Genomic DNA, 72089 nt, shown 5'->3' with positions numbered 1-72089 from the left:
AATATTCATGGGTGTTCAAAGCTTTTGTTTGTACTTTTAATTTTTTCATTTTGGATTTATTGTGTTTGAAGTAAAATACAGCAAGTGAAGTGAGAGGTTTTATTTAAACATAAAATGCTTAAAACAATATTTTATTTATAAGATAAACTTTGTTTTGACAAAAAAATACTTGTTTGTTTCGATCCAGTTGTGCTGAAGAGTTCTAATGAACGAAAACTGGTTCAACGACATAAATTTAATTATATTTTATTGAAATACTATCGTGAGTGTTAGCCTGGTCAAATGTATTAAGATTCAGACTTTTAGGAAAAAAAGCTATTGATTTGTTTTCTTGTTTGTTTACACGTACTTTTGTAATCTAGCACTCTAGCTCAAGGAAATCTTCTCAATAAAGGTTGTAGTTTTGCTTTTTGTTGTAAACTTGGATTCAAGCCACTTGGCTTACCATATGTGTTGAATGAACGATACCGAAAAAACATATCCTACTCTTTCTGTCACCCAGACGGCTAGGTTGAAAATTTACTGTTGCCTTAATGAATTTGTTTTGTGAACTTTATTGTAAATTAGACTACTCACTATGAGCTGCTATGGTTTTCAGCAAGTTTAAACACTATTTTTATTATCTTATTATTACAGGTCCAGAAGTTTCATAATTTAGGTAGTAGACATAAAATTGTTAAATATTCTTATCACACAATGGCAGATCAATTGACAGAAGAACAAATTGCAGGTTTGTAGTTTAACTATCAGTGGGTAGAACAAATAACCTCATGAAAGTACCAGGCTGAGAATATGTTACTTCTGTAGCCTAGATTATATATAATGCCTGTGTTTTTTTCCGCTATTGTTAAATAGTATTCAACTCATTTTAATTTTCTTTAGAATTCAAGGAAGCGTTTTCTCTCTTTGACAAAGATGGGGATGGCACAATCACAACCAAAGAGTTAGGAACAGTGATGAGGTCACTCGGTCAAAACCCAACAGAGGCAGAGCTTCAGGTGGAGCATTATCTGGTTCTATGCTATTAGAATGATTTAAACAAGGCCACTTCTTGAAGGATCTAATTTATCAGCTGCACAAAATTGTGGTACTGTATAACAGATATATAACCTTCCTTTGACAACGTTTGCATAGTATTTTATGCTTACCAGGCTTTAGCTGATTCCTGTGCATCTTTTGTGAACTTGTGGTGGCGTGTCCTGTAGTAGTTCCTTTCATTGTAGTAGTCACATCTTATGGAGTTTTTTCCAACTCTTTTCTCGCATGCTGATCATCAATCTTGATTAAATTAAATATTTTTTTACCAGTATAGAACGCTTTTGTTTTGCTCTTTAATGATACCTTTATTTTATAATGTGTCCATCCAGGTCATTCACATATAAGTATTCCTTTGTCAATCCTTTTTTGACATCTTTTGTCCAGCACAAAAAGAAAATAATAGAGTGCTGAGAACTTAGACTTGGTTACCTCCCACATTTACATTTCAAACCATTCTGATCTTAATTTTGATACGTTGATAAAGAGACAGCATCTATTAGTAGTAGTCCAATTTTTATCCCGTGATGTCCCTCGTTACGATGGCCGGATCCACCTCCACGTGACACAATCGCCTTGACACCCTGCCTCCACATCAACCTGTCTAAAGCATCCTCTCTTGTCAAGCCAACCTCCTCTTTAACTAGCCTTTGGGTCTTCCTTGTTTCGTACCACCATCCACTCACTTCAGCACTCTTTTCAAAACATTGTCTTTAACAACCCTCCTCAAAACATGCCCATACCATACCATTTCAAGTGACTTCACTCTATTCATCATTGCCAACGTATCAACATTTTCATTTAACCCAAGCAAGTTTATAAGTTCCTCGGTATTCTGTTTGTCCATCAGCTTCACACCACACATGCCTTCACCATTGCTCTCTCAATTCTTCTTAAAATTACCAATTCGTTTTCTTGCAAGCACCATGCATGTCCAAAACTATTTATTGTTTCCATGACATTTAAAAGTTTCATTTTATTCAACCCATCTCATGTTTTTGATGTCTTTGTCATTGATATGTATGGAAAGAAAAAGAAAGTATCTGCTGCAATATCCAAGGCCAGTACATCAGTAAACGGCAAAAAGAAACAAATAGCCATGGTTTTGAAGTAATTTATGTTTTTTTACAAATTGTAAATGTTTCAGGACATGATCAACGAGGTTGATGCTGATGGCAATGGAACGATAGATTTTCCTGAATTTCTCACGATGATGGCTAGAAAAATGAAAGACACAGATTCCGAAGAAGAAATCCGAGAAGCATTTAGAGTGTTTGATAAGGTAAATTTTAAAATATCTGTGCAGTGCTTTGACTAGACTGAGCATTTTATTCATTTAAATTTACTATTAACAAGTGAAGTTTTCTGTCGGTCTTTCGTGCTTTTAGTTGCAGTGTGCTGTATTTTGTGTGAACTTTTTTTGTTGGTTCTATTTGTGGAACAACCCCATCTAGCAGTCTTTTTTATATTAATCTAATATCTGTAGGCATTAAACCAATGTAACAGTTTTCTAATCAGCTGGATAATATAAATATTATAAAGGCAAGTCATTCAGCCCTTGAACGTACAAAAGTTTGAAAGTCCACAATCTGCTTGACTCCCCACTATGGAATAAAGCCTGTCTCAAGCCTCACAACACTTCTACCCAATTTACCTAAATCCCTGCAAACAACAAGCCATTCCTTTGCAACAACGCCACTTAGTAGCGATAGAACAACCTCCAGCTCTGGCAACTTTTTCCAACTCCGGCTGGAGATAATCTTCGACCCAGAGCTGGAGGTATGTAATGTGTATGCCAACTGTGTGTGGCTGTAGTCAAGTTCAAGACCTTGGGTAAATGAAATTTTATGTATCATTGTAGTAATGCAAGAATAGTAGGCTACTCAATTACACATGTTAACTGTAACGTTGGTCTAAAATGAAAGATTTAAAATGAGTTCAAGGAAGTCAATCAAAAATCTTTAATATATATACCTTAAAAACAATGCTACATCAGGTGGATGGAAAACATAGCCAAGTTTGAAATCTATTCAAATGTTTGCTTCTAAATGAACCTTTTTAAAAGACCGTAAGCATTGCCATAAAGCACCTTCTTTAAGAGTGCCTGGTTGCCGTTTCACTGCTGCATAAGAATGGTGTATCAACATCAACAACCAGGGCCGTTGAAAGGATAGTTTGGGCCCTGTATCAATAAGACTCTCAGGCCCCAAATGCAGACTCTTCTAAGAAAAACGCACCATATCCAACAAATACGAGATGGTTTCTTCAAGTTCTCGGAACCCTTGGAATGAATACGGCCCTTTAAATCATCCCGGGTCCAAAAGTACCCTTTAGACCTCCTTGTTAACCTATTGCCAACAACCGCATGGTTAAAACATTGATTATGAGGTAAATATAAACGAAGGCTGAATGTTCCGGCCGGAGTTGACATTCTCTAGCCGGAACATCCTGCCTCAGGCCAAAATCTTGTCTCCGGTGCATCACTTCTGTAAAGGTAACTGTTCACGAAGTCGCTGTTCTTCTGTAGAACACCATTTATCTATCTAGTCTGTTATCCTTTGTATTGAGTTTTTGTTCATTTTATTTGGACAATGTGGTAGCTAATGTCATATTCTAAACAAAGCTAAGGATTGCCGTCATTCAACTGGCCACCAGGTATTGATTTTATCACTGGGTTTCCTAGCAACACATCCCATATCACAATACGCGAATTGAATGTAAACTTATTCTTGTATTGTTACACGCCACACGGTTTGCTAATACAGTATAGCCAAAGGGCATGAACAACTGCGTTCACGAAACGAATACGTACTTGATCTACTTCGTCCTTTCCATTAATAATTGATCAGTTTCATTTTTTGACCCAGCTTGTTACTGTAATAGGAAGTACTTTTGTTGAAGTATTGGAGCGTTTAAAAGTGAAACCTATATAGTTGTTTAGAATAGTTTCCTATAACAATTTTTAAAGTATTATAGCTTGATGCTTTTCCTTTATCTTCCATTAAGAGGGTTTATTTGAAATAGATTAGTCTGTTTGCCCACTTGAGGTACATGCACTTCAGAGACTTCTCGGTCGGTATTTTCCTGCTGACGTGACGGTTGGCCGATTTCACGTCCAGTGGGTTTTTCTATCGATCACAATCCTCCGTGTCATTCTTCTCCAACTAACTTTCTCTACAGGCCTTCCTTCAGTTTTTTAGCCTTTTCTCGCCACCATTCACATGGAATGGAATATGATTGACATTGACCAACTCGTTATCGCTTTCTCGTGGCACATGCTTATATCCCAGACAGCAAATCAGTCATTTTATACATTCATTTAATGTCTGCAGAGGTTGAATCAATGTAAAAAACGACTGATTTGCTGTCTGTGATCATTGCAACAGCATGAAACGTTCGTGAGATATATGATGTGAAATAAAGCGCTATGACATTTTTTGATTTAGTAAATGTATTTTTCAGCTCAGTGCTTTCCTACCGGTGGGTCGCGAAGCATTTCTAAATGTTTACTGAATGTTAAAATTTTCTAAAAAAATGCCGACATTATAATACTATGGATCTCACAAGCCGTGTCTTGAACGGTACTTCGCCATCGCTAATCTTATCTTCACTTCATTTGTTGACTTTCCATTTGCATGAATTGTACACCCAGTTTTCTATTAGATCCGGAAATCATTGCATTATCGTAATGTAACAATTATGCAACGATGCAATAAATATGTAACAATTAGATGTGTTGTGTCGCATTAACTATTTCAGTGCGTGCGCCAGTTGTAAAGATGCCATAATAAAGATGTCATATCTCATTGTGGGTCACACAATAAAACTTGCATTAAAAGTGAGTCGCGAACTGAAAAAGGTTGGGAAGCACTGGTTAGGGATTTCCCTTTTTTGTGCTTATTTTTATAAATATTTTCTCAATATGTATAATATACATCGTACGATTTGTACTTGGTGCTACTGATTTGTTTGCATGCCCAGTGATGTAAATGCCCCAAAGGAGAAAATTCAATACTTTTACTTTGATTAAAGTTATATATAAGTTTCATGCTAACTTTCCCTTCATGGACGACATATCAACAATGTTGGTAATTTGTTAAATTTGTGGAGTATGCTTAGCAAACAATGATAATTACACGAAATTTGCTTCTGCTAACTCACAGATTATATTTTTTTCTTATTGTTGCGCTTAGACTTTTCCCTGCGAACAAACCCGTGTGCATTCTGTAATTTTTTTTTATTGACGATCGATAATGCAATCCATCTGCTTTCAGGACGGCAACGGCTTCATATCCGCAGCTGAACTTCGACATGTTATGACTAATCTTGGCGAAAAATTAACTGATGAAGAAGTTGACGAAATGATCAGAGAAGCTGATGTAGACGGAGATGGCCAAGTGAACTATGAAGGTATGACGAATCTGGTATTATTCACGGGATAATATTGTTTTTCTTACTCTCAATATGTTTTCCTTCCACGTTCAATCTGTAACCATAGTTTAGGGGTGTTCTTATTGTTCCACCTGGAGGATAATGTGACCAGAAGGATATTTTTGTGTTGTCTAGTTAGGGCTGAACATTGTAGCTCTGGAGCCACTTCAAGAAGATTGTGTTTGTAATAAGGCCCTACCTTCTAATTTGTTCATAAAATTAATAAAGCAAAACCAATATTTGTACGCAAAGTTTTTATAATAATTGCTCTTCTGCAAATATATTTTATCGAGCACGAAATGAACAAATTGGCTACGATGATGGTTCAAGGTCTGTTCGGCGCTCACGTTTACTGTGATAAAGATTAACTACGAATGCTTCCGTGGCCCACTGAAAACTCGGCTGGGCCACATATTGCATGCATGCCACCACTTGCCCACTCGTGACTTGTTGTGTATGTCAACCAGGTTAACCAAATATCAACCGCAATTAAAACTGAATATCAAAAGTTTTATTTTATTTTTATGGAAAAGTGTGGTCTTGAGCCACTCAAGCTTTTATACCTTTTAAAAAGCTACATATGGAATTGCGATTCACTGGTACACACGGCTAAGGGCAGCTGATTTCGATAAAGAGCATCATTTTTATGCACATGATGTTTAGAAGTAATAGCGGTTTTGTAGGTTTGTGGGGCCTCTGTCTTGATTGAGTGAGTATGTGTTTGCAATTGAACATCAATAGTCTACCCAGCCAGCAAATCAGCCCTTTTTACATCGATTCAAGGTCTTCTCTGGTTACAAAGTTCCTTGAGGTTTTTTGGTGTGAAGTTTTTTCTCTTTACAGTGACCGTATTTTTGGACACAGCATTGCATCGTGTACCTCTTCACAATCGTCATAGCGTGGAATTTTGTCGTCTGTGTGCTATTGGCGTTATTGACATTTCCTGTCATTGACCTTTATTCCAGCTTTTCAATTAGCTCACTAAACACACATCGTATGAAAATCAAAAATTAACTAGTTTTCATTGATTTTTATCTTTGATTTAAAAAATTCCCAGTAAAATTTATGTTTTAACTGCCATCGATCAAGCGTTAGAGAACCTTTTTATAGATGTATTAACGTCTGGGCCTGCTGCGTTTGTAGTATTGTATACTGTATTGTCGTACTTGCTGAACCGCAAAAATCGTTTTAGTGGAGTAGACACAAAATGAGCAGATCCCCTCGCGTTGCCAGAAGTTGAACGAAGTTTATTAATTTCTGAAAAACAAAACTTTATTTTCAGAGTTCGTCAACATGATGACCAGCAAATGAAGATCTCACCACTCGCACTCAGCATTATGATGATTTCCCAATGTGTTGCAAGCTGTTTCTTACTCATTCCATCTGTCAGATTTTGCATCGAAGACTTATATTCACTGATTTCAAATTCAAGAAAATACAGTCTCTAGGTTAAACCGCTTTGTTTTCGTGTTTCTCAAATTTTAGTGACTTGTACGTTTGTTGCAATTCATGTCTAGACTGGCACACTCGACCCGGTAGTAAAATTGGGCCCTTTGACATTGATTTAACGTCTACAGACGTATACTTTGTCGGACTACGTGACTTTTGGTGCACGGTCGATTGGTCGACAAGACAGTTGGTCGACAGGACGTTAGGTCGACAGAACGATTCATTTTAGGGTTAGGGTTAGAGTTAGGTTAACTAACCCTAGTTAACTAACCCTAACCCTAAAATGAATCGTTCTGTCGACCTAACGTCCTGTCGACCAACTGTCTTGTCGACCAATTGTCTGTCGACCAATTGTCCTGTCGACCAACTGACCGGGTACCGTGACTTTTATACCACTAATGGACAAACCTTACCACAAAGTCGCCCTTTTCACATTGTTTCAGCGTCAACATACGTCTAAACGTTGTAGCAAAGGCACTTGTCTTCACTGGGATTTTTGACGTTATGTTTTAGTTATCTCAGCGATTGATAAACGTTATGGTGAATTGAAAAGCGATTTTCTGTTTTCTCCAAGCTTTACTGAATATTTTGCACTTCAATTTACTTCTGTAGGAACTGATGTGTTCTTCGATGTTTTGTAATTCTTCGATTAATTAAAGATTTATTCTAAAATTGCAGTTTTCTATCTTTCAACCTGAAAATACAATAATATTTCGACCAAATTCTGTTTCTGTTGATGAATTTCCAACATTCTTGAAACACCAAGGGAAAAGCGGAGTACTGTGGCACATGGTGATTTTTCTCAAAGCTTTATCAGATCACAAACATCTAAAAGTGGCAATACAAGGTTTTAAACAAAACAATACAAACAGTGCTAGAACATTCCAATCAAAGTGCAGTCTTTGTAACAAAAATAAAAGCCATTCTTTTCGTGTAAAAACGATGCAAAAGTTTTTCCACTGACAATGATTGATTTCACAACGTATATCCTTGATTTCTCTTAAGTATTTACAAAAGGTTGATTCCGTGTTTGCCTTTTCGTATTCTTTGTATCCGTGACGTCACACGATGTTTGCACAAGCCTTTTGAAAAAACTGAGTATAGTGGACATTGGCAAAGTAGGTGAGAAGTATTTCTTCGGTTCACAACCTCACTGACGTTGCTATCTACAAACGAAAAGACTCTTCACAAATTGTTTTATAATAAAAATCGTTCTGGTGAGTTGTAATTCTGATTACTTGAGGACAAATACGGCACGCGTAATTGCTTGGCCAAAGTTTACAAACTATTATCGCTTTGGAATGCACCAAATGAAAGTGCGATATTTTAGAACTCAGTAAAACTTTGGCGCTAATTCTCAATTCTTTTCTCTTGCTTTTCGTTTTTACTGAAGGATCTTCGTCTTCTAAATTCTTTGTTTAATTTGTTTCTCCAACATGCACAAATTGGGGAATGGTTCCATCTACGATCTGTGAGTGTGGCAATGAGGAACAAACCGCAAACCACACCATCTGTAACTGCACCATGAGCGAAATGGTGTGCGTGAACGTGATGACGAATCTATTCAGTGGCTGTTCGACACCTGCCCGAACATCTAGACCTGCTCAAGGGTGGTAAAATCAGAGCCCCTGGAGTGGGGAAGAAGGTTCACACGAAGAAGAAGAATGATTAGTTTATTTCCGGCCTTGTTTTTTATTCCCAGCGATCCTGAAAAGCCAATCTTACACAGACAGGTTTTCAAGAAGAGCATCAAAAGTCGAATAGCTGGCTTACAACTCTTACTAGGGATTGTAGATCATAGGGATGCGAAACTTCATCCGCTTTTAGCTTATCCGCAACACTAGAAGAGTTACGTTTTTTTGTAATTTACAAAATATTTTACTTTTTATGGGTTATATAAGAAGAGTGAAGTTGGTTTTAAAGTAATTTAAGGTTTTTAGTTGAAAGCAAGCCAGCAGTAAAGCGTAAAAAAAATTGGCAATTGACCCTTCTAATGTTGAAGGAACAACGGAGTTGCGCGTCCCGTAATGTACCGTCCCTAAACTCTTACATGCAGATAAAGTCGTCTTCCTAATGGCGTCGTTTTTGAGAGCTATGAACTCAATCAATCAAGAATTGGGGGGGAAGAACAAGCACCTTCTCGTGGTCCCTCCCGTCAGTACCATATCTTTGAGGAAAGATATGCGAAACGAAGCTTGTCACACTCGAGCAAACCAGGCCCAGGTTCAGCCCAGGGTGGATAGGGAAACGCCCTTCTCAGGGCGCGGCAGCTCCTCTGTCGAAAAGTACCGACGACCCACCGTACTGCAGCTGAACACCGAGGGCATTACGGCCAGCAAGCTCAGCATCATCGAGTATCTGGCCACAAAACATCAGGCCCTCGTTATTCTCCTCCAGGAGACCCACTGCACATCTGTGGATAAGTTGGTATTACCCAACTTCACACTCGCAGGCGCAACCATCAGCAGGAAACACGGCCTCGCCACGTTTGTCCATGAGCAACTGAGCTGGACGCCAATAGACCAATCCAGTGCCCAGTCGGAGATAGAGTGGTTATGCATAGACATATCAGGCTATCACATCATCAATGTCTATAAGCCACCACCCTCACGCTTAACACCAACAGCCATCCCAGTGTTCCCCCAACCCAGCCTCTATGCTGGCGATTTTAATTGCCACCACGTTGATTGGGGCTACAACACCACCAACACCGACGGAGAAAGCCTGGCCTCATGGTCAGCGAATAACAACCTCACCCTACTGCACGATCCCAAGGGTGTAGCGAGCTTCTTCTCCGGACGCTGGAACACTGGTACAAACCCCGATCTGGCTTTCGCAAGTGATGACCCCGATAATTGCCAACCGGACAGACGTGTGCTAGAGAAGTTCCCCAGGTCCCAACATCGACCCTCGATTATCACGGCTCCAACGCTCATAATGCCTGTCCCGAGCAAGCCTGTTAATCGATGGAACTTCAGAATGGCTAACTGGGAGTACTATAGCCTCCTCACCAATAAAGCCACACAGTATCTCCCATCCCCTCACACCAACAACGTGGAAGAAGCCTACCAGGACTTTTGTGATGCAATAACATCAGCGGCAAAACAATCCATCCCCCGCGGCCGACGAAAGACCTACATACCGTGCTGGGATAAGGAGTGCGAAAGCCTCTACTCCGACTTCCCCCACGCCCCTCAGGGCAATGACACCAACAGCTCAGCCACAGCTCTGCTGGCAAGGCTGGACTTAAAGAGGAAGGAGCGCTGGACAGAAGCCGTTGAATCAATCGACTTCACGCACTCCAGCCGCATAGCATGGAGTACACTGAACAACCTAACTGGCAGATCACGTGCCTCTCGTCAACAATGTCCCGTTTCAGCAAACTCCATCGCCTCACAACTTGTGGAGAACGGGAAATACAAATCGAGAGACCGTGAATCTGATAGATCCGTCTTGCAAGAAATTACGGACCTCTGGAGGGTAACAACCCCAGACGGGGACAACATCTCGGGTGAGTTCACCCCGGAAGAGTTTTCCGCCGCCCTCCAGCACATAAAGCCAGGTAAAGCCCCGGGCCCTGACCACCTATGCCCGGAGTTAATACTCCATGCTGCTGCCTCCTTAAAGTCCTGGTTAAAAGACTTCCTTTCCTGCTGTTTGCGCCACCTGAGAATTCCCAGAATCTGGAGAAGAGCCCTTGTGGTTGCAGTCCCTAAGCCGAAGAAGCCCCCAGGGGACCCGAAGAGTTACCGTCCAATCTCACTGCTCTGCATCCCCTTCAAGATCCTCGAGAGACTTATCTACGCCCGTGTCGAACCAATAATAGATCCGCAGCTCCCCCGTGAACAAGCTGGTTTCCGACACGGACGATCAACCGTAGATCAGGTCACACTTATGACCCAAGACATTGAGGACAGCTTCTCGGCTAAGAAGAAGGCTGGCGCCGTGTTTGTTGATCTCACGGCTGCCTATGACACCGTATGGCATAGCGGCCTTACCTGCAAGTTACTCCGTCTGCTCCCTGACAGACACATGGTCCATATGATGATGGAACTTGTGCAAAACCGCAGTTTTACCCTCACAACCGGTAGCGGTCGTCGAAGCAGACTACGCCGACTTAAAAACGGCGTCCCACAGGGCTCAGTCTTGGCTCCTCTCCTGTTCAACATATACACCTACGACTTGCCTCCCACCACCTCCAGGAAATATGCTTACGCAGACGACCTGGCACTCCTGCACTCAGCAGGAAACTGGCAGTCAGTGGAGAGGAACCTCAGCCAAGACATGCAAACACTATCAGCATACCTCCAGAAATGAAAGCTACAGCTCAGCAAGTCAAAGACAGTGTCGGCGGCCTTCCACCTTAACAACCGGGAGGCACAGCGTGAGATAAACATCAAGATTGATGGGGAACGCCTGCCCTACTGTGCCGAACCTACATACCTCGGCATAACCCTGGACAGGTCACTCACGTACCGCCGGCATTTGAAGTCACTGCTCAAAAAACTATCTACACGCGTCGCACTTTTGAGGCGATTGGCGGGTTCCGGCTGGGGAGCTGGTGCTAAAACTCTTCGTACAGCTACCCTAGCCCTTGTTCATTCCACCGCTGAGTACTGCGCGCCGGTCTGGTGTCGTAGTTCTCACACCCACCAGATTGATACCGCCATCAACGACGCACTGCGTACTGTGACTGGATGCCTGCGTCCCACTCCAACGGACTGCCTACCCATCCTAGCAGGCATCCAACCCGCTGAGCTACGCCGTAAAGGAGCCACGATTTCTCTCGCTCGCCGCGCTTTGGACCCCGACCATCTCCTCCATGCAACACTCAAGAGACCACCACTTATAAAGCAGCGGTTGAAATCAAGACGCCCCTTTGTGCCTGCCGCACAACAACTCCTTAAGAACGCCGAAGAGCTTGGTTTAAGTGCGGCACACTGGACGAACCACATGTGGAACACGGAGTGGCAAAATCACACCTCCACGCTCCGTGACTTCATACCCGACGCCGATCCCCGTCCACCAGGGATGTCCCTCGCAAGGCTTGCGTGGGTCAGGCTTAACCGCCTACGAACTGGCGTCGGCCGCTTTCGTTCGGACATGCACAAGTGGGGCCTGGCTCCTTCATCAGAATGCGAGTGTGGTGCCACGGAACAGACCGCAGACCATGTCATCCACCACTGCCTAACCCACCGGCCTCCACACGGTGCGCATGGTCTGAGAATCCTGGACGACGAGACTGCTGAGTGGCTGAAGATTTCCTGCCCTCCAATCTAGCCTGGAAAGATCGCTCATACGCCATCATCATCAATCAATCAATGTTTTATTTGTCAGGAACATAGGTACATGTTTGAAATATGCAATATACACCTACAAAGTTACACAAGTTCCCACACCGACAGGGAGACAACGAGACGACCATACGGTCTATTAGTCAATTGCCACCAGGGCCGGATTTAGACCATGAGAGGCCCTAGGCTATTCCATTTGTGAGACCCCTCCCTATTTTTGAGCTCAGAATTTCTCTCTAAACAAATCACATGTCATTGCTTAATGTTAAAAATATAAGTGCATTAAACTCTTCGTTCTTTTCATTTTCCACATTCATGGGTGCAAATTTTTAATTAATAGAATAAAAATTTAGTTAAGGCAGTTTTGCTTTTAATTTTAATTTCTTTGATCAAACAACCGTTACAATAATTGTAAACTTTATATACGAGGACATAAGAAATAGTTACAGCCATCAAATAGAGTAAGACTAGGGTACCTAATTTTTTTTCTAGCTTTTGTCAAAGCAAAACCATGCAAAAGTTTATCAAAATTTATCTGTTTAAGTTTGTCACTCTCAATGCAGAGAATGCTCAGTGCGGACAACCTTTCTTGAGACATGGTCAATCTCAGTTTATTTTTAATGTTTTTGAGCCTTGAGAAAGATCTCTCTCCTGAGCAGTTAGTGACCATTCAGCTAAGAAACAGTTTTAATATTGCTTCAACATTAGGAAAGACAGTGTTAATTTTTTCCTTGCACATAATTTCATAAAGGTCTCCATGTTTTGTTTTTTTTGTCGTATTCAGGCTTATACCTGGTGGTTGAAGGTTTAGATTAAGTGAACGGGAAGACAAAGAAGCCAATCTTCGTGTCAACCTTCAGGCATGCTTGTGTCTTACCGAAGACACATGAGACAAGGAAATAGATTGCTCTTCTGTACCGGCAAGCCCTTGGTCATGGACTTCTAAATAGTAGCATCTGGACTGGAAACGCAGTGACCAACAAAAGGCCAAACAGTTGGTACAACAGTTGGCCAACAGTGGGCCAGCAGCCAAGTAACTAACCCTGTTGGCCTACTGTTGGCCAACTGTTGTACCAACTGTTTGGCCTGTTGTTGGTCACTGCGTTTCCAGTCCAGATGCTACTAATTAGAAGTCCATGCCTTGGTTTTGTGTTTGTCTCACGTACAAATGAAAATATAGAAGTTCATCAGTAAGTTTCGGGTCAACATCTTCCGGAAACGCTCCCTAATTAAAGCGTCAGGTGCATTTCTTTGTCTAATAGTAACAGCTCTGTATTTGATATTCGGCAAGGTTGCTTTTGCTTGCTGATCAAACTCGTCAAACTCATCTCTAATTTCGCATAGAAAGTCTACAAGTGAACTGTAGCCTACAATTCGGCAGAAGTACTTAATAACAATTCAGATTTCTGAAGGGTTGCTAACCCTGAAAAAACGACCTAGCACTATGGACCAAAAATGCAACATAAACACAAATTCCAATTTTTCCATTTTTTGCAAATGACAATTTGCAGATGCAGACGACGTAACAATGGCTGTTTACATCGTGGTTGAAACCAGTTGTGTACAGAATTTTCTACTCTGAAAAGCTTGATATATTGTCAAGTTTTTAAAAGAATTACAAACTTTGAAACGGAATTTCGAGGCCCCTGGACGTTGAGGCCCTAGGCTTCAGCCTGCCTAGCCTATTGGTAAATCCGGCCCTGATTGCCACCCTACGGAAATTACGATTTTGTCATTTAAAATAAGCTTACAAGAGAAAAAATAATAATTGAAACGTTCCCGCGCTTCAACAACAGCATACGCACAAAAAAAAACATATTGATGATAACGTAGGCCAAAACACAAAATTCCATGAAGCAAGCAGAGAATAATCAAGCTTCCGAAGAAACTGACAAGTTGGTTTCCATAACATATCACTTACGATGCACTGTAGCTTTGTAAAATTAACGTTTTGATTTCTTTTTTGAAACAATGAAATGGTAAGTTTTTTCGAGTTAACTCGAGTTTTATCATAAGTTAACTCGAGTTTTATCATCTTTGAACATCATAAATTCTATGTCTGATCAGATACGGATTTGACACCAAAATGACAAGGTCAGCAGTGTTTCTCTTTGCCGCATTCGTTGGCTGCTGAGAGAGTTACCTACGCCTCATTTGAACTCAGACTCTCACAACTCAAAGTAGGTTGCCGTACTGATGATCAAACGCGAATTTAAAATATTTTGACTTAAACAACTTAACACATTAGGAAGCAGGAAATGATATGTTGTGTTGATGTGCGGTTAACGATGACTTTCAATATATAGCCTCCATCGTCTTCACCAGCAATTTCCTACCTAGTGTTCCGTGAAATTTTATCAAGTGTTCCAAAAGACATTTATTAGTTTGACTTACGTTCCATGCAAGGCCGTGTGAGCACCATGTCAGCCCACCCCCCACCCGAAATCCACTAGTGGCCCCTATCTTAAGTGATCGCTTCTTGAAGTAGGACCAGAAACCATTTAGGGCCGTAAAATCCTTCAATGTGGCAAAAAACTACATTCATCGTTTTAGCAAAGAGTAGTCTAGCCTAAACAAGTAAACAACTCTAAGATTTTTATAGAAAAATTGTTAAAAGGCGGATCTAGAAAAACTTTGAGGGAAGATCAGAGTTTTAACAAAGCAAAATTTATAACATAAACGAACAATGCAAAACTTAACACTAGAACGGCCGATGTGTCGAAATCGACACTTAGAAATTTAGTGCCCCATTTTAGGCCTCGCTTTCGCGCCCAGCATCATTTTAAAATGATTTGCGGTTTAATGCGAAACGCCCACCTTCATTTTAAAATGATGCTATTTGATGCGTGATATAAAACTTTGTCTTTGTAGCAGAATATCTATAAATTTACTGGTCCCTTGTAAAATGGTTATTTTATTGATATTCTTGTGCAGTGGTTTCCAACCTTTTTTTGTCTGTTACCCTATAATCTCTGTTTATGAGAGAAGGGTAGGCCTAACAATAAATTTTTTGCTGCTTGCACCCCTGCACATATCACAGCACTGACCAAAACTGAAAGTCAATATTATGTAAGTTATTGATTTTATTGCATCATTATAAAACCTCATTTAGTGTTCCGCAAAAGTTATGTCAATGCATAAAGTGTGTCGTGGCTCAAGAAAGGTTGAAAAGCACTGATCTCCGCAGACTACATCTTGGTGAGACAAAGTTGTACCTGAATGCCAGCCTAGCCTACTTAGTTGACTTGAGTTTTTTTCGGTTGTATAAGCTACATTGTTCAGCTTGTGGTGAATAGCCTATGTTGAACTAACTTTTGAAGCTTATTTTGTTAATAATGGTTCCTGATTGCTCATTTGAATCTTGGCCTATAGATCTTTTTGTTTGTTAGATTGTTAGTTGTGAAAAAGAGTTTTTATTTAAACACAAAATAGTTAAAAAACACGATTTTAGCCTAGATTGTTTCTCCTGGACCCTTCTGCTCCTAGCGTCAGTTGAAACTGACAGAACAAAAATTACCCATATTTCATGAAAAAAATAGTTTTTCTCAGAAAAAAACATCGTTAGTTAGGCTACACCCAGGAGTCAGGTATAGGCAAGAATGCAAGATCACCAGTTTTGGTGATCTTAAAGATCCAGATCACCAAGAATAGCCTGTCTACAGTAGTGTATTTAGGGGGGAGGATAAAGGGCGATGGCCTCCCCCTAATGATCAGGTAAAAAAATAAAATAAAATACAAATTTTGCAAAAAAAAAGTTGTAGCGCAATAATTGCTTGGATGATTCATCCTAGCGCGAGGGGCGAGGTATACTTTTTGCAATGTAATTTATCAACAGTTTTTCTTCCTTTTCTTGACAATTGCATGGCACAAATTCACGATAGATTCAATGAGCACTGCTCAGCTTTTAAAGTCAGCACATTTCTGCCTTCATTGATTCATGAAGATGAGGACTGCACGATCGACGAGATTTTCGACTTCTACCATGGAATGCTTGATGTTGAACCAAGCAATTGCTTTGCAGCTACTATTGAATTGCGAAGATGGAGAGCGAATTGGCTTGCAGCTTCTGTGGATAAACGACCTGCGACTCTTGTGGATGCGTATCAAGCGGCTGAACAACTCGGCACTTATCCGATTATCCATAAATTATTACTTCGAATCTTTGCTACGCTTCCAGTTACAACTGCCTCCAATGAGCGATGTTTCAGTTCACTAAAGTACCTGAAAAATGATTACCGCACGACAATGACCGAGCCACGTTTGGATGGTCTAGCTCAGATGTATTTAAATAAGGATATTGTATTCGAGCATGATGCAGTCATTGATATATTTGCCAAGCACAGCCATCGCATTAAACTGTAAATTGTCATTGCGAATCGCAGAGAATGTTCAAAAGGTATTCGAGGTCGGGAGGACTAACTTATTGTTTATGTTCTGAAGTGTTTCATATCTTTTGTTGGTTCATTGATCGGAACAGTAACTTACTTCTGCGGATTCGCTCTTGATTTTGGACCCTCTCTCCCCTTATCTGACAGTTTCAGCTAACCCCCTCCCCCCGTTCTGACGCATCATATGACATTTTGATATACCCCAGCCCTATTTAAAGGCTCAAACAAGTCTAATTTCAACCCAAGTAGAATAAATTTGAACCAATTAACTGCCATTTTTATCAAGTTTGAGCTTTCTGTGTACTACCGTTGACTACCCCGTGTGTACTACCCCCAGACCCCCATTGGACTCCAGCCGCCGATTCAGCCGCTGCGCGGCTGACTGACACAATGTCTTGGCCTCCCCCTAACAAAATTTCTAAATACGCCACTGCCTGTCTATGTGATCTTCAAGATTAAGATCAGATCACCAAAAAACTTTTTGTGTAGGCTACCAATGCTGAAAGATAAAGTGAAGAAAACTTGCAATTAGTTCTATGCTTTTTATTTACAAAAACACCTTTGAACTACATAATTTTTCAACAAATTTTTGTCTGGTTCATATTGGAAGCTTTTATTCGTGTTACCGGTAGGCCTACTGAGTAGTTTCAGTTGGTTAGCGCGTCACTTCTGGAACGAAGAAGCTTCAAGATCAAGCGGCGCTGGTTCGACTCTCGGGGTGTGCGCTTGAGCAACGCACGTTAAGGACTGCTCTCCATTCAGCGGCATCTAATGGATGGAATAATTCCCCGGCAACAAGACTTCAACAATCGGAAACTTCACTCTGTCAATCTCGGTGACCGGGCCTGCGTCAGTGATTCAAAGCCTCTACAAGTATGCGAAACTGCCAGGATTAAGCTCTACAAGAAGCTTTCCCAGTCCGAGGATAAAGATTCAATTAATCAATCAAACTTTTGCTGGATTATTGTAGTTTATCAACGTTTATTGCACCACCACCAATCTTGCAACCTTTGATACTGTTGTCTGTTTTTAAAAAAGTTCAGGGTCTGCGGTCAGATAAACCGCTACAAACCGGGTCTTCAAGATCACCCATATTTTTGCTACACCTGTTTTGAGCTACTTTGAAAAAAAATAAACAAAAAACTTGAATTTAGGAGGATGTGTGTTCAACCACATGGGCGAATGAGGAAAGTTGTCGGTCTACTCTATCCCTACAGTGGTGTCTGCCAGGCGACACCATCAAACAATTATAGATAAGTGATTTAAAAAAAATTCTCAGATGAGATGTTATATCGTTGTTGCTTGGTTGTTAAAAATCTGTTACTCCCATTAACTAGCCAATCAGACTCAGAGCTAACGAAGAGATTTTACTGTTGAAAAGGAGCGATCTTCCTGGCGTCAGCACTACCTGACTACTCACTATAGAACAGCGAGTATTGTGTTTCGCTAACCATACCGGTGTAGCCTCCACACTAGCCATCAAAACTTTTCCAAAAACATGTGTTTCTCGGCAGTCGAGTGTAGCAGGAACTCAGCGATAGACACGTGTTTCGCCCATTAGGCTGGGCTCATCAGTAGGCTACCGCACCACTAGTTCCTGCCACATAGTTCTACGCGCTGGGATATCACATGTCAGGAACCACAATAAATTACGCCCGACACGCTTGATGTGCGAATCTCATCGCGGCTCTGTCATTCCCTTTATTAGTTTCTCAATGCGGCAAGTTACGCTATATTAACCCATTAGTGCCCGGTCATCGTTCTAGTCGGAATATTTTTACAAAAAGTTTCATGTAAGGTCCTTATGGGTTGAATATGAATATTCAAAAGAAAATTTTCTGATATCTGTACCAGGAATGCAGAAAATGGTACGTCCCTCTATGGACGCTTGGGCATTCGTACGAAGGCTTGATGTAAAATAAAAGAAATTAGCATTTTCCGGTAATGGAATTTTTGAAGTCATAAAATGCAATACTGCGCCCTGAGATGCGTTAAAAATGAATTTCTAATAAAAATGCATCGTTTTTTCATTAAATTTATTGAGAAACGAACAAACGAAATTCGATCTAAACAGATAATATTACAAATTCCTTTCATTTATGATACATTTTGAAGCAATCTGGGTGCAGTCGAACATAACACCGACGGCATCTGTATATTGACGTTCATTTGTGACAGTGTTTGCAGACACCTTTTTTGTCTGTCTTGATGATCAGGTGATTGCCCTGATCCCTTCTGATCTCTTCACGGTTGACAAATGCATGTGTCGATGGTAAGAGAGAAATGTCTTGTTCCCATTGATCACAACTGTCATTTCTACGCATGATCGGATAAAGTCAAGGAGGCTAATCTTTTCCATATCTCTCTCTCTTTCGTGATTGCACCAATTTTTTCTATAAAACCTCCAAGCTTGCACTATACTGATATTTGGAATCTAATTGTACACACCCCTGTACCAGTTGCGGTTCCTTGAGCGGTTGGAAAACAGGAACTGAGATTGTCCAACAGTCCCACACCTACCATGTTGTTACTGTAGATCTTGAGTAAGTAAGGCTGATCCACGTCCAGTTTCATTACTGCATCACGAGAGTATCTAAAATTTGATAAAATGATTACCTACTATAACTGAAAGACAGTATTGTGTTTAAGAATCTTTCCAACAGCAATGGTTTGATTATCACCATGGTAAAGTTGCTTTATATCTCCCTTCTTCATATTATTGGTCTCTTTCTTTGATGGTAAAGATAGATTGTTTATTCGATTTCACCTCATTGTCCCCGAAATACCTAACCCTTTCTTAGACAGATGATCTATGAAATCCAGGCTCCTAAAAAGATTGTCGCACACAACCTTCGAACCAGGAATCAGTCGAGCACTTTTCATCAGGCCATAAACAACGTCAGGCCTCCTGACTCAATCCATACTTGAAGATGTTTGTTTTTGCTCTAGCGTAGGGACACAGTGGATAAGCTTTCCAGAGGGAGTGCACATAGACCAAATTTTAAACCCGAATCTTGTTGGTTTGCCCTTTATGATTTACTTGAGAGGGTGGGGGGCCAAAATAACGGATCATTGATTCGTCTACAGCTACGCACTCTTTTTTTTTTTCTACAAATTTGGCTGCTATCTCATTCAAAGTCTCAAAAAGAAGGGTAATTTTTCAAAATGAGTCGTCTTTAGAGTGGTTTAAGATGGAAAAATGGCTATAGCGCATTACCTCATCAAAAATATTCATTGACATTGCTCTTCTTGCCATCACATTGCTTGTATCATCTCTCCTCTCCCAATTCATCCTGCGTGTGAAAGGGGTGATGTATCATGTCATAAACATTATTGCATGACTTGCTCTTATTAAGGAATTATCCATCTTTGACTGGAAGGCCAATTGGTTTTGTGGTGCTGCATACCTCTGGGTCTCTCTCACTACTTTGTTCACAAACCCATCAGTCAGAGATAAAGAGTTTCATAACATCATACGGTGTTTTCACATTATCAGGATCAATGGGTAAATTATCATGGTTTTTCAGCTTCAGGAAAAGGAAGAATTTTTTTCCTCAGTTGATTTTTGGCTGTAGACTGGATCCTATCTTTGTTTCTGACGCGTACAGGTGGTATCTTTTCTTCTGTTAACTCTTCTTTACTTGATGATGAGTTAGGAGACACTGTTTTTCATGGACGCCCTTCCTCTTTTTAGTTACTAGTGTGACTTTTCCAATTAGTTTGGGTAATTCTGTAAACTTTCTCTTGGCAGGCTGGTTGTACGATAGTTCTTCTTCCAGGTCATGTAACGCAACGGGCGTTGACCCACTTTCTTGTGTGGCCAGTACTTTCTTTACGTTTCTTCTTGGGTTCCAACGCAATGGGTTGGCTTTGGATGGTTCCGGTAGCGGCTCTGTCTCATCTTTATCAAATGTATGCCTCTCCTTATCTTCAACAAAATCCATGTCCTGAGTATCTTCATTGTGATGAATCACTATTTCGCCTTTCTGGTTCAGGATTTCTTTTCCGACATTGTTCACGTTTTTGACACCCTCATCTTCATTTTCACTGTCCTCATCGCTCACGTTGACGGATTCATCAGGAGGAAAAAATTACAATATCTGTGGGCTCCTTGGGTGGAGCCTCTTCCAAAATTTCTTGAACAGTGAAATGAATTTTCCTATAAAAAGTGAAAAAATTTAATTATGCATGAACTTTTAAAAATAAAGGTAAATTAAAGATACATGAATATTTATAACAAGGCCTCAATTTACAGTACAAAAACTGTGAAAGCGCCTACTCCTAGATCCCAAAGCACCACCGTCCGCGTACGAAAGTGATGACCTAACCTAACCTACTACTCGAACTAAAACGCCCAGTTTTGCAAATTGAATATCAGCTCGTTACAAATAACGTTTGTTTTTGCCCAGAAATGAAAACATGCGAAATCCTATAGCATTAGGCGAACCTGCCTATATGTCTACAGCTGACACAAAGCGTCCGCGCCAGTGCCCAAGCGTCCCTACAGGGACTCACCTAACTTCTAACTTGTATTCAGAAAAAATAATAAGAGAAAAATAAAATATTTCGCTTTGGGCACATAGCTATACATATTAATAGATTTATCAAAACACAAAGTTGATTAAAAACAATTTTACATACCTCGATTTTGCAGGTCACAGTTCGTGTATCATGTGCTAGCTCCATATTTTACAAAAGGTCCACATTGAACGTTGCCTAGTGAACACTAAAACTTATTTATGAAAACGCTCTTGCGCTGTTTCTATAGCTATAATGGTATTCTAACCGAAGAAAAAAAAAGTTGAAAAAAATTAGCAATCTGAAGAAAGCAATTCGGAATCTAAAATGCCCACTTTTCACGTCCTTGTAAGGACGCGCGGGCACTAATGGGTTAAGGAACAAATTCAATTACGGAGACAAGATTTATTATGTAATTTCTATAATTAGTTTTACTCGGCATTGATTTAGACATGACTGATTGATTTACTCTGCCGTAGCTTGTGCGGTTATCAACCGCAAAGAAAGCTAGACCAGTGACTGATTTGCAATAGCATTATGGTGTTATCCGACAGCATAGCACTGAGAAACAGAAAGCTTTATTGTTCGCATTGTTTAGGATCTATCTTCAGTCACTTTATGTAGACTACCGTAGCCTAATTTTCAGGCTGCAATACCGCAGTAAGCAGTAAAAGACTGATTACAGATGCCATGTGCATTGTGCAGTTCTGCGAACATAAAGCTCTCCACGTTTTCTGTAGTACAAAGTACAACCAGTCTTCTTTTTAGGACTAGCAGCGAGGATGGGAAAAACCCATACTCGTAAGTCGTAGCCTAAGAATATCTCAAACACGAGAGCTGTTTTTCATGTGTGAAACTCTTATCATTCAAAAACTGCAGTTGAATTCAGCTTTCTTGCAATACACTGTCGTGCTTTGGTGACAAGAAACATGGAATCTGTCAGTACATAACAAGGCAGAAGTGGTTGCAATGAATTAAGTGAAAAACGGGATATGCTTGTGCATCATAGATTAATGGTGAAACAGGACTGACTGATAGACAGCTGACTGACAGACTAGTAGAAGCAGAGGCACATCGAAGGCTAATTATTGCCATATCAATTTAAATGAAGAAATTATCTCGTCGTCTTGGGCTTTAAGTCAAAGCTGTCTCCTGTTCTAGACAAAAAGGCCACGACAAATCAATATTATTTGAAAATGTAAATAGGCTACTTAGCTAATTGTAAGGGCATGTCAAATCTTCAAGAGCTGATAATTGGAAGCATTAATTTAAAAAATGTTGACTCAATGGAATGCTGATTATTATCAAACATTACAGTATATTTATCATAATCAAGCCAAATATCCATAAGCGCAGCGCAAAACAAACGTTGATTTCTTAATCAAATTCTCATTTCGTCTTTTTATTGCTTTAGGTCAGGATATAGTCAGTAAGCTGCACATACTCATCAAGCGACTATGTCAGTCAATTTCAATTCCAAGCAATTTTTAAAGCAGATGTTATATTATGGAAAAGTACTGAAATTACTTTGGCGGATAGGACAGTAGGACAACAAACGCTATCAAATTATTTATCTACCGTAGCCTACTTTTAATTGAAATAAATTAATTTTAATTTATATCTGAAACTTTAATTGTTCGAACAATCCTGGTCCCCAAAGAATTTGGTAAATTATCTTTCGTCTTCCATAATAAAAACAATAATTATGTCTATGCACTTGCGCAGTCCCATTTTAGCATCTTCTGTCACAACTAGGACATTGGCGTACTAGTCAGGGAAAAGAGAGGCGTTTGCCCCCCTGTTCTCAAAAATGTCGCCAATTTGAAAAAAAAGCAGTTATTTAGGCAAAGCTGCAGAATCAGAAAAATTAAATTTTGTATAAAAAGCGCGCTGAAGAACAATAGAATTTTCATTCAGCACACTTATTTGATGCAGGAAATGTTTTGTATAGTGACAAAATCACCAAATTGTAGCCTAGCAATTTTGTTTATTTATTATTGTATTCTTTTCATTTGACCAGTCAAAAGTAGCCTACAACTTTATCTTAGATTTAAATAATCTTTTTATAAAACTTTCCAAATCAACATAACGCAGTTGCCACAAACTCCATCAACTATTTCATTTCGTTTATTTGCACAACTGCATCATAGGTTGCAGATGTGGGCAGCGGTAAAATATCAAATTATTTTAATGTAGTCAATCCATTCATTTCACTCATCAACGATACATGACATGGCTGCCCATTTTTTGGAACGTAAAATAAATTGGTCTTTTTGTCTTGTGTCCCAAAATGTTTGAGTCTGATGGCTACCGCAATCGCTTCAGATAAAATTTTGCGAGGTCGTAGGTTATAGTAAGGTGGGTTAGTATATAAATATATCAGACTATCAATTCTTTTTTTTGCGTTGATAGAGCAGCAAAGTGAACATTTTAAAACGAACTAGGCTATTACTGAATTACGTCAACTATTTTGTGACAAAAAAGAGACCTCCAGAATTCTTAATCATTTTAAATTACGTTTCAATTTCTATGTACTCTCTTGGACGTATGGCACAACTTCTACTAAATTATTAATATTTTAGTTGGTTTGAAAGCCCTCAAATGTCTTGTGTTTTCCGCTTCCATTAAATAAAAGCGATGTTTAACTTCAAATATTTCTTCCTACTTGGGATAGAAGGCTTAGGCCTATTCTCCGTTTCTGAATGCAAGGTTGAAATAATTTGTATAAACTACTTTTTTCATTTTCAGTGTAGGCACTTGGGCAGGAGAGGCTTACTTAAAAAAGGATTTTTAGGAGGCCTAATTAACATAATATCAGGTAAATTACTGATGAGTTGAGGGAGTCAAAGATTAATTTGGTAGGTGAGGTTGTATAGCTGTTAACACTTATTGAGGTGGTTAAATTAAATAATGCCATTTATGTAGCCGCAAATTTTTTGGTTTCTAGTCTTTTACGTTGCTTCACATGTTCATGAATGTTGCAACAATGCAAGAGCCTAAAATAAGAGCGAATATTATTTTCTTCTTGTTTTGTACGACATAGACAATGTTGCATACTGTAAGAAGGCGAAAATTCTCCGAAAATAAGCCTACGTGGTTGGTTTAAACTCCCATACCTCTTAGGTCAAACTGAGGTTTTCCGGCAATTCAGCTCACGTATTACAATATTCAATTTATGGAGTTAGACTAACTGCGAATTACTTACCATACTTTTAATATATCTATGAAGTAGCAACTTATTTCAGTGCATTCTCAAATCCAGACAACTGCTATGAAACACAAGTAGTTTTGGGCCGGTTATGTTTTGGCTAGAATTAGAAATGGCCTCCTGGATTCAATTTCTTGTCTTCCGTTGATTTTGTTCAAATGTTTAACCACGAGCCACAGATCGAGTCTAGATAAGAAGTGGCATTACAAGGCAACGCAAGATGGCGGTGCAAGACATAAGAGTTTCATGGAGCTAGGGCAGTGATTCTCAAACTGCGTGCCGCGGCACACTAGTGTGCCGCCACAGATTCTCAAGTGTGCCGCAAATCTTTTTTAAATTTTGGAAAAAAACTGTATAAATATTTAAAATAACCATTCAGACAAGCATGCGACTTAAAAGCGCTTTAAATCCTTCAATAGATGATAAATAAGCACATGTGACGATGAAACCAATTATGGATATGCATTGCCGATAGAGCAGGGTAATTGCCACGTCACTATTGGGCTGCTATGTTGGCTATTGCTAACATTACTTCCCACCATTTGGAAGCAATGAATCAAGCAATCTTTCTGCAGAAGAAGAACAGCTCAGTGATTTACGAAACAACCCATTTTTTTAAACGCTGTTTCCACAAAAAAACTTGGATGCGTTTTGGCTGTCTGCTTCCAAATTCTATTTCATGATCCGTGCAAAAGCAATCAAAATTATATTGCCATTTGCATCTTCATGGCTATGTGAACATGGCTTTTCTGTTTTGACTGAAAGTAAAAGCTGTAAACGAGAGAGACTGCTTGGAATTGACGATGAAATTCGGGTATATGTTTGTCAACAATGCAACCTCGTTTCAGTCGAAGCTTACATTGGTATATAAACAAGCACATCCATCGCATTGACACGTGAAAATAATTTTTTTTAAAGCAACTTTTCTTCTTTTGTATGTGTGCCGCGTGCGTTTTATATTTTTTCTAATGTGCCACAAGCTGAAAAAGTTTGAGAACCACTGAGCTAGTGAGTAGAAACATTAAAATACTGGACATTTAGACCGGGAGCCCGCGACGTCCACCCTAGGTGAAAAAGTTACCAAATTCTATTCATACAGCGATGTCCGGTGGTATGTGGGTACTCGTAATCTGGAAGTCTGCCGGGCCGCCGGTGGTGGGTATGGGAATGGGGGGCATTTTTCATGGCCCAAAAAATGCGCTAGGTCAGCTGAAATAGTTACCGCTTGAAACTTAGTTGGCTGTAAAGTAAATTGTTTCTAAATGATTGTCTGGTATGTGACAGACATTTTCGGTGGTGGGGGGGCTCTGACAGACAAGTTTTATACCCCCCAAAATTTGCGCTAGGTCAGCTGAAAAAGTTACCGGATAAAACCAACTGATTATTAATCGGTGAGTGTTAAGCTTCACAAAAATATATGTGACAGACAAATTTTCTGGTGGGTGTCCCCTGACAGACGACCTAAAGTAGGTGACCCCCCTAACTGAGCTAGGTCAGCTGAAATAGTTACCGGATAAAACCAATTGAAAATTAATGTGTGAGTGTTAAGCTTCACAAAAATGTATGTGACAGACAAATTTGGTGGTGGGTGTCCCCTGACAGACGACCTGAAGTAGGTGTCCCCCCTAACTTGAGCTAGGTCAGCTGAAATAGTTACCGGATAAAACCAATTGAAAATTAATGTGTGACTGTTAAGCTTCACAAAAATGTATGTGACAGACAAATTTGGTGGTGGGTGTCCCCTGACAGACGACCTGAAGTAAGCCTAGGTAACCCCCAGGTTTGCACTAAGTCAACTGATAGGAGGGATTTGTTAGCTGTGCTTTTGAAGTACGGTATACTAAGTAACAGAACGTGATTTATCTACTTCATTTGTCTACACAAATAAAAATAGTTTCAGTGCAAGGAACTATATCAAGCGTTTTTGCATCTGCTTGGCTCACTACAATCTCAGCCAGTAAATCAACCGTATTCTACATTGGTTTAAGGTCACCAGACGTTGAATCAATTTAAAAAAGGGTTGATTTGCTGTCTGAGATAGAGAAATGCGGTTGTCTTACTTTTAGCGAGTTTGGTGATTGGAATTTTACAGCCCTAGTGCAAGCTGTTAAATTAGTTTGAAAGGGATCATTTGCTTTTGTGTCACAGTGGGCAACGACACATTACTAACAATTCACTCCTTAAAGCGCTTGATCATTTGACTATTACCCTAACCATTTAGCTATGTGATAACACTTTTTTCGAAACTCCCTACAATAAGCTACTATATGACATTACAATGATAAATAATCATGTAGCCTACTCTACGTTTTTTATTCCTCCAGCTCCAAACCGTTATTCCATGAACAAGACTTTTCAAAGAGGCAGTCAGTGACAATTCAGTTTAAGCTACGCAACAAATCAGTGATCTAACGAGTATGGATAAATATTAGTAGGCTAAGTTGAAGAATATGATACAAAAACAGTGTAAAAAGCATCCTTTCGAAGAAAACATTAACAGCAAATCAACCGTTTTTTACATCAATTCAACGTCTGCACACGTTGAATCAATGAAAAAAACGGTTGTACTCCTAACTTTACAAGAGTTATCAGGTGGCTTGGCTACTTTATTATTTTCAAGCCAGTAATGTTTCGCTCGCCTATCACACCAAGGTTTCATTTACCCATAATTCTAGGAGTTACTCAAAAGATTGGCAAGATTTTTTGTAACAAGCATGTTGGAAAAGCAGCAGTAACTTAACTGGACAGACTTCAAAAGAGTGTCCGAATTTCGGAGTGATATTTTACAGACAAACAACTACCAAATGGAGGAGTGTGTCATTGATCAGTTGCCTACAATCATCGTAACTCCGCCAACCGATGAGGATGCGGCTAAGGTACCGTATAGTAACTATCATCATAAAGAAAGGATGGTACTACGTACGCGACATGGAAGCGCTTGATTTGAGATTAACTCGTACACAATTATATCGCGATTGGCAACGCAAAACTATAGATTAGTAACCAACATGTTGCTAATTTAACTTTACGTTGACATACGTCAAACTCTTTAGGCTCACACATATTTTTTTCAGGTCAACTATGAAAGACCTGGAGAACATCAACTATGTTTTATTTGCTGTAGCACGACTTCAGACGATGCAAAATGTAAAGTTGTGAATGTAACAATCTGGACTTCATGGAAAAACATTGCAAGCATTCGACTACAATTATTATCATCCGATTGCTTTTCTGTCACCACACGTAAAATCATTCAGACAAGTTCCTCTGCGTTACCCATAGGTGTCTATCATCAGTCATGTCACAAAAGTTTACCTGTACAGCAGTTAAAAGAACATTTCAACCTAAGGCAGTTGCTTTATCTTCTGCTAAAGTCGCTAAAGTTGAAACAAGATGCAGAAGCTCGCTCCCTAAGTCGGACAAAATAGGTTTATTGAAATGATCCTGCATATTTTGCTGTCGTAAGCGAAAGAAGTACAAAAACAAAGAAGAAAATACCGTTAAGGTCGCAATGATGGATGGATGCGAATCACTTAAGTCAAGAGCAGTGTTTTCTAAAAACGAAAGGAATAAATCACTAATTCGTAGTGGTGTGGACTTAATTACCAAAGAAGCAGAGTATCACAAGTCTTGCCTGGTTCATTTTGATAGAGACTAAAAGCAATCCCCAAACCACCACAAACTGGAATATTCATCTCGCCAAACTCACAACCTTCCTTTCCTAACAATATGCGAATTTGTTGAGGAAGAGATGCAAAGGCCAATGCTATTTTCAATATTATTTAATCTTTACAAAGATGAGTATTTGGTAAATGGAAGATATGATGTTGAGCTATGGTCTAACACCACACAGAACCTTGTGAGGAAAATTTCTCATAAGTTTGGTAAAGCACTAACAATAAGTAGGCAATTTTATTTACACCTCACTTCTCTCCGCCCAAGAAGAAAAATTTGCTCTGATAGGTGATTATAGTGCCAATCAAGATGATCAGATTACTTCTCTTACGATCAGGCACTTCTCTTACGAGGTGAAATATTGACTTGCTTACGAGCTACTCAAAACCAAAACCCCAAATCCAACAATCATAGAGAACTTGAAGGAAATGGCCCCAAAACTTCCCGAATGATTGCAACTCTTCTATACCACGCTATTATGCGGGTTGAAATCCACATTCAGTGATTCTCACACAGACACAATGGAAAGAAAAGTAGAATCAATGTCGTCAGATGCTGTGTATAACGTCAGTCGAGGTCATGTAAAGGCATGGAAGCACACAATACTTGGTTTAAGAGCAATGACAGGTTCCAAGTTAACTTTACAGATACCTAACAGGGAAGGCCACACAATTAACTATAATGATGTGAAAAGTTTAAAGCCGGAATTTGCATACTCCGCTTTAGCACAGGAAGAAAGTAAGAATCACGTTCTGTGGGAGAAGCATCTGATCATATTCAGGAAAGAATGGATAAAGAGTCCATCTTGACATGCAAAATGAAGCCGCTAGATATGTATTGGTTCAGCAAAAGTAGGGATTTTGCAACTCCACTCTATGCTGGTTTCATGAGCAATAACAGAGACAGAGTGGATTGTCTACCGCTACAGTGAATATGTTACATGTACCCAACAACAAGATTACCAACCAACAATGACGTTGTTAAAGGAACACTGATTAGAACGATGAAGGTTGCAACTGAAACTCACCAACAATATGCCGTGGTGACGTATGATGTAGCTGTTGCACACCCCTGGTTGCACAAAAAGCTTACTCCATTCAAGCCGTTGAAGCCCCTCTTTTTGACAATCTCCTCATTATGCTTGGGAATTTCCACATGGATCTTGCATTTTTCGGAGCAGAAGGAACCTTCATAAATGATTGCGGGGTAGAGTCCATATTGTCGGAGTCAAAGATCCTTGCCGGGGGATCATTACAAGGGTTCATTATAGGAAATTTTACAACAGGTGTACTGTGCTCATGTGCACGAAATTGCAGCCAAGGTCATGGAAAGAAAGCTATACGATCGATTCTTGACAACTTTAGATGCAGATGAAATTGACAACTTCTAGCAAGTCATGTCCACTATTCCAACTGACCCTGATAAAGTAGAAGTATGCTTGGCCAATCCAGTCGTCACCGAACATCGGGAAAAGTATGAATAATGCTTTAACAGGTCCATGAATGGAGTGTTTGGTGAAACCTGTCAGTTCTGGACACTATACGTGTTCTTAATAAACCGACTCTATCGAGAAGTGCAGAGATGCGTCAGGATGAACGACGTAAGTGGTTACATGGCTATTGTACCAATACTTCTAGAAATATATTTCGCTCTAAATTGTCTAAATTATGCAAGATGAGGATCGTTGTTCTACAACAAACTAAAAAACGCGGATCCGAAACTGAGGGCTATATAGCCTACTGGATAATGGTGCTTTCTCAGTTAGGCGTAAGTTACCAAAAAGGATTACTCTAGGACGGCAGTCAACCTGTCTTTAGAGCAAACTGCGAATAGGGACGCTGCGTCGCAGGTAAAAGGAATAATTGGCTTTCGGAACTCAATAAGTGCCATAAAAAGATGTTGTGTCACAGTTACACAGAGACGTGCTTCTGCAACAGAGTTAAGATATCTTGCAGGTTTAGAACAAGCCGAAGATGCCGGCATGCCGCGAAACAATTACGCAATCACAGAATTGTTGAAGAAAACGAGCAAATGTCACTATTATGGCTGGTCGAAAACAAACGAAGTTATCATTCCAGGTTGGTTTGAAGGCGCAGCTATACCATCTGAGCTATTTAGTAAATCGGAGGAAAGAAGTGATGAGAATGAATTGAGAGTTGTGATGAACAGTGGAGCGGAGATTCCGACTCGAAAGATGAATCTGACTTGGAATTATTTTTTTAGTCAATGACTCACCACCATTGCCAAACATTTTTTCTTATATAGGCTAGACTGTTCAGTGTTGACGAAAAATTCGGACAAAAACTTTTCAAGTATTAATAGGCCTCCCTTAATTGTGATTGTTATTATTGATCTAACTAACCCTAACCCAAATTGGGTAATTGCTCAATTTGCATCATTTTTATTTTGGTATTCCATTAGTAGTTAAATTGTCTGTTATACGTAATACTTATTTTCTGTTGTGCACACATAAAACAAAACACTTTTTCAAGTTTTTTTGAGCGGCAACTCCTGTCATTGATTTAGCGCAAACCTGGGGGTTGCCTAGGCCTACTTCAGGTCGTCTGTCAGGGGACACCCACCATCAAATTTGTCTGTCACATACATTTTTGTGAAGCTTAACACTCACACATTAATTTTCAATTGGTTTTATCCGGTAACCATTTCAGCTGACCTAGCTCAGTTAGGGGGGTCACCTACTTTAGGTCGTCTGTCAGGGGACACCCACCACCAAATTTGTCTGTCACATACATTTTTGTGAAGCTTAACAGTCACACATTAATTTTCAATTGGTTTTATCCGGTAACTATTTCAGCTGACCTAGCTCAAGTTAGGGGGGTCACCTACTTCAGGTCGTCTGTCAGGGGACACCCACCACCAAATTTGTCTGTCACATATATTTTTGTGAAGCTTAACACTCACACATTAATTTTCAATTGGTTTTATCCGGTAACTATTTCAGCTGACCTAGCTCAAGTTAGGGGGGTCACCTACTTTAGGTCGTCTGTCAGGGGACACCCACCAGAAAATTTGTCTGTCACATATATTTTTGTGAAGCTTAACACTCACCGATTAATAATCAGTTGGTTTTATCCGGTAACTTTTTCAGCTGACCTAGCGCAAATTTTGGGGGGTATAAAACTTGTCTGTCAGAGCCCCCCCACCACCGAAAATGTCTGTCACATACCAGACAATCATTTAGAAACAATTTACTTTACAGCCAACTAAGTTTCAAGCGGTAACTATTTCAGCTGACCTAGCGCATTTTTTGGGCCATGAAAAATGCCCCCCATTCCCATACCCACCACCGGCGGCCCGGCAGACTTCCAGATTATGAGTACCCACATACCACCGGACATCGCTGTATGAATAGAAATTGGTAACTTTTTCACCTAGGGTGGACGTCGCGGGCTCCCGGTCTAATTGCTTTAGAGGGAGAAACATTTGAAAACTTGAAAGCAAAAGAAAAGAATTGTGTAGTTCAGGACAAGTTCCTTTATTGTTTAGTATGAGCATACCTTTTTTCTCCATTACGACTTAAGCTACATAGTAAAGGCCTATTTCAGTTTATAAAATATTAATAAACAGCAATAACTTTCAGAAAAGTCACCTCACTTGATCGATTTGTGTGTAGCTCACGTCCTCAGCAACTGCAACGAAGTATTGTAATATTGTAAAAGGCGTCTTATCGTTCCGCCCAATTTCTCAAGTAGACGTTTCATCAACCAAGGATCTACAAAAACAGAGTTGCCATGGTAAGTAATCTTGTTCTTTCACTTTGCCGAAACGTTGTTATTGCATCGTATGGCGACATACTAAATTTTATTTAAAATGTGTTTTAAAAGTACGCACTTTCTAAATTTAAAATAGCTTGGAAATACAATAACTTGACATAATTTTGCCTTATTGCTAGCCACTATAATTATACAATATACGTTTGCCTTACGTTTATGTCATATCAGAGAGACTGGTTGGTTTAAACCAAACGCGGCCACAGCTTTCCGAACATTGGCTGACTACAGGAGAGCATTTATATTCTCAAACTATGAAAGCTCCAGTAAAGGCTTTATCCAAACAGTTTCGCATATTGGACCTGGTCGATCGTGGAGGTAGAGACATAATAGAGTAGAGTTTTTTTCAGTCGAAATTCTGTTTCTTATAAAAATCAATACGCCTTGTTCAGGTACTGAGCACAATTCTGTGCTGATATTTTCATATTCTTTAAGTTGAAGGTAGGCTTCAGCTGCCTGAAAAAGGTAGCCATGGCTAATACCATTCCAAATACAATAAATACATATTCCATGCCAGTAGCGTTGATAGGGGCGTCCAGGGGGTACTTTTGGACACGGCCCGAAAAATTTAGGGGCTCGGAACCATTTCAAGGTGCCCAAAAAAAAACACCATGTATTCTTTGAACATAATGCGTTTTTCTTAGTAGTGCCTTGATATGGGGCCCGAGAATCTTTTGGGTACCGGGCCCAAAATATCTTCTCAACGTCGCTGTCCCATGCTGGGTGATACAGAATGGAAAAATGTCCTTTCAAAGTGCGCTAGACAAGCGATGAGATAGTGCAGCGAATAAGACGCTAGTGTTTCAATCAAACGATCTTGGTTGCACTCATAGCTGGCTGGTTGTTGAAAACACCGCTTATCTCTACCCAGGGTATAATAAACTGAGTGGGCGTGGTTTTTAAAAGAAAGGAGGCTGAGAGCAAGGGTTGTCCACCTTACTCTCGTCAGTGTCAAGCTCAGAGTAATGAGAACCTCATCAGGTCATCACCCAGTGCGTGGAATCAAGCATGGGGACCAGCTTTGCTTAAACGTACACGCTAGGAGTTGATTTTACGTTGATTGATGTAGTCGTTTCTTTGATAAACATAGCTGATGTTTATTCGTTGGACTATCCGAGCGCTAGGGGAGACTCGGGTAAGTTGGCCCAGCAAAATGAAAAATTGAATTTGTGAGCTAATAACAAAACATATGTTAAAGCGAATGCTATTGAAGAGTAGAGAACTTATCACTCTAGAAGTGGACATATTCTTGCATCAAACCAACATTCTTAGGTATGTAATTTTTCAAGTTTTCCGAAAAAATTAAAATGGACCATCTTGCCCGCCTGTTCAGGTAATTTGGCCCACCATGGAAGGTAAGTTGGCCACCTGGCCAACGTGTTTATCTCTCGGTATAATAAGCAGTGGAAAAGCTCTCTTTCTCCTTAATTTTACTTTCTAATTATTGCTTAGTTTTATACAGGCTACAAGCATACATGCATTGTATGCGTTCATGTACCGGTATGGTTTATAATATAGTCTACTATTATAATGCAGTATTTTACCTCAGTAAACGTTTTTTGCATGAGTACACCAAATAAACTTTCGAAAATAATGAAGGCTGTATCAAATATCATGTAGCTGAAACGGCATGCTTTTATATTCCTAACGATACTGATAGGTAGGACCTTGTTTGCAGTGCAAAATCCATTTTGCATGGGTACCAATATCGAAACATTTTTTAATGTAGGCCTATCTTCAAAGCGGGGTACGTTTTAGACTGTCGCTTGAGAAGTTGTTGCATATTTTTCTTTGACTCACACCATTCTTCAACATCTTTAGCCCTCTTCATACACCTGCTGAGACATATTTTCGCGATTGGTTTTCTTGATCTAATTACTTACCAATATTCTATTATTACAATATGGGTTAGGAATAAGTTGTCGCAATCTATGGCATAAAAACGATGTTAGGAAGTGAATTATTGTTATAGATTGCTGATGTAAAGCGGCGATTTACTTAGTTTGGATACTTGATGCTTCAATCTTGAAAAAATAAGTCATCGTATTAATTAGTCCATTATCATTCTATAGCCTATAATACCTCATGAAGGCATGGTGGCCAACGTACCCACCCACGAAATGGGCCAATTTCCCTGCATGGCAGCCATATTGTAAAAACTAAAATTTATGTCAAATTATCGAGCTTTGAACAACGGCTTCACCGTCAAAGTGAGCCTTAATAACTACCATAGCGTTGCACTCACTAAATCATAACCTTTCTTATATAGCAAGAAAAAACTCACACGACATGTAAAAAATTCTAAAATCCAAAAATTTTAAAAATCACAATTTTTCATACAAAAATCGAGCTCACAAGTTTATACTGCTTGCTAGAGCCTCCCAACCAGGTGATAAGGTAGTTTAAACAGCACTTTTTCGGTATGTGTATGATACGTCACAATAACTATTGTACTTACAAAATTATTTAGAGTGGGCCAACTTGCCCACTGGGCCAACTTACCTGAGTCTCCCCTACTCATGAAAATGGATTATCCTTTGTTGTTTGAAAATTATGGTTCTTTTTAGTTTATGAATTCACAATGAATGTAAAGTTGACCATATTTAAAGGAGTTAATCTTAGTTTTTTATTTTCGGAATGTGTTCAAAGTCGTAGACTACAATCTACATAAAATTTTGGAAATCCAAAGAATTGATTTTCTTAAAAAGTTTTTCAAACCTTAATGGTATTGCTGCGGCATTGCTCACATGCAAGCTATTAAAACTTGCCGTTCAGGTCGGCCTATGCTCATGCTTTTGCGTGTTGAAAATTTTATTTTAGCTGGTTGTCCTGAAACGTAAACGTAGATGGTTGTCATTTAGTATTTAGTCTGCATCATCTTTTTTACTCTGCAGGCAGACCAGCTGAACGAAGAGCAGATTGGTGGCAAGTATATTCATTTTGTATATTTAACAGAATAAAACAAAGTCAAGCACTGTGTTTTATGCAGTGCCTCCTGCCTAAAACGTCACATGATAGAATAGTAATCATTACTCCGAAACGCCTAAAATTTTTAATCCGAAACACCCTTCAAAAACGACAAAAATCCGAATCATCCCGGCTACAAGACTGCCCGCTACGGAACGACGACATGTGTACCACCAACAACTGTGTCTACAAAATCATGCAAAGAAATGCAGGGAACGCTACATAGGCAGCACGATCTACCCACTTCACTCCCGCCTGAAGGAATAGGCCTACCTTAGCTCAGATAAAAGTTCGGTCCTTGATCATCAACAATCTGGGGTGGTAAAAGGATAGACCCTCGGCCCCAGAAGCTCAGACGACGACGAACAGCAGTGCCTCGCCGAACTTGAATTTACAACCACTGCCAGAGAAAACAACGCGGTACAATTGCGCTTCAAAGAGGCCGTTTTCATAAGTAGACAACAGAGCCCAAAGATCAACAACTGTGCCGAAAGGGAAGAACTACGTCATCTAATCTTTTAATGAATTGATTCAACAAAATTTCACTACAATAACGACTAACAACACAGAAACTCAATAGACAAAAGTCAATACAGCAGCCTGAAGCCGAACAAAAGAGACTCATAAAACAACTACTCAAAAAAAATAAATAAAAAAACAACTCACTTACTTTAACACCATTCGTCATAGCACAAAACTAGGGAACTGTGTTCCAAAAGCTCGTGTAATTCGCTATTACTATAGCAAACTTGCAGCATCAGGCTATAACCGGTCGTTGATATGTACATTGTGAATTACAAACAATAAAAGCTATTAATACTACAAAAAGTGCTCAATGCTAAGCAGAAAAGCCAAGCAGAGCGAATTAAATCAAATATAGTTATTACTATCTGAATCCTTAACAGCCTGTTTCACCTACGGATCATCAGAAGGGTCTTATTCAAATAGAATCAGAATATTCAAATATTAATTCTATTTGAATAAGACCCTTCTGATGATCCGTTAAAGGTGAAACAGGCTGTTAAGGATTCAGATAGTAATAACTATATTTGATTACATTGTGAATTAGTAATCATTATTTCAACATTGTGTAGCCTATTGAAGTGAGCTTGTAAAGCCAAATTGACATCCTTGGTTGTCGGTGCACAACTTCCCATAAAAACTGACACCTTCTTTTCTTTTGACGTCTTTAATTTTCTTTAGAATTCAAGGAAGCGTTTTCTCTGTTTGACAAAGATGGGGATGGCACAATCACAACCAAAGAGTTGGGAACAGTGATGAGGTCACTCGGTCAAAATCCAACAGAGGCAGAGCTTCAGGTGAAGTATCATAATTCATCATAATAATATTTAATTGTGTGCCCAACATCGCCGCAGCATAATATGGTCAGCAGGCTACAGACTGCTATAATTACAGATTCAAGACAGCATAAAGCAGCGAATGGACATGCAGTCATCCAGTCAGCTGTTGCTCTTGTTATTTTGACATGCCACAAACAGGCCCGGATTTAGGGGGGGCAGAGGGTGCAGGTGCCCCGGGCCCCCCGACTTTTGAAGGGCCCTCCTACGTGGAAAAAATGTAATTTTGTGGTATTTTTTTCCTTTCAGCCTTTAAAGTTTCTGCAAAATGCTGTGCAGTGCTGGATTAATACTACTGTAGACGTAGAGGTGGTTTTTCGCGCCGTAGGCTTGAAAAAAATTTTTGCACGGGGGCCCCCGATCTAAAAGTGCCCCGGGCCTCCCAACAGCTAAATCCGGCCCTGGCCACAAATTGTCCTGCCGTGACACAACTGCGTGATTTGAAGTAGTGTCGAACTGATGCCCTATTGAGCGTCGCGTAAACCTTTTCACCACTAGCGGACATGTTTTTTAAAGCTTAACTCATAAAAAAGAAGCAGAAGAAAATCAATAATTTATTAAAAAGTAGGCTAACATTATTTTATGCAAAAATCAAATTTATCTCAATTTAGTGAAAATTCAATAGCCGCTCTAGCCTTACAAGAGAGTGACTTCGATTGTGTGATTACTGATCGAAATCGATCAATGATGCCTCTAAAGCTGGAAAATTTCCACTGGAGTATCTCCAATGGAGATTCCTTGTGAGAGACAAAATTATATTTTTGCAAAGATGTTTGCTCCGATTAAGTTTGCTTACTCAATCAATATTTATAGCAATCGTTTATAACTTCTTATAGAAATGGTTTTCGATGTAAGCCTACGATGCATTAATCCCGCGGAGTGTAGACAATTAAATCTTTCAACTCTTTCTTGTTTTTACTTCGTCATTCTTGTTTTACCAATAGAGGTTATTGTGTTCAATTTCACGCACGTCTATCCCCTTTTGTTTTTGCGCATGACTGCAAATAATAGCGAGACAATGAAGTAATCTTCCTTGGATGCTTGCCATGCTATTGATTGTTATCAAAATTGGATGACGTAAACATTGAAGACAGCTGATCATTTATTGTCAAGTAAATAGTTTCTCACCATTTGTGTTATAATTCTAAATGTGCTGTTAAATATATTGCCACTCAACAATCATCGATAATGGTCTATATTTAACTTTATGTTGCTCGTTCAGGACATGATTAATGAGGTTGATGCTGATGGCAATGGAACGATAGATTTTCCTGAATTTCTTACAATGATGGCAAGAAAAATGAAAGACACAGATTCCGAAGAAGAAATCCGAGAAGCATTTAGAGTGTTTGACAAAGTTAGTACATACGCTCGTAGCATCGAATAGTAATTTAATAAGGGGATGTGGGTTTTTGTAAAGTCATTAAGACTCCAATCGAATAAAAATGGAAGACGCCATACTTGAATTTCACACTTGTTTGGGATCATCAGTGGTACATACTCATGTGTCTTAATATAAGTTCGATTCTTCCTCGAGACACATAGGCATGTACCACTGATAATCTCAAACAAGGGTGAAACTCGTATGGTGTCTTTCATTTTCGTTCGATCTGGACATTGTTTGATTTAATTGCTACACATTTAGGCGTAACTTTTCAATCGAGGTTTCATACAAAGCTATAGGCTACTATGCTTTCATCACTGTTCTTATGAAGAGTAGCGTTGACAAGGGATATATAGAGGTATTTTTGGACAGGTGCTCTGGATAATTTTAGGGGCCCGAAACCTATTTAGGCTCGGTAACTTAAAAGAAGACCGTGTAGGCCATTCTTTAGATAGACCTATAATGCATTTCCATCTAATCCATTGTTATTGGAAAACTCCTGGTTTAAAGAAGAAAATTGCTGGTATCGAGCCAAAATTATCCTCGCAACCACTGCCTCTGCAAGCAATTGTTCTTGATTGGAGTAGCAGGTAAACGTCCTATCTAGACGACCAAACTAAGAACTTTTTGATTATTGATTTTCACAAAAGAGACATCTTTAGACTAACCGTGGTTCAAAAATGAAACATTTCACCATCGCCACAATGTCCTGAGCGTCTGTTGTACAAGCTGATCTGGACTATTCCGATTGGTCTAACGGTGTTACAAGTTTTTTGATATCAAATGCAAAATGAGGTTAAGTATATAGTCATCAACTTTCCGTACAAAAAATATATGATTGCAAATAATTTAAGGTAATGATTGTATTCTTTCCATTTTTTTTTAAAGGTAGTCCTATGTTGAGATGTAATAGCCTTAAAAGTATCGATCAGGCATTGTCAGCAAAGTGGCATAGTCTATAAAACGATCGATATCTTAATGTAACTTATAGATTGTGCTCAAATTGATTTCAGGACGGCAATGGCTTCATATCCGCAGCTGAACTTCGACATGTCATGACTAATCTTGGCGAAAAATTAACTGATGAAGAAGTTGACGAAATGATTAGAGAAGCTGATATAGACGGAGATGGCCAAGTGAACTATGAAGGTCAGTACATTCAGGAATTACCGATTTATTGCTTTTGCATGTTTTTCAGAACCTTCTGATGATCCGTGTAGGTGAAACAGGCTGTTAAGGCTTTAGATAGTAATAACTATATTTGATTTAATTCGCTCTGCTTTGCTTTTTTTGCTTAGCATTGAGCACTTTTTGTAGTATTAATAGTATTCATTGTTTTAAGTGTGAAATGTATTTTCACAAAAAAAAAACACAGTTTGTGATATACGTTCTATGAACATCGCATTTCTTACTATTTTGTTTTTGGTAAACTTCTCACAGCCTAAATTTCCTATGAAGCCACTTGGAAACCATATAATGCAAATGTGGAATCCACATCAGTTGAAATGTTTTCTTTCTACTTGAAAGAAATTCTCCAGACAACGTGAAGTCCGCGTTATTGTTTCGCTTTCTTTTCAACGTGGCATCAGTGTTACAAAACTAATTTGTCACGCAAATGTCATGTCAACTGATAGGTCACAGATGGTGCAGGGATTTTGGTATTTACGCAAGTTTCACGTTAGTTTAACACTTGACCAACCTTTACTTTATCAAGTTTGTTTTATAGTGGTATTTTCGTTGCTTTGTAAAGATAGCTTGAAGCTGGCGCTGAGAAACATTGATGTATACTTGATATGTACCTTACTTTACAACGTGTGCTTGAACGAATCACTGTAAAGCTGCGTTATTAAAACGTTGATTTAAAAGTGATATAGACGTCACACAAGCACCACCACCGCATCGTTGGTTGTCTTGAAGAAAGATACAGCAAAAAAAACTTTGTGACACAATTGATGTTTAATAGGTTTTGATGTTCGGTCCTGCAAAGTTTTGCTTGTCGTCTATTTCATGAAAGTTACTCTATCTATTTCTAGTCTGACGTGATGCATGACAGGTGTGCCTGTGGTGATGTCACAGAATAAAACCAGCATTGCTTGATCTTTCCGTTCTTTCGTTTACATCAGTGGTTCTCAACGGGGGCGGTACCGCCCCCCGGGGGGGGGGCGTTTTGATTTTGCAGGGGGGCGGTATGATTACTTCGGCTTAAGGGGGGGGGGGCGTTTTGATTATTAGGGGGCATTCTAGTTTAACTCATCTACCGGAAGACTACCGCCCAGCGTAACGATTTCGTCAAAGAGCTCGTATCTTCATGGTAGCATTTCCTACCTCATACCTGGTGGAAAAGGGATTCAGCTGTGTTGTTCTGCTACATAACAAACAGCGAAACCCACTTGACATATCCAATTATCCATAAAAGGTGATTTTCGAATCTTTCTCACTGGCTTTACACCGGTTGCGAAGAGACTGGCACTTTCTCACCAAGCCCAAGGTTCACACTGACTACCAGTAGGCCTATAGGCTACTGTTTTCATGCTCGCAAATATATATTTGCTTTTCATCAATCTCTAAAACCCTTACAGCCTGTTTCACCCTAAAAGGGGGATCATCAAAAGGTCCTTATTCTAATAGAAATATAATTCTATTTCAATAAGGACCTTCTGATAATCCCCCTTTTAAGGTAAATCAGGCTGTAAGGGTTTTAGAGACTGGTAACTAGCCTATATTTGATGTAATTCGCTCTGCTTGGCTTTTTGCTTGGCATTGAGCACTTTTTGTAGTATTTATTGTTTATATATTCGCATTTCGTAGTTAATCGTTTTTGTTGGGGGGCGGTAACATTTTCCAGTTCATGAAGGGGCGCGTTGGGCCAAAAAAGGTTGAGAAACACTGGTTTACATCATAATGAGTTTATCTAATTGAGCTATCGGAGTCGATAGCTCCATGGGCTTATAAACTTTCATGATCAGTGTTGATAGGTTCTACTGTAGCCTACAATTACCACTGTAATAGCTCCCAATGACGTAGCCACTTTTGAAAGATGAGATTTAAAAAACTTTGCTTGCTGAAAATAACTGTCTTGTGATTGTATTACAATTAACTTTAATGAAACCAAGTTCCGATTACTTATAAATCGTAATGATTTTTTGCTGTCAGGGATGTTTGCTATTGACATTAATTGTAATGAAAACCAAATTAATTTCGATATTAAAAACCGCAATTTAATAAGGTCTACACAAAGAATTTTAGTATGGTCATGAATTTAGAAAACCAAAGAAAGGTGATGTGGAGGTTGGGTTGCGTTGATTTATGTTGTAGTTATACAGCAGGACAAAGCACTGCATTGAGCGAATAGATCTCATCTTATAGTATTCTTCTTTGTGTACTATGCCCGATCCAGGTTTATGCATAGTTCTTTCCTATGGTATACTACTGTGACTTTTTTCCCTATCTGTCAGCAGAAGCTGATCGCTCCCGATCACTTACATTACTTAGACGGGCAATCCATGTCTTTCACTATAATAAAGTATACCGTTATAAGTTGCAAAAAACGCAATTTGGCAACAACGTAGAAATCGATTGGTAATTAGGCCCATAAGCCGAAGTCTATTGTTCACCGCTCTATTGTTTCCACGGTGGTCCGCCGATATTCATCATTTAATTACTGCTGTTGACTGAACTGGCGCCCTGTTTAGAGAAATACTCTAATAAAGCTTTTTTAGTCCTGAGAACCTGACTCCCACAAATTGTCTGCTTGAAGCAACAGCTTCAGCTTTTTTAATGAAGAAAATGAGGTCGAAGACCGAAGAAGTGAAGATGCTATAAGATTATAATAGCGAAATGCATGTTTAATTTAAACTATAATTAATTTTTGTTAAGAAACATTCTGATTGTAATTTTTTACAACAGTAACCGATCACTCAGTAATTAGCTATTACGATTAATGAGGATGAATGGATATTTGTTGGAAAACCCAGATAGAATAATTTGAAATACATTTTATACTATTTTATTTAATAATACCTTGTGTTCAAATTGTAGGATCATGCAACTCGAGTGCAATGCATCAAAAATTTATGACTTGGTTCTGCGACTTTAATTACACGACGTTGGTTAACCATTAGGCGCTTGTAATAAAATCGCTTTAATTGTTGCATTCTTGACTGTTACAAAAACGTTTCGCGTTTACTGATGTTTTCAAAATGTTTTGTTGAAAGATTTCTGTTTTGCAGTGTTTATTTAACATTTGGTTTGTATGTTGTAAATGAATGTTAAGATAAATGCACAAAGTCGTGAACGCTAATTTGGTCTTCGCTCTTTTTCTCGTCACTGTGCCATGCAATGACCCAGCAACAAATTGTCTGCAGACGTTGAATCAATGTAAAAAACGACTGACTTGTTGTCTGGGAACATACGTGCGAGCCAACACTGCTGCAATGTTGATACAATCAGCTTATCTTTTTTCTCGGAGCCCTGACAGGAATATTTGTATAGCACACCCTGTGAACAAACTAACAGTTAATGCAACTTTAATGGCTCTAAAAGTCTAGATGGAAAAAATAGTAACAATATGAATATTTCAACAACTTTCTTCATTAAGAAAACGCACTAAAGAAATTGCATTTGCTGTTTTGCTGCTTCATGCGCGGTCTTCGTCGTTTGAGCGTTGTTACTGTTTAGGAAACATTGAAAGTGTCGCATCAACTTCCTGCTCAGACTCATATCGGTTTGAAAGTTTTGATTGAGAAAGCTACATTGTATTCACGTGAAAATCGTTCGGTAACCAAATATAAATCATATACTGTCTCACTTTAATGAACACTCATTTGGTTAGCGCGTCACTTCTGGAACGAAAAAGCTTCAAGATCAAACTGCGCTAGTTCGACTCTCGGGGTGTGCGCTTGAACAACGCACGTTAAGGACTGCTCTCCGTTCGGCGGCATTTATTGGATGGAATAATTTCCCGGCAACAAGACTTCAACAATCGGAAACTTCACTCTGTCAATCTCGGTGACCGGGCCTGCGTCAGTGATTCAAAGCCTCTACAAGTGTGCGAAACTGCCAGGATTAAGCTCTACAAGAAGCTTTCCCAGTCCGAGGATAAAGATTCAAATCAATCAATCAATATAACGTCGACACAGCAAGGCTTGCAGTAGGACAAATTTATTTAAACCGACAGCTGTTATGTTAATTATAAGATGATAGATGCAAAAGTGGATCTGAAAATAGGGGGATAGTTACGACAAAGCAACACTTGTGGCAATAATCGATGCAAATTGTTAAGGTCAAAGGTGCAAATGTGTTCGTAATGGCTTTATGGGGAGGGTTTGTCCAATGTCCAGATAACATTTTGACAAAATTTTGGGTATTTTGGTTTGATGATTTTTGTAACCCAATAATCCTAAAACTATAGGTCCATAGGATACAACCGCGAAGACATTGAGTTGACATTTATGTAAACTTTGTGCACATTGATCCTTGCTGAGTTATTTAAACTTTTGTGTAATTTCTTGATTCTTGTGCTTTCAGAATTTGTCAACATGATGACAGCGAAATGACGTGGCATTGCTTCAATGTCATGCTCCACTGCACAGACGACGCTGATACTTAACATTACGTCTCTAAAAGGTGACGGACTGTGAAAAAACACAGAATGCGTACATGTCTTGATTTTAGGTTAAGATTGTTTCGGCCTGTGCTGCTCTTTGTGTAGACCCACTATGAATGTACCTACTATTTGTAGAACCGTCATTTAACGTAAAAATAAATTTCACTACATTTCTAATATTGCATTTTCCCACGTGCGAAAAATGAGTGAAACTTTGTCTGAGGACATGCAGGCTATTTGGTTTTCTTTTTCTTATGAAACGTTAAAACAACGGTTTTGTAACCTTTTCAAATGAAGTTAATGTTGGGTGTAGTAATCCGTCCGTTTTGTTTTCGACAACATACGTACAAGAAACTGTCTTCAAGGTTTATAGACTAGGCCTACAGTTTCATTAATGAAGGTTAATGCAATTCCTCAGCACTATTTTTAGAACGGGGTAATATTTTCTTTTGATATAACTTATGCATAGGCTATGTAGATCAGGTAAATCAAACCTGAGTTTCGCGAAGATGACCTTGTGAGGATAGTTTTAAATATCTTGAAGCTTAGATGATAATCTTGGATGAGACAAACTTGTAAAAACCTATTTATAGAACTAAAGATCTATTCAATTATATTTATTGTTTTCTAACTTTAGTCCAAACCGCCCCATGGCGACAAACAAAATTGTGAAGTGGCCTGCGCTATGAAAATGGTTTTGTTTCAATAAAATCTATTAAAAGTTCAAGTATTAAAAACGTTTTTAAGTGAAAGTACTCACTAAAAAAGCATGAATCGTTCTTCATTATTTGTCAACTTTGCCCTTTGTCAAGTAGGTTATTATCACTCAAAAAGAAATCAGCGATGTTATTTTAAGTTACTACAATATGTTGTACAAGTCGACACGTTGTTTTCATGGCTTGCATCTATTTTGTCCAGCAGATTGAAAGGATTATTTTTTAACGCCAAAAATGTGCAAAAAGACTTTCCGCACATTAATCTTCATCGTACATGTTGTGTTTGATAACAATAATTGTCTGTGATTATATTGTAATTCAACGAGTTTGTGCATCTACAAAAATATACACTTGTGTATGTGTACCCACTCGCGTGATGTCAATGCCAGAAGAACATACAAGGGAAATGTCATTCGTAGCGAATCTACGTGAAAGGTCATTTCTTTTTTATTCTACAATCTAAGGTTTAACTGAAGATGTGACTTCTTGTTCACAGCTCACCTTGAAAGAAGCTCTTTACGTGACAGCCCAAAGAAATAAACTGATCTATAAAATTGTGAAAAATAGGCTTATTGACTTTTGGCTTTAACCTTGGAACAAGAGGTTAAATTGTTGGCTCTTCTGTCAATGAAAAGATGTGTGAATGTAATGGATAAGTCGCAATATTGAAGTGAAAAATTCAGGCTGCTGAAAAAGCTAATGTCATTGATTCATTTTATCAATTAGCGTCTTCACTCCATTCTTTTAGTTGTATGATAAATCTAACTTGCTAGAAAGCATAAAGAAAGCATAATAGCTACCTGTCGACAATCGGAAATTTCGCTTTGTTGAATTTGATGACCGGGTTACGTCGATAGTTCAAAGCCAGGCCCGGATTTAGGGGGGGGGCAGGTGCCCCGGGCCCCCCGACTTTTGAAGGGCCCCCCTACGTGGAAAAAATGTGATTTTGTGTTATTTTTTCTTCCTTTCAGCCTTTGAAGTTTCTGCAAAATGCTGTGCAGTGCTGGATTGATGCTACTATGGACGCAGAGGTGGTTTTTTGCGCCTTAGGCGCGAAAATTTTTTTTGCAGGGGGGCCCCCCGATCTAAAAGTGCCCCGGGCCCCCCATCAGCTAAATCCGGCCCTGTTCAAAGCAGCTACAAGTAATATACGCAACTGCCAGATTCTCGAAGAAGTTTTATCAGTCCGAGGGTAAAACTCCTGCAGTCGATTAATCAGTAAGTAAAATTGTATCCGACAACCCACCACGGAAAGTCCCCTGAAATTTGGCTGTATAGAGTTAACTACAAACCTTTGAAAGTTTGTGGTTAAGTTCTACAGTAGTGTTCGAATAGCGTCTTCTGCCTTTGTGACCAGATAATGTGCTTGTATTTGAAAGATTTTGCTCACAGAGATAATCGGTGAATTTTAAAACGAAGAAAAATGCATATCAAAGCTTTGTATTTCTGTTCGCCTGCAGGAGCATCATCTTAACTATAAAATTGATGGAATTCGTTCAACTGTCGTACTGCACTGAAATTGTTTCGCTTTATTTAGAATCTGCATCTTTCCGTAGCCTGTACAATTTTTATTCACGTGCGGCATATGCAGTAGCTCCCATTTGTTTGTTTGCACACTCATTGCCTGCAAGGATACAGATGGTGACGTTTGCAGCTTTCATATCGTTGCCCATCTGGAACCAAAACGTATCGATGCCTTAGCGCCACGTCGTGATAGGAGTTATTTTAGCTTGAGAAAGATGAGGGTCCTCAATATCCAGATTTCTGTTTGAGATGGTCACAGTGCAGAACAAAATAAAAGAAGAGGTAAAATCTTTAAGTAGCCTAATACAATGATTAAACATAAAGAATGTCTTTTAAATGCAAGAAAACAAACTCTTTATTTTAAATTGAAGCGTGAGTAGATTCAGCACGTAAAATATACAGCTTACTCTGAAAAAAGTTATTTCTCTGTTTTCGATCGCCCCCTTGCCTGGATTCGCCACTGAGATCAAGTAATTGATTAAAGGTCTAGCCTACTTATCTTCGGTCTAAGAATGCCCATACAGCCATCGAACCACCGGTCCAAAGCAGATCACTGAGAATATAATAGGTTGGTCTGATCTGAGTGATGAAATGTCCTCGAAGTCTGTAGCCTACTTGAGGTGTTGAAAGTAAACTATACTGCATGGACTGGTGGAGGGAAAGAGCACGTTGTGTTTCTTGCATGGTGAAATCCGAGAAACAATGCAACCAGAATCCAACCTAAACGTGCATGCAAAAATGTAAATGACAAAAATACATCTAGTGATTCGGCAATTTGACAATACTTGTTCGATAACCAAGAATGTGCTTTGAACATTACACTTGAAATGTTTTCAATTCTTGCTAAACGACGTTCTTCGTTCCACCATGGTTCCACCTTGCAGCACTGGAAGCAATTCTTATAAGAACTCTGGATCCAGTCTAATGCCCTCATAAGAAACTCATTTTTGCTTTAAAGTTCCTTTGTTAATTTGAATTCTTCTGATTGACCAAATTTACATTTCGCTTTTCTTTTACTACAAAACCTTCATCACAATTAGGTTTATTTTATTTTGACGTTAGCTCCTGAAGAGAATCAGACAAAAATCTGCAGCTTCGAGCTACGTGCAATCTTGTACTCGCAGTTTTCAAATTTTGTACCACCAATCAACTCTTCAAAGATAGATATGAAGGGAAAAGTTAGCTTTCTTCTTGTCCACTCAAACGGCTATCGGCAAACAAAAGCAAGGAAACGTCAATAAAATAGACAAATAAAACTTAACAACCAGACGGCATTTGACATAAGTTAATATCATGAATATAAAGTAAAAATTACAAAACTTTTTGGCCATACTCATGTCAAACCTTTTCTAGGAACCAACTGACTTGTTCAAACAATAAACCATCCCTGGAGTCTTTTAAAATTGTACGTAAATGCTTCACCGAATTTAATAATGAAATCAATAATAATAATGTTATGGTTTTATTTATTGTCGCTCTACAACAGCTAAGGTCTTTTAGCGACAGGGCTCATTTTTAATTTGTATCAGGTTTACGATGTTATCACATTATTACCCGACTCATTCTCACTGCGCTATGCAGAATAGAACACAATCGGTACCGTTTTTAACCCTTTGCTTTTCAACGTTTTTTTGGAAGTTAACTGCTCAAGGGGGGGCCATTTTTGGATCAAATTCAATCAGCTGTTACGTGTTATCCGCTTGTGCTATTTCAACAAAAGTTGGACTGGTGTAAAAGCAAATCATTTGTCTATAAGTTTGAAAAGTCATTATTTTAAAATTTTATATGTTAAACTTGATATTTCAATTTTTGCAAAGGTACCCAAAAACGACAATTTTGATTTAACTTGCCGCTATTTAATTACCGTGCTAATCCGATTTCATGCAAACTTCTGAATAACAAAGAGCTCGATCGAACGCACGAAGTGTGTGTGCGGTGTGCCGAATCATTGCATTGATTAGAATTTACGACTTGCGAGCAAATCTTATTGTAATCTACTCACTGATTCTAAAATAGTTACAATCAGAGTAACATTGTTACACGAATTTGAAAAAAACAAAACTGCGTTTGTTGTCTTACATTTTTATCCTAAACTACAGTAATGCATTCCGAAACTCATGGCTAGCTTCTAGTTTTATGGAACCAAATTTCTCATAAGTAGCCTAACACCTTAGCCTGCTTGAATAGCTGTTTACATCTTCGTTTGTGTATTTTATGTCTACAATTGAGTTTGTAGTATGAATATTTTTAGTAGAGAGAAGACAATTGAACAAGTTGTTGAAATTATCTGAAATTTCTAAGTTCAAATTAGGTGCTTTTGAAATTGTGGATTTGTGTCAAGTCGCAACACAAATATCATGCAGGCCACATCATAAGTCATTTCGCTTACGGGTGTTTATAAACATGACTCATAAATTACATCCACAAAAAATACAGCATTTACATCAACAAAGCTAAGTTCGAAGCTCACTTTTTATTGAAGATTGTGTCAATCAATTTGAAATAACATTTTTAGTCCGCTAGCGTCGAAACAATACAACAGCGAATTGAGGAACATGCGTAAACAAAGGAAATGTGAAATAACCCACAGTCAGCAAATCTACATAAATTTAACGTTTACAAAATATTGAATCAATGTAAAAGGACTGGATTGCTGGCTGGGTCCTTATTGTTTGAAGCACAAAAATACGCGTAAAGGCGACAACATCAGCAAGGCAGCGATTATGTTTCTGGCCAAAAAAAAAAATTAACTTTTGACTTCAAAGATAAAAATGATTATAACGAAGCTTCAAAGTTTGTCGTAAAAAATATTTCAGAGATACAATAAACATAATCATTTTGTGCCAGATTGTGAGAAGACTTCCAAGATTCTTTCCAAACATTTGCATGATTGCAAATTATTTTCTATAACTTTATATTGCCAAAAAATGGCTTCTTTGTTGACACAACGTGGCTACAATTCTATAAAAAATTCTTAGGCCTACTACATTGAAGTAATGAAATTTTTTTTGCGATTTTGCTGATGACGTTTTACAATATCCGAGAAGTAAAAAGTAATAATGATGAATTATTTTACAAAACCGTGGTTTGCAAGCGCTTTACAAAAAATTGTTGGGGAAAAATTTACTATTAGACGTAAAATGTTTGTAAAAGAAAATTGTCGGTTTACGTATTTATAATGTTTATTGCGCTGTTATCGAATTATAAACTGCCTGTATTGTCTACCTTTGTGGTTGCCGGCCAGCTTAGACCAGCATGCAAACTACGCGTTTTTGGTATTTGCATCGTGTTATGATTCTCGAAAATTTCCCACAAGGTCTTTATTTTCATCGTGATATTTTTGTGCCTTTTCTGTCCTAAACTTGAAGTCATTGTGAAGCACAATCCACATCGGTTTTTAGACTCAGTCTTCATTGAAAATCTTTTGTGTGGTGCATCATTTCAAGTAGTGTCTTCCCCTAAGCTGTTACACAAACCGCCTAGAACCAGGTTGATTATTATGTATCTTACAGCCGTTGAGAGCCCGTTATTGTATGTGTGGAATTATTACTGTAGATGTCGGACTAAATTCATGCCAAAGTCGAGCAAATTCTGCTTTCGGGATCCTTGCCGTTATTTACTGTATTTTTTGTTGATAAGTTTAGGCAGCATTTTTACAAGATAAATGAAGACATCGGTATTGTTCGTCACTTAGATTTAGTTTTCTCAGCATTGTTTATTCATTCTTTGATCCACTAGTTTGTCTCACTTTTGGTATAATCGGATCGTTTATAAATGGCGGGTCTTCACAATAGCCGGCCTCTTATGCTGTACATTGGCGCAACGTATTCAGATGTTGAATCAATGATCAAGAAAGCTGATTTGTTTTTTGTCTAATGTGACGCCTAAACTTATGCCTTGTCTACATTACAAAATATTTTGTAATGTACATGAGGCATTATCATCTTTATTTTGCGCTCTTTGGAACAACACACAGTGCACGGTGAAACAAAAATGCAGGACATAAGAACAAGTAGGCGACATAAAGCAGGGAAGGGACGCCATCGAGTTAGCTGCTACGTGTAAATGGAGCCTATCTCATAATTTTGAGTGTATCTCACAATTACTGTTTGCAAAAACGCTATTTCTCCGGCTTCTCCCAAAAGCATTTGCAGTCATACATTTCCGCAATTGCAATGCTTGTCAATGAGAGTATTTCCATAGAACGTTTATTTCGAAACCAGGTTTTCGTGCCTTTACCCAAGATTTCTTATTGTAACGTTTTTTATTCGTCAATGAATATTATCTGCTTGAAACAACTGTTTTGAATAGTTTGTGGCCTACATAGCCTACTATTTTGATCGTGGATTGCTATTCTTCTTTGTAGAGCTGATAACGCAAAAAACGTTTGCTATTATTTTTTCTAATTAACAGCTTTGTGATCACTGGATTTTCTTTTGTATCGCAAGAAATAACGCGCTTTGTATTATTGAGGTCAAACCAAACAAAGGAAAACAAGAGGACGTTTCTCTCTGCTCGCGCATATCGATGCACGAAGCAATTATGAGCTTATGGCTTGTTATCGCAATGTAATCCATTTCACGCTTTGCTGGAAGTTAGCTAGAAATAGCAAAAATTCACCAAAATCTTGAATTTACAAGAAAACTGCACAACTGTTAGCATCAAATTTAATATCATCAGATCCGCCTGACAATTTTAGGAAAAGTCAAGAAAAACCAAGTGCATGGCGTTACTGTGCTTCAAATAATCAAAGGAAATATGAGGGGGGGGCCAAATCTGGCCTCCCTTTGAGGAGCAAAGTGTTAAAGTCTTCGGTTTGACCCGACCTGGAATCGATCTCAGATCTACCAGCACCAGAGCCGAAGGCGAAACCACTCGGCCACTGAGCTGGTTTTTTAAATGAATGCCTCGAGTGAGGATCGAACAATCAATGAGGCTTTGCTTAAAAAATCATGCAATCCTCGCCTCAGTAGGCAGCTGCTTGCTGCAGGCGCCTCCTATCTGTTCACGTAATTTTGCACCGTTGATTTGTGAATTTTTTCCGAGGCAATTAAATGTCATGTAATTTTTCCTCTCCTCTGCCTTGCCCTTTCCTTCTTTTGCGCTTCTTTTTTCGATTTTTGTGTATGTAGATCAGTTTTGTAGCTCACTGTAATTTCGATTTATGAAGAACATCAATTAGTTGGCTAACGTGTACGAACTGATAACAATCTGATACGCCGATTTCTTCGAAACGTTGATTTCTTGACAGTTTTTAAACCTACTGTATTATATTAGAATTGTATCATGTGTGATTTGTTCACATGCCAACTTGAAATCAGTTTCAACAAGACAATCAGGGATAGTTTTTGAGTTTAGTATTTTAGAGACATCACCAACAACAATAATGCGCTTGCAACACTTCAAGCAAATCATCCCAAACTGACACCTGTGAGTGGATGGATCCTCGAATTCTTATTTGCTGACATTGTTGGTCATCATGTTGACAAACTCTAAAAATAAGGAATTTTTTTGTTATACACTTTAAACACAGTCACTCGTGAGATTATGTCGTTGCGATGATGTTGTATTGCAAAAGTGCACACCGCAAACAAGCTAATTGTCAAAATAGGTTACTGTAGCTACAACATTGTAACAATTTGGTTTGTTTCCAAAACATCAACTGTTTCATAACAAAATTGCTTTGTTTTAATATACTTTAAAGTTTTTTAATGTCACTTTTACCAAGCTGAATAAATTTTCGAAGTAGGCTACTTGTCTTAACGCTATTGCAATGGACTTTTTGGGTTCGGAAAACTAGTGTGTTTGGCAATTGTTTTTGTTTCGCGTTTCGTCATCAAAGCGAGGAAAGGAAACAAAATGATACTAAAGAAAAAAGCAAAAATAAAGCAACTAACAAAACAAAATATTTTATTTTGAAAATTAATAACTAATAACTTAATTGGTATTTTCACCCTTCTGATGAGAGATCACTGCTGCAATATATCGACTATTGTCATACCTTCATAATTCACTTGACCATCTCCGTCTACATCAGCCTCTTTAATCATTTCATCAACTTCTTCTTCAGTTAACATTTCGCCAAGATTAGTCATAACATGTCGAAGTTCAGTTGCGGATATGAAGCCGTTGCCGTCCTGAAAGTATATGGGTTGTTTACTGGACTTACATCTGGCTTAAATCTCTCCAAACAGTAATAAAAATTGATATCTTTAAATCTTTCAACTACAGAAGAAGGTTCACATGAAAACAAACGCTTTTGAAATAAGATAGTTTTGCTTTTATTTCTGAGAGATGTCAGAGATGGGCATCCGTTGCTTAAGTAACGCGCTTCACGCTACCACTACTCTGGCTAAAGTAGTGCGCGTTACCGCTACCCACTACCAATCAATAAAAGTAGAGCGCTACCCGCTACCGCCACGTAGGCTAAAGCAGTGCGGGCTACTGCTACCTTTCTGGGTACTTTTGTTTTAACTTAACTGACACCTTAATTACACTAAAATTACGATCATACAATCAAAATTATTACAATTACATTTTTTTCTGAAATTTTTATATAACAATTACAATTACTTGTAAACACAATAAAATACAATTAATTGCACGTTTCAATTACAAGAAATTTGATTTTATCAAAGACAAGTAGAATTGCATTTGAGAAAGGTTAGGTTGCAATGTAGAAGTCCCCTTTTCTAACTATAGTGGCTCAACAAAGGTACTGACACCATGGGTGCAACTTAACAAATGTAATATTTGAGTTTTAAACCTTTTTTTTTTAAATTACAGTTACAGTGCAACAAAAAGTCTTAACTACTATTATAACTACATAAAAATGTGTAATTAATTGCATTCAATTACAATTGTAATTACATAATTAATGTGCCAATGTAGTTGATCTAACTTTAGTGTGAATCTATCTTTATATTGTTGCATGTCTATTTTTTGCTAAATAAGGGCACTGTAAAAGTTCCAAGTCAGGAAAAAGAGTTTTAATAAAGTTTAGTTGGAAACCCGCTTACTTTGTCAAAAACTCTAAATGCTTCTCGGATTTCTTCTTCAGAGTCAGGTACGTTTAGTTTCTTTGCCATCATGGCAAGGAATTCCGAAAAATCTAACGAGCGGTTTCCATCAAGATCAACTTCTCCAATCAAGTCCTAACGAGTTGTGATTTGTGAATATGTTTTTGTAGAAACTGATGGTGCAAAAATCGTTTTCTTGATGAACTTCATTTGAAGAAACTTGTTTATCAACAACTTCGACTAGTTTTACCCGAAATTGTCTACGACAGGTCTAATAAAACGCAACTTGCAAAGAAATTTATTCTCACACGAGTCAGTTCAATCATATATTGCTAAAAATCGATTTCGATCAGCTAGAAGCTAGATCATCTTCAGTTAAGCTAAGCTGGAAGCAAACACCACAAAATTCAAATGATGAAAGTGCAAAGAAATGAAAAAACATTTTACTCTAGCTACATTAAAGAATTAATGGAAAAAACTAACAATCAAAGACGAAATAAAAGGAAATGGCACGAAAGAGTATGGTATACAATTGTAAGGCCTACCATCATAAGCCTAACCAGAAACACATTGTTCAACAATACGAAAAATATTGATTAAAATGACAAATTGTATAAAGACTGGGCTTAAACCGATAATGACGAAAAGAATTAACTACCGTACATCAAATTACCTAGAACCAGGGCTCACAAGAGGGGGGACAACCGGTGCATTGCACCGGGGCCCGGTGAGTTCAAGGGGGCCCGACAAAATGTCTAAATTCACGCGATAAAAAGATTGACTTCATTTTGCATAAAATCTTGTTTTTATATTAGTTCCGTATGTCGAATGGGGCCCCCTTATGTGTAGCCTAGGTTATGCCCTTTTTTTAAATTACAAAATTTTTAATTTTTTGACTTTAGGGGGCCCGACAAAATGTTTAAATTTGTGTGCTCAGGTCGATTTTGCATAAAATACTGTTTTTTACATGAATATTAGTTTTGTATTTTGAATGGGCCCCCTCATGGGTATGCCCTTTTTTAGAACAACAATATTTTCATTTTTTTGCGTTCAGGGGGCCAATAAAATGTTTAAATTTGCGTGTTAAGGTCAATTTTGCATAAAATTTTTTTAATATTTTGAAGTTGGTATTTCTTAGGCCTATATGAAGTTGGTATTTCTTATATTGAAGTTGGTATTTCTTAATGTCATGAACAATAGCAATGCATTCATCCTAAGTTTGCTGCCCTAGTCTCTGCAGATTTCAAGGTCAGAAATGGTATTGTATGTTAATGTAAAGCTGTAAACACACATATGCAATGCTATGTCAGCCATGTCGGATAGTACCGTATTGCAATTTTTATCTTCGAAATGGCTGATTTTACCCACTTGTTGCCATGGTTACAATCAGGTGTTGCCAGAGTTAGGAAGGGTTAGAGTTAGGAAAGGTTAGGGTTTTGATCTTTGCCCAGAACTAAAAAAAATATCCAAAATACAAGTTTTTGTTTTCAACAGCTATAAACTTTTCCTCAAATTAGGGCAGAATTCCATATCTGACAACGCTATTGAGGCTATATTTACACTATGTAGTGTTTTAGCATTTTATCTTTGTGTATAACTAGTGTGTATCTGTGAATTTAAAGTTATATTTACAATAGTGCATTGTTTGTGAAATAATGGAGTGTTAATACTTTAACCCAATTTACCCTTTGTAAGAACGCGCACCACAAATTTTGCTTGTGATTGGTGAGATATCACGCGACATGTCGCGCTGGGGGGCCCGGCAGCAACATCTGCACCGGGGCCCGGCAGGCGAAAATTTTTTTCCCATCAGATTTCTGTCTCATTTACATATTTTGGTAAAAGTTTGTATTAAAACCATGTGAATGCAATATTTTCTCGTTGGCAGGGTTGGTTCAGTGGTTTCATGCTCTGCCTACTGATCGGGAGAACGAAGGTTCGACGCCCGTCGTAGTCAAACCTTTTTTTTCTTTAAATTAATTTTTGCGGTGCACAAGAGCTTTTCAAAAAGGTAGGGTTAGGGAAAGCTTATATTTTATTATCATTGCACAATTTCACTGGCAAATAGTTATTTCGCAATCTGAATCAACCAATCTCTCAAAACACTTTCGGAAAATCTTACTTTTAGAGTGACTAGAATCAATGAGACAAAAATCTCGTGGGAAAAAAAATTTCGCGCCCGGCAGGGCTCTTGGAGGCCCTGCCTAGAACTGTATCTATAGAATTAACTACATCAAGCGAGCGGTTTCCATCAAGATCAACTTCTCCAATCAAGTCCTAACGAGTTGTGATTTGTGAATATGTTTTTCATCTTTTTCAAATCATCTCATCACAAAATTAGGAAAAACTGTACCACTGAAACAAAATTTAAACTGCGAAAACTTTGGCATATACGTTGCCACATGCAAACTGTGTAAAGAACAATATGTCGGCCAAACAATTAATTCATTTTCAAAAAGATGGACAGGTCACCGAACAATGTGGAAAAACTACTTTAAAAACTTGAATAACACAAAGGCATCCCTACTACAACACTACTCCAAATTCACAACGACATTTTACAAACCAGACCCAAGCTAGAACATTGCTTCGATGTCACCTTCACAGAACAACCATCCACTGATTTACTCGACCTACATGAAAAGAAATGGCAAACAATTACCAAAGCAAAAATTAATATTCAAAAAATGATCACACCTTTTGTTAAATAAACCCTGTCACCCCTTCCGTTTTTCAACTTTTTTGAGACTGCTTAGTTGTAGTCTATTCATTTACTTATGACGTAACAATTAGTTTTTACAGTTCTGCATTTTGAATTTATCTTAGTTTAAACATAAGTTAATTTAGTCAGTAAGTAATTTAGTCAAATTTTTCAATAGTCTATATTTAGTCAATTTTAGTCAATCAGTAAATTTAGTCAGTAAAAAATTTTTTGTGCAGGGAGCTGTCAGGTTACCACTTCGATATCGCTTGATGTAGTTAATTCTGTAGATACAGTTCTAGGTAATTTGATGTACGGTAGTTAATTCTTTTCGTCATTATCGGTTTAAAGGGGACCTGAAATGAAAAATGAAAATTTTTTTGTTAATTCTGTGGTGTTTAAGTATTAACTTTTTTGAAAAAATTTTTTGATAAACTTTTTTGCTTGGCAAATATAACAACAAAAAGAAAATCAGCCGCCGGATGGCGCTATGTGCCTTATGACGTAGTTGGTTGTTCACTCAGTAGGTAGCTTCATACAATAACACTGAAAGCGCTGCACAAGTCGTAATCTTTAAAGATGTCTAAATTCAAAAAAGGAATTTTGTTTGAACCAAAAAAACAGCGCCTTGACAGAGATGACTGTGATTCGGATTCGAGCTACGACAGTGCCAGCTCCGACAGCAGTCGGATGGAGAATTTGGAATGATGTGCAAATTGTGCCATCATGCCAACAATGATGGGAAATGAATGTTGCCAGAAGCCAGATAAAAATTGTAATTTTATAAATTTAGAAAAAGAGAAAAACAGGCTAGTGAGTTTTTTCTTTAAAAAAATTCTAAATTTATAAAAATTTATTAAGGTGTTGCGACCGTGCCATATTTTAAACTGATTGTCCTGCTTTGGTATCATGCACGCTATAACGTCCTCGTTTTGTCGCTTCTACCTTTTTCTAGACCTCTGCTATGTTTGTCATAATACTGGTTGTTCGTTGTGATTCACTTAGCCAAAATAGTTGAATTTAGAAGTTATTTTTTGCACTTTTTTTCATTTGTTCGTCCTTTACTTTAGAGAAAAGGTGGAAGAAAAATGTGCAGCAACAGCGCGCATGCGCAGTGAAAGTGACGTAAAGATTAAAAAAGGCATGGAACGGCTATATCTACGGCACCGTAAGCATAGCCACTTCCGGCCAGAAAATGGTCGCTGCACATACGGCAGTGCTTGTTGACTGGTGGGTTTTTGAGTTTCATCGCAGAGATCCATTTCTTAAGCTTGTCTTCATTATTCAGAGATAAACGATGAAATTGTAACCCTTTCACGTTTCTTCCGTTACTACAACCGGGAGCCATACAAAAAAACATCTCAACGCGTAAAACTCAAGCATAAAATTGTTCTTTGTATATGTAGCCCACTTGTTTATAGTTTATTTGTATGCAAACTAGTGATTCTGAATTCTGCCTGAACAACCAACTACGTCATCAAAAATTTTGACCAATCAGAATCCTTTACAACAATATCGCTTTTATTAGATTTTTGAGCTAATGACAAACCCCAAAAATTTTTTATTGTTACAAATCGCTTTTTTTCATAAAAATCTATGAATACAAAAGCTATATATTTTCGTTGCAGTGCACCTTTAAGCCCAGTCTTTATACAATTTGTCATTTTAATCAATGTTTTTCGTATTGTTGAACAATGTGTTTCTGGTTAGGCTTATGATGGTAGGCCTTACAATTGTATACCATACTCTTTCGTGCCATTTCCTTTTATTTCGTCTTTGATTGTTAGTTTTTTCCATTAATTCTTTAATGTAGCTAGAGTAAAACGTTTTTTCATTTCTTTGCACTTTCATCATTTGAATTTTGTGGTGTTTGCTTCCAGCTTAGCTTAACTGAAGATGATCTAGCTTCTAGCTGATCGAAATCGATTTTTAGCAAATATATGATTGAACTGACTCGTGTGAGAATAAATTTCTTTGCATTACAAGACATGTAACCGAGTCGTTCATATCAAGCATTGTTGTGGGCTTGACACCTGTCAGAAGATACTTCATTTTCTTGATAAAACGCAACTTTAATTGTTTTATATCATAATGGCTTTCAGCAGTTATTGAAATAAGTCAGTAGAGTGTGCTTTAATTTATTTTGGAGATTTGATAGTATTTGAGGTGTCGTCTCCAGACGGCAATTTACGTTTTTTTTTTAATATTGATTCAAAGTCTGCAAAGGTCTTTAAATCAATGTAAAAAACGACTGATTTGGTGTCTAGGCTGGTATTAAAGCATTTCATTTGCCTTATTACAGTTAAAAAAATTGGTCTTTTTTTGCTTTTGTTCAACTTCATCAATCAATGCAAAGAATGAATTTTGTTAGTTTGACTTTGATCAATATAGCACTGATATAAAACAATAAGAAAAATTAAAGTTGTTTGTACTAATCATGTGGAACTTAAAGCAATCTCATTTACAATTATCAATAAAAACATTCAAATACTAGAGAATGTCTTCAGACACCAGAAACAAGACCATTGCCTGCACAATGCAACACTTTGCCTTACCACCAGTTCAGCTTCTGAAGGACTTTGACCGAGTGATCTCATAACTATACCAAGTTCATTTGCTGTGATTTTTCCGTCTCCATCTTTGTCAAATAGAGAAAACGCTTCTCTAAACTCTAAAAAACGTGTAAATGAATCAATCCCATTAGTAGTTAAACAAGATTAGGGAAGTTTTTCAAAAACCAAGTTTCTCGAAAGTAATTATTAGGTGAGCAGAGTAAAACGAAAGTTCATTCAACGGCTAGCTGTTAAACACAAAACGGATCGTTTTTTTTTTAATAAACGCTTTTGAAATAAAACACAACGAATTAAAAAAAAATGTTGACGAAAGAAACGACATTTATTCTCAAAAAGTGGTCGAAATATTTTTGTTTCAACTGCATTCAAGTCCTTACAAAGTAGTGGCCTGAACTACAAAAGCGAAGCGCAAACAAAACCACTCTGAAATTTACACACCTTTTAGAAAAAAGTCAACGAAAACTTGGTTTAATTGTTGACAAAATAGATGAAGATAGAGATAATAAAGTTACTGAAAAAGAACTTGATAATTGGATTGTGTTTTTTTGCTATGCCCAAACTCGTCACATGCAGGATGAAGCTGAGTTTATTTTCATAATGAAATAAAAACAAAAGCAAAGGCTAATGTTCTATGCAAAATGCTTGTTGTGGTAGTTTAATTCTCCAATGAGTAAATTACCATTGAATAAAAGCTTGCTGATGACTCTGGTTTGACTTTTTAATGCGCGCTTGAGCAATGCATGTCAAGGACAGCTCTCCATTCAGTGGCACCGAGTGGATGGAATAATTTACGGACAACAAGCAAAACGTCACTCTGCTAATCTCAATGACCGGGCCTGCCTCAGTGGTTTAAAGCTTTTACAAGTCTTCAAGTAATGCGAAACAGCCAGAATTAAGCTTCCAAACGGCTTTCTCAGTCCAATGATGACGATTCACACAACCACACTGTCTAAACCACACACCTATAAACCTACGGTAGCCTACGCATACCCGCAACTTGCTCTTTTGAAAGTTGGTCCACCTACCAACAATTAAAAAGTTTTGTTACTAATAGAAAGTTATATTTAAATTAATTAAATGTAAATTGCCATGATCAATGCATCATTGTATGCCTGGCGTAGCCTATTTAAGCCTATATTCTGCTGTTTTTTGTATCTTTGAGATACTGATTTCGAAAATGACTTCACTAATCCAATAAAAAAAAAAACTTTAGACATTGTAGATTTTACAGGACATTTCAAACTATGGGTCGCAACTCTTTTGGAAGTTGTGCAACAAATTGTAGGGTAACGACTTTGTTTCCCACAAAGCGTGCACATGAAGACTATTCTAAGTTGTAGGCTATAGCCTATAGGCCACTTTTTCCAGATGTTTGATCATCCGTGCGTTTGATGCCCAGAAACATTAAAACGAAAAAGTACTAATGCAAATCCAAACCCTGTTTAGCCGATTAGCCTACTTGTCGGTGCTTCTAATGTGAGGCTTTGTTGCATACAAAAGTTATGCTAATCTGGCAATGGCATCAAGGGTACAAATAGCAAAGACGATGTATGACACATTTCCAGTTTTCCACAACAAAAGTTGTTTACTTTGATCCAATTTGTCGTCGCTAATTAGTAATACCAAAACAATCAATAAAAAGTGAGTTTCTGAGTCAGAGAAGTATACAAGGATATCGTTTGAAGCCTTTCTAATTGCAAAAGGCAAAAAAAAGTGTGCACAACATTGTTGAAGAGTTTCTGCTACCCGTGTAGGGACATTCGACATCACGGGAGGCGCCGCTGGCTTTTCGGCCACATTAGAAGAATCAATTGCCAATTTGAAAATAGTTTTACTTTGTGCACAAATGCCTGCAGTTAGCATGCTTCCTTGATTACTTTTGCACTCCTTTAGTCACGTGTACTCCGCGAGGCAGTACTCTGTTTTATTCGTATCATTTCATTCTGGCAGGCTAGCGAACAACAGCTTCTTTTGTTCTAGTTCTAGTGTTGAGTTTAATTATCTTACGTTGTGTATTTTGTTGCAGAAATTGCGATTCGATCATTTTTCTTTTGTTAATACATTTAAGAAAAATAACCGTCTTTGTTCTTGATCGAATCGCAATAGGATAAGGTTAATCTAAAGAAATTTGTGGAATGGTGGTGATAACATGCGCTTTTCCCAACTGTAATTTTGAAACAGCCGACGTGCCCGAAGCGGTTGCTTGTGTGGTGCTGCAAAGTCACACGTACAGTCATGCTGATACGACGCGCAACGTTCCAGCGCCCGTAAACCTTGGTCCGAAGCTTATTCGACCTACTGTAGACATTGGAGTTTCTCCGGAAGAATGGAACGTGTTCACCAGAAGATGGAAGGCTTTCAAAGAAGGTTGCAGAATTTCTGATGAAGCAGCTTCAGCCCAGTTATTCCAATGTACCGGCCAAGCCCTAGGGGACAGCCTTCTCCAAGCTGACGCTGAAACAGTGAGTAAACCTGTAGATGAACTTTTGCTTGCAATGCGACAACTGGCGGTTATACCTGTCGCAACAGGGGTGTTACGGACAGAGTTTATGGCTATGCACCAAATGCGCGATGAAAAATTTCGCGCTTTTGCAGCTCGTGCTCGAGGAAAAGCGGATATATGTGCATTCACTACTAAATGTTCTTGCGGCCTGAAAGTGAGTTATACAGATCACATGATCCGAGACACACTACTCAGTGGAATTTCTGACAATGAGATTCGTCGCGACATGATGGGAATGGACAAAGTATTGTCGATTCCCATTAACGATATCATCGCCCTTGTCGAGAATAAAGAAATGGCTCGCAATGCGGTACCATCTCATGACGTTTCGGCAGTGTCGACTTTCAAGCGCAAGAAAAGCCAAAGCCCTATTCCAAGAGACCGTGGACACACCCAGGCAGCACCCTCCTCTCCCAATTGGTCAAAACAAACTCACTGCCCTAAATGCAATAGATTATTCAATCGTTACAGAGAAGGCCCCAGAGGTTGGAACACTACGCCTTATTCCCTTTGTCTCGAATGCTTTCGGTCATCTCGTCATAAAAACAAATGGGGCGCTCCTCCTAAAGATGCATCAGTCGGAGCACTCTGTGCAGCACCTACTGTACCTCAAATAGGCACATTTGCCTCAACACAAACTGACATCGTAGCCCGAGACCCAATGTGCTCAACAATTCGTGGTCCTCACCACACATTCCAAAAAGGGCATTGGACACTATCCCGCATGCGAGAACATCCCACAGTTCGGGTAGACATATCTATGGATGACTCATGTCATCATGGCAGTTACACTAGCGTGATAGCACAAGTAACAGCAATCGCAGATACTGGTGCCCAAATAAATGTATGGTCGCTGAAGAACTTTGTGCAATCCAGCTTTGGACAAGAGACCCTTGTACCCGCACCAAACCTAATAGCTGCAAATCGCTCTACTATTTCCATTACAGGAGCATTTCGTGCCATCATTCGGGGTACAGCGCACGGCTGCAATGTTGAATGTCGGAGCATGATTTACATCAGTCAAGACGTTGACAAGTTATACTTATCTCATGACACACTATTGCATTTAGGTGCCCTATCCCCGAAGTTCCCAACTCTTGGGGAACATCAGATCAAGCAAGAAATGGCGCACAATCTTATCGAACCAGAAATCAACGTCGTCAGACTTGTTAACGGTGGCTGCACATTACCCAGCAAGCAACTGGAGTCGTGCACTTGCCCTCAACGTGGTGCAGTTCCAGCTCCCCCAACCAAGCTTCCGTTCCCGTGCACACCTGAAAACAATGACAAGATGGCAAACTGGCTACTCCAGAGGTACGCCGCATCCACTTTCAACACTTGCCCGCACCGCGCGCTACATTGTATGGCTGGTCCTCCCATAGAAATTCATGTTGACCCCAACGCGAAGCCAGTGGCCGTTCATACACCAGCGTCTATTCCCTTGCATTGGCAAGAAAAAGTACACGCTGATCTCCTCCGCGACGAGGCTCTGGGAATCCTTGAAAAGTCCCCCACGGCGAACCCACCACATGGTGTCATCGTATGGTTATCACACGCAAAAATGATGGCTCACCACGCCGTACTGTCGACCTTTCCCCCTTAAACAAATTCTGCCAGAGAGAAACCTTCGCCTCTGAAGCTCCACTCCAGCTATCTCGTCGTGTCCCCAGAAACACTTGGAAATTGGTGACTGACGCATGGAACGGCTATCACAGTGTTCCACTGCGTCCTTCTGATCGGCACCTCACAACTTTCATCACTCCCTTTGGAAGATGGCGCTACACTAGGGCACCGCAAGGATTCCTATCCTCTGGGGATGGCTACAATCGCCGTTTCAATACCATATTAACTGATTTTGTGCGCAAAGAACGCTGTGTCGACGACACAGTGTTCTATGATAGCGAACTGGAAGAACATTGGTGGCGAACCATAGAATTTCTCACTTTAGTGGGACGGGCGGGCATTGTCCTTAACCCTGACAAGTTTCAATTTGCCCAACGCACCGTAGATTTTGCTGGATTCCGTATCTCAGAAGCAATGGTCGAGCCCCTCCCTAAATACTTGCTCGCCATCCAAGAATTTCCAGTCCCGAATAATATCACAGACATACGCAGCTGGTTCGGATTAATCAACCAAGTAGGAAACTATCCTCAACTGCGTGACCTAATGGCACCGTTCAAGCCGTTCCTTAGCCCAAAGCATAAGTTCGAATGGTCTCAGGAGCTGGATTCCGCATTTGCCGCCTCCAAATCGGCAATTGTTGACGCTATTCGCCATGGGGTAGAAATCTTTGATCCCTGCCGTCGAACATGTTTGCGCCCTGACTGGTCTAATAAAGGCATCGGATAGCCTATTTCCTTCTCCAAAAACACTGCGTATGTGCTTCCACTATACCGGACTGCTGCTCATCAGGTTGGAAAGTGACTCTTGCAGGATCCCGATTCCTCTCATCGGCTGAACGACGTTATGCCCCCATAGAAGGCGAAGCCCTAGCAGTTGCGTGGGGCCTAGAACAGACAAAGTACTTTACGCAAGGCTGTGATAATTTGGTTATTGTAACGGATCATAAGCCATTGGTAAAAATATTCGGAGACCGTACGTTGGACGAAATCACTAACACTCGCCTGTTTCGTTTAAAACAGCGTACACTAATGTGGCGCTTTGATATCGCACACTTACCCGGCACAACCAACTGCGCAGCCGATGCTGCCTCACGTCATCCAGTATCATGCGATCTCATTGCTGTAGCGTCGTGTGCAGAAAATAATGTAGCAGAAATGGCGCTGGTTACTACCATACAGGCAGATGCCGCCCATACCTTTTGCTTGCAATGGTCTGAAATCGTTCGGGAAACAGCCGCCGATCCAAACCTTAGCAAGTTAATGGTAGCTATTGAAACGGGATTCACCTTTCCCAACACCGGCGACATTCGCCCATATCTCCCCTATCGTGACGGGTTCTTTGTTGAAGACGACGCTATTCTATATCATGATCGTATTGTTGTACCACCATCGCTTAGGCCTAGAGTACTCTCAACGTTGCATGCTGGTCATCAAGGTGTGTCTGCCATGGAACGCCGGGCACGTGCTATAGTATTTTGGCCCGGTATGACTAATGATATCCATGCTATTCGTGATTCGTGTACATCATGTAATCGTAATGCTCCATCTCAAGCAGCTCCTCCCCCGACGCCATGTGATCCCCCAGCTACACCATTTGAGAAAATTTTTGCAGATTATTTTGACTATGGGGGCCGTCACTTTTTGGTCATTGGGGACAGATTCTCGGGGTGGTCGGATGTATTTGCCACGCCATCAGGATCGAGTGCCGCAGGAGCAGCTGCTTTGACTCAACTTTTGCGCTCGTACTTTGCCACGTTTAGTGTTCCTGAGGAAATATCTACAGATGGGGGTCCCGAATTTACTGCTGCCGTTACTGAACTCTATCTTAAAAATTGGGGTGTGCAGCACCGCATATCGTCATCTTACTTCCCTCAATCTAATGGTCGAGCTGAGGTGGCTGTCAAAACTGTCGAACGCTTGCTCATGACTAATGTAAGCCCAAACGGAGACCTGAACAACGATTCCTTCTTACGTGCATTGTTACAGTTGCGTAACACACCTGATCCTGACTGTGATATCTCTCCAGCAGAGATCGTGTTCGGTCACCTTCTGCGCGACGCATTCGGTTTTGTAAACCGCCTAGTCAAGTTCTCCAATCGTCACATTCGTCGTACATGGCGGGATACATGGAAGGCAAAGGAAGACGCCCTTCGCCTGCGAGCTGGTCGAACCGATAAGGCGCTGTCTCAGCATATTCGTCCTTTACGTACTTTACAATGTGGAAACCGCGTATTTATCCAAAACCAAAACGGTAACTATCCTCGAAAATGGGACAAAGTGGGATTGGTTGTCGAAACGTTGCCGCATGACAAATATGTAGTGAAAGTTGACGGGTCGGGCAGAATCACAAAACGGAATCGACGTTTCTTGCGAGTAATTCCACATACTAAAGCATGTGCCGATCCCATCCCTCCTCAACCAAACATCAATGCTCACCCACAGAGCCTCCCATCATCTTCTTTTGCCCAGCCTCCTGAAACGGACTACTGCCCTCCCCACCCTCCGCATCTCGAGATAGGCCCTAGCCCAGAAATTGGAGAATCACCGATGTTGCTTCTCGATGCAGATCACAGTCCGCCTGCACTCTCCTGCCCCACACCAGCCTCAAGCCCGAAGCTTTGTGAGCCACAGCACTCACCTGAACCTCCAAAGCAGCCGCTACCTTTCGATTCAGTGGAAGCAACCGAACCCACAAGTGGAGTCCCTCATATTGAAAAATCGCCTGTTTTGCGCCGTTCTACGCGGTCCCGACGGCCGGCGTTGGATTTAGACGCATCCTCTGGTCAATGGGTAATCAAGGGTTCGAGCTCGTAAGTCTACAGTTTCGCCTTACGAGCTGGGGGGGATGCACAAATGCCTGCAGTTAGCATGCTTCCTTGCTTACTTTTGCACTCCTTTTGTCACGTGTACTCCGCGAGGCAGTACTCTGTTTTATTCGTATCATTTCATTCTGGCAGGCTAGCGAACAACAGCTTCTTTTGTTCTAGTTCTAGTGTTGAGTTTAATTATCTTACGTTGTGTATTTTGTTGCAGAAATTGCGATTCGATCATTTTTCTTTTGTTAATACATTTAAGAAAAATAACCGTCTTTGTTCACTTTGCAAAAACCAACTCTAATATTTTTAGATAACTCATAAAAAGTGCAATATTGTGTAAATCAGGATAAAGACATAATCCTTCTAGTACAGTGTGGCGGATTAGTCAAAAGCGGATGTAATTTCGCATTCCCGATAGCGGCAGTTAAAATGTTTTTGATTGTTCATTGCAAAAAAAGAAGATAAACTGCAAAAGATGGTTTCATTAAACCTTACTGTGACAAGTCGTACCTGAAATCAACAAAGATCACTTGAGTGACAATTGCTGAGAAATAGAGAAGTGTTGAATTATTTATTTCCTGAACTCGACGAATCGACAGACATAAACAACAAGGTGTATATCTTTTGTAGTATGTCAGATACATTCGCAAAAACTGTATAAACGAATATTTAATTTTTTGTCAACCACTGCATGAACGTATAACAAGAATAGATATTTTTCAAAAAGTTGACAATTTTTTTTTACAATAGCGGGCCGACAGTGGAAGATTCAAAGAAAATGAAAGGGTGTACCATACTAAATGTTACTTTTAATAATGTCTTTTTAGACAATATTTTTTAAAGAAATAAAAAAAGAGTCAAAAGTCATACAAATTTCATGTTGTGTGGAGCTACATGTAGGCTACTTGAGAATTACAGTCATTTTTTATTCACCTACAGTAGAAGGTCTACGTTGGAACACGTAGCCTACTGACAAAGTCACAGCATCACATTTCCAAAAAATATGTTTTCTTGAAGTTTCTGGAAAAAAGCTGGACAGATTTGGCTTGGTGCTGAAATACAGTTACCTAGATTATCTGTATAGTAACTGCACTCTTGACGTTTGTTTTCACATTTGTGTGAGTTTGCTTTGCACCGTTGACGGACAGAAAACAAAGATACCATCCAAGCCTTGGGGAAATTGACAATGACAGCATTGACTTGTATAGAAACAGCATTGAGACAAATTTGGATTTGCGATGCTACAAAAAGTCATCACACTAATCACATTAAACAAATTTTTATGTGTGTTTGCTTATTGCTGGCATGCTGTTATTTGTAGTTTTTGTTAGTCAAGCGATTATTTTTTTCTTCTTCAAATTGTATTGTTTTGTGCAAAATAGCAGCTGTCTCAAAAACCAAATAATCATCGCCTTCTTGTGAATTTTCTTTGATTTAATGTTTGTGGTTTTCTAACATTCTACAACTGATGCTGCTAAAAAAGAATTGATGTGATTTTGCTCTCCAGTAGTACTCTCCCAATAAAGTATATGTTTTGAACTGCTATTTTTACCGTAAAACGTGAAGGGTCTCAGAAAAACTTCAGAACTTAGCCTAACTTACTGTAAAAGGGGTCACAGACCAAAAAGCTTGGGAAGCCCTGAATACAGTGCAAATAAAAGGGATAAAGCATATTATAAGCCATGATGAGGTCAATCATTGGTGGGAAATCTTAAAAAATAAGGGCCAAACGCTTGGGTTCAAAATTTAAGCTTTGCTTACAACTGCAACATTTGGTCCAATGGCTGTTTATTAAAAGTCTATTCTTTAAACCAAAAACATAGTTAAGAAGATTAGTCTACTTTACATCATTTATTTAAAAGAAACACGAAAATAGATTTTTCAGTTTGGTTGATAGACATTTTCCCGAAGCAACTGTGTACAACGTAAATTGATTAATTGGTGCTATTTTCACGATAAGTGCTTTGAACCCATCACCATGCAATGTTGCAAACTCTATACCTCACTATTTGTTTTTCTGATCTACTGTAGTTTACGTGCAAACTGGATAAATGTACTTACCATGTCTGAATCTCAAGGGTTCATACACTACGTTGTACAATGGGTGAAGCAGGCAAATGTTGCAAAATTATTTAAATTTAAACTAACCGATAAACTTGATATAGTTCTATCAAAAATAAATAAAATAGACATACATATTCGGGCTATAAATGTTATATGAATGATAGAGAGAGAGAGAGAAGTTCTTTTATTTGCATCAACAGCACATGTGGAAAAAACAATACAAGATTACAATGTGAACTAGGTTGTTTTAATGTTTGCTGACGATGATGGGAGTGGCAGAAGGACCGAACTGGTCATCAAGTCTGCCACACCCGTGTGGTGTCATAGCTTATTTGACATGGAACGGTGTCGGAGTTGAACACAAATATATATTGTATACATTACAAAATAAAAAACAATACACACACGAAATTTAACAGTACAATATAAAACAGGAATACAAGAAGCGATGCAGAAATACAAAATGGCATAGGCTATACATACAACACAGCATAGGATACTGGTAAGGAAAAAGCGAATATACAGTAATTAGCGAGATACGGTGAGAATAAGTAAAAACAGTTTGATGGCACTATATCAGTTACTTAATTTATACCCAGACATTAAGTGCAGTTTTAATTTTTTAGAAAACATACTAATTGTTTGAATTTTTCTTAGCTGTTCCGGTAATTTGTTCCAAGTGTTTGTTCCAAGAAATTTAATTGAGCGTTGACCAAGCTTTGTATGCATTCTTGGTTTAAAAAGTATATCTTTCTTAGCACCTCTGGTATTATAGTTATGAGTTTCATTACAAGGACGAAAGTACTCAGAAAAAATTGCTGGTAGATGTCCTTTATTGCTTTTATAAACAAACTTACATACTTCTATTAAAAACATGTCTTCGACTTGTAGCAAGTTGCTTTTATTGAACAGAGATTTGGTGGGAATTCTGTCCTTAATCTTGGTGAAGTTTAAACAGCGAATTATGCGATTGTGTACCAGATTTAAGGGATACAGTTCCGTTTTAGAAGCACGACCCCAACAGATGATACCATACATTAGGTGGGAGTGAACTAGAGCATAGTAAACTGCTTTTAATGTCTGGGAATTTACGCACTTTCTTAATCGATATAGAGCACCACAGCTTTGAGAAAGTTTTGTTGAGATTATATTGATGTGCTGTTTCCATGATAACGACTCATCAAATGTTATTCCTAAGTATTTGTAGGTGTTTGTGCGTTGCAAACTGGTATTTTGAAAATTTATTTCTAGATTTAAATTTTCTCGAACAAACTTTGACCCAAACAACATGTATTTGGTTTTGCTTACATTAATTGTTAACTTGTTTGTATGCATCCAGTTTTGAATCATTAGGAGGTTAGAATTCACTTTTTCTTGCAATCTAGTAGGGCTTTTATCCTTAATACATAGTAGTGTATCATCAGCAAACAAACGAGTCTCAAATTCAGAAGCGTAATTAAGGTCATTAATGTAGATAATGAACAACAGTGGACCAAGAACTGAGCCTTGGGGTACACCACATTTGATTTCTTCATATTTAGAATTTGTAGTACCAATCTGCACAAACTGGTAACGGTGATTTAAGTAAGACTTTAATAAATTATAGGCATTTCCTCTAATGCCATAATAATCCAGTTTCTTTAAAAGGATTTCATGGTCAACAGTGTCAAATGCTTTGGCAAGGTCAATAAAGATACTACATGTAGTAAAACCATCATCGCAATTTTGTAGTAATTGTTCATAAATATCCGTAGCAGCTAATGTGGTTGAATGTCCACCTCTGAAACCAAACTGTTGTTGGGACAAAACATTGAATTTTTCAAAAAAATTTACTAACCTTTTATGAATGATTTTTTCAAAGATTTTGGAGAAACATGTTAAGATGGAAATAGGCCTGAATTGATTAACTTTGTTTTTTACTCCCCCTTTATGAAGGGGTATCACCCTTGCAATTTTATAGCTATCAGGGAATTTACCAATTGTCATAGATTCATTTATTATAGAAGCTAAGATTGGGCTTATGACATACTTCAATCTTTTTATTGTTTTAATAGTGATGCCATCTGGACCAGTTGCTTTTTTGTTATCTAAGCTGTTGACAATGCTTAAAATTTCCATTTCATCAGTATTTGCTAGGTGCAGGGAATTGAGAAGTCTGCCTCTCATCAGGGACAATGGATTAGAAGTGGTTTTTCATTGTCTCATCAGGGTTATCATGTCTCATCAGGGTTATCATGTCTTGTCTCATCAGGGTTTCATTGTCTCATCAGGTTTATCATTATCGGCAGCTGTGGCCGAGTGGTTAGCGCGTTGGGCTCGCAGTCGAGAGCCTGCATGTTCGACTCCAGCCATCCGCACTTGCTGTTGTTTCTCTGGGCAAGAAACTTTACGATAATTGCCTCTACCCAGAGATCGATTTCGAGTAATGGGTAGTACCAAATTTAAGTCATATAAGTAGAGTAGACAACCGGAAACAGACATTGCAGTCGGCTGCAGCGTGGGTCAGGTGTACGTCGGAAGGCGTACACCGATGCATAGCGCTCAAGTCCGCTTTCCCGCAATGCAGGGTAAAGATATGAAAAAAAAAAAAAAAAAAAAAACAATTGTCTCATCAGGGACAATGATAGACTCACGTATTGGGGTAGCGACATTGGGAGGCTAATTAAGGCTCGGTGCCAACTGCAATTTTACAATAACGGACATTCAAAACAAGACACCGCATAACCGATAACGGATAACGGACATACAAAAGTATAAAACACCTTCAAAGAAATACAGTACTTCGAGAAGAAAAATATTAACAACATCATGAAGGAACACCCACGGTTTCACTCAAACACTATGAGTTGTCATCAAAATAAAATGAACTTGTTGTAAATAATGCATTTTAGTAAAACCTATGCAGCGTTTTCTTCATTTTTTAGGAGTAAAAAAGCTTTCGGACCTCAGAAATCATCTCAGACTCGGGTGTAAAAGTACCTCCTGGCCTCTGTCAATGCTACTGAAAGTGAATAATTAGTATTTTGTCACAGCAAGAGAAAAAGTACTATCTCTTCTGCAAAGCCCATTCATGTTCTCAATACTCGATCAAACTTGATAACTTGCACAGTTTCGTGTTTGTTGTATAGCAAGTGTTTTCTACAGCTCACACAACAACTGAACCAGTCATTGGCTATCTGTAGCCCAACTTCACGATATTTTACTGAAGCTAGTCTGCAAGTAAATGGAAGTCATATTCTTTTCTCTGACTGCGTGCTGTCTATCACAGAAAAAATAGTGTAGCCTATGACGTCACGTTGAAATTGATACACAAGCAAGCACTCAATAGCTACATAATTATTCGTGATTAATCCCATTCGTCATAGCTGGTCCTGGTCGTAATAGAAATGTATTGAATCATAGCACTAGACTTACTGTATTGCAACACAACATTTAACGCTTATTGGACGCAGTTTATTTTCAATGTCGGCAAAGTGGGTAACGACAAAGGTGTCAATGTCGGACCAAGGCAAGAAATCCATTTTTCCGGCTGCGTGGCCGAGTGGTGAGAACGCCTGGGCGACGTTTGAAAGGACGTGGGTTCGACACCGCTCCAGAGCACGCGGCTTTGTCTCGGCAAAAGCACTTAATGACAAGCCAAAGTAAGGGGGCAGCTGACTCGAAGACCAATATGCCCCATCACTGCTTCATTTTGTATCGCATCTCATTGATCGCAGTTTACTGCATGTCGCAATGGGCGTGAAGGCATAACATATTTTATTTTTTTATCTAGGTTTAGCTTGTAACAATCCTGAAAGCAAGGTTGAACTTGTAATTATTAATATCTTTCTTCTATAGAAACCACTTCACAAAGCTATGCAATCTTTCAACAATTTAACCTTTATAAAATATTCAACACTAGGTTTGGGTTTCAATTTTCAAGAGTTGAGAGCAGTTGCTTCTTAAATAATTTTTAATTATTCAAATTTTGCTTCAAGAAATGAAAGTGTCCCCTCGTCTATAAGAACGGCAGAAGCTGCAGCTTTCCAATTGTTATAGTAGAAGGAAGCAATTTAAGTATTATTCTAGCTAAAATAATTATTCGGTTTACTTCAACAAATTTTTGATTCTTTTGTTATTCAAAATTGGTTGCTTTTGTATTAGGTATAACCTACTACAAAAAACTTTTCTTCAAAGCTATGTTCTGCGAGTTTTCTCTAAGTTTTCTTAATGCAATGCGCATTGCAATTGCACCAATAAGCGCGGTTTCTGCTGTTGTTTTCCGAAGTGAAGTAAGAGGACTTTCAAAAGTCAAAGCTAAAAAGGATATTAGTGTTGAAAATTATAGTCGTGATTTTTCTAACAAAAAAAAAATCAAACTTGGTCTACCATTTTCGCAATGACATCTGGTTTTTGAAATTACATAATTTATCAGATTTGCTTAAAAAACTGAAGAAACTTAATTTGTACCTCCACCTGGGAAACATCGATGGTTTTGCATTGAAATCTAGAATTGAAGCGCAATTTTAGTAGAGAAGTGACTTTCTTTAACCATATACAGATAAAACCAAGCAACCACACGGCATTTAACTTCATACAATTATAGTGAGCATAAAACTATAGTCTATAAACTACGAACGTTTTTCGGCCATACTCAAATTAGCCCTTCTCAAGTAGCGAAAATAACTGATTTTACAATAACATCTACATTGAAAATAACTGATCTACACAATGAATTGAAAAACGAAATGTACAAGAATGAAACTGCAAAGCAGAGGAGAAAAGCACATCACATGGCGGTTAATTACGCGAAGCAAAAAAAGTGTTGTGTGATGCGCTTTTTTGCCTCGCGTAATTAACCGCCATGTGATGCGCCTTTTTTTTCTTTGCTTTTTCATTCTTGTGCATTGCAACCAGCTCAGTGGCCGAGTGGTTTCGCCTTCGCCTCTGGTGCTGGTAGGTTTGAGATCGATTCCAGGTCGGGTCAAGAGGACTGTAAGTTAAATTTGTTTATTAAATGAGTTAGCCTACCAATTCTATTAAATTAGCCTACTTGAATATGGGCATTAGATGCTAAGGTGTTCATTCAGCCTACATAAGCTTATCTTTTATAAAACAAACCCTTTTCAATAAGTCGCTGGCTAAAAACAGAAAGTCTAAAAAAAACGTGAAAATCTTGTATTGCTCTTCACTAACGAATTTCAGCTACCTTATGTTACGCCAGACGTTAACGTCTTTCTGCTTCTACAGTAGGCTACACAGGTTGCGTCTTCTCATTAAACTTTTTAAGCATATTTTTTTCAATACAACATCCCCAATATTTCTCGCATATTTTGAATCTAATAAGATAGAATTGGTAAGGCAGAAGTCGGCTAACTCGTCAGCACTCAGTAGTCGGCCGGCTTGTTCTATACCAGGGGTCGACAATATTTCTTTTTAATAAAACAAAAACATTTTACTTAATCTTTT

The 72089-nt window shown here is 38.8% G+C and overlaps 3 protein-coding genes across 3 annotated transcripts; 2 read left to right on the top strand and 1 right to left on the bottom strand.

Annotated features, from left to right (window-relative positions):
- The first annotated feature begins 599 nt into the window (after positions 1–599).
- On the top strand, positions 600–8175 carry LOC145774124 (calmodulin). Its single transcript, XM_082585283.1, has 5 exons — positions 600–730; positions 883–998; positions 2183–2317; positions 5310–5445; positions 6749–8175. Exons 1-5 carry the CDS (start codon positions 697–699, stop codon positions 6775–6777), a joined length of 450 nt encoding a protein of 149 aa, XP_082441409.1. The 5' UTR covers positions 600–696; the 3' UTR covers positions 6778–8175.
- Positions 8176–31643: 23468 nt separating this feature from the next.
- Positions 31644–44174, top strand: LOC145768828 (calmodulin-like). The gene is made up of 6 exons (XM_082580432.1): positions 31644–31753; positions 34684–34714; positions 35960–36075; positions 37337–37471; positions 38512–38647; positions 43025–44174. The coding sequence occupies exons 1-6, from the start codon at positions 31751–31753 to the stop codon at positions 43051–43053; spliced, it is 450 nt and encodes a 149-aa protein (XP_082436558.1). The 5' UTR covers positions 31644–31750; the 3' UTR covers positions 43054–44174.
- A 6093-nt stretch (positions 44175–50267) lies between these two features.
- Positions 50268–66746, bottom strand: LOC145768817 (neo-calmodulin-like). Its single transcript, XM_082580420.1, has 6 exons — positions 66639–66746; positions 58627–58657; positions 57619–57734; positions 52363–52497; positions 51345–51480; positions 50268–50835 (listed from the first exon to the last, which is right to left on the bottom strand). Exons 1-6 carry the CDS (start codon positions 66639–66641, stop codon positions 50798–50800), a joined length of 459 nt encoding a protein of 152 aa, XP_082436546.1. The 5' UTR covers positions 66642–66746; the 3' UTR covers positions 50268–50797.
- Between the last annotated feature and the right edge of the window lie 5343 nt (positions 66747–72089).

This window comes from Aplidium turbinatum, chromosome 1 (genome assembly GCF_918807975.1).
Source record: "Aplidium turbinatum chromosome 1, kaAplTurb1.1, whole genome shotgun sequence".
In the NCBI taxonomy this organism is placed as follows: Eukaryota; Metazoa; Chordata; class Ascidiacea; order Aplousobranchia; family Polyclinidae; genus Aplidium; species Aplidium turbinatum.
The sequence above is the reverse complement of the archived record's forward strand: the minus strand, read 5'-3'. Positions and strand labels throughout refer to the sequence as shown.

Bases quoted from the DNA above. Each gene is read 5' to 3' on its own strand.
- LOC145774124 (XM_082585283.1), top strand. From the start codon at position 697: ATGGCAGATCAATTGACAGAAGAACAAATTGCAG. The intron at 999-2,182 runs GTGGAGCATTAT...TAAATGTTTCAG, and splicing joins CAACAGAGGCAGAGCTTCAG to GACATGATCAACGAGGTTGA. The intron at 5,446-6,748 runs GTATGACGAATC...CTTTATTTTCAG, and splicing joins TGGCCAAGTGAACTATGAAG to AGTTCGTCAACATGATGACC.
- LOC145768828 (XM_082580432.1), top strand. The intron at 36,076-37,336 runs GTGAAGTATCAT...TTGCTCGTTCAG, and splicing joins CAACAGAGGCAGAGCTTCAG to GACATGATTAATGAGGTTGA. The intron at 38,648-43,024 runs GTCAGTACATTC...TTGTGCTTTCAG, and splicing joins TGGCCAAGTGAACTATGAAG to AATTTGTCAACATGATGACA.
- LOC145768817 (XM_082580420.1), bottom strand. The intron at 57,735-58,626 runs GTATGCGTAGGC...CACGTTTTTTAG, and splicing joins TTCAAAAGAGCAAGTTGCGG to AGTTTAGAGAAGCGTTTTCT. The intron at 52,498-57,618 runs GTAAGGCAAAGT...ACAACTCGTTAG, and splicing joins CTTCAGAAGCTGAACTGGTG to GACTTGATTGGAGAAGTTGA.